The sequence below is a fragment of the Poecile atricapillus genome, chromosome 3, assembly GCF_030490865.1.
Source record: "Poecile atricapillus isolate bPoeAtr1 chromosome 3, bPoeAtr1.hap1, whole genome shotgun sequence".
Classification (NCBI taxonomy): Eukaryota; Metazoa; Chordata; class Aves; order Passeriformes; family Paridae; genus Poecile; species Poecile atricapillus.
This window is the reverse complement of record NC_081251.1, coordinates 116,738,487-116,807,038: the sequence shown is the minus strand read 5'-3', so window position 1 is coordinate 116,807,038 and position 68,552 is coordinate 116,738,487. Positions and strand designations below refer to the sequence as shown.

General features: G+C 54.0%; 4 protein-coding genes and 1 long non-coding RNA gene across 27 annotated transcripts in view; 3 read left to right on the top strand and 2 right to left on the bottom strand.

The window, feature by feature from the left end:
• Positions 1 to 2,188, top strand: part of LOC131577722 (valine--tRNA ligase, mitochondrial-like) — a 2,342-nt gene extending 154 nt beyond the window's left edge. Inside the window, exons 1-4 of the mRNA XM_058835766.1 lie at positions 1 to 68; positions 759 to 849; positions 1,215 to 1,343; positions 2,034 to 2,188. The exon at positions 1 to 68 is cut by the window's left edge and continues 154 nt beyond it. Of these exons, the coding sequence (XP_058691749.1) occupies positions 1 to 68; positions 759 to 849; positions 1,215 to 1,343; positions 2,034 to 2,188 (443 nt within the window). The remainder of the gene's footprint in view (positions 69 to 758; positions 850 to 1,214; positions 1,344 to 2,033) is intronic.
• Positions 2,189 to 29,273: 27,085 nt separating this feature from the next.
• On the top strand, positions 29,274 to 39,252 carry LOC131576874 (superkiller complex protein 2-like). The gene is made up of 11 exons (XM_058833923.1): positions 29,274 to 29,448; positions 30,412 to 30,511; positions 30,971 to 31,183; positions 32,138 to 32,248; positions 32,325 to 32,436; positions 35,836 to 35,954; positions 36,411 to 36,521; positions 37,377 to 37,485; positions 37,689 to 37,836; positions 38,125 to 38,235; positions 38,972 to 39,252. The coding sequence occupies exons 2-11, from the start codon at positions 30,488 to 30,490 to the stop codon at positions 39,033 to 39,035; spliced, it is 1,122 nt and encodes a 373-aa protein (XP_058689906.1). The 5' UTR covers positions 29,274 to 29,448; positions 30,412 to 30,487; the 3' UTR covers positions 39,036 to 39,252.
• Positions 39,253 to 39,418: 166 nt separating this feature from the next.
• Positions 39,419 to 44,463, top strand: LOC131576879 (extracellular matrix organizing protein FRAS1-like). 6 transcript variants are annotated; one of them, XM_058833956.1, is made up of 9 exons: positions 39,419 to 40,382; positions 41,386 to 41,536; positions 41,837 to 41,944; positions 42,111 to 42,270; positions 42,600 to 42,716; positions 42,810 to 42,936; positions 43,270 to 43,475; positions 43,789 to 43,935; positions 44,101 to 44,463. In XM_058833956.1, exons 1-6 carry the CDS (start codon positions 40,332 to 40,334, stop codon positions 42,892 to 42,894), a joined length of 672 nt encoding a protein of 223 aa, XP_058689939.1. In that variant the 5' UTR covers positions 39,419 to 40,331; the 3' UTR covers positions 42,895 to 42,936; positions 43,270 to 43,475; positions 43,789 to 43,935; positions 44,101 to 44,463. The 6 variants fall into 6 exon arrangements, with proteins under 6 accessions (XP_058689939.1, XP_058689938.1, XP_058689937.1 ...); XM_058833955.1 differs by having other exon boundaries at positions 42,810 to 43,475; XM_058833954.1 differs by having other exon boundaries at positions 42,580 to 42,978.
• LOC131576882 (uncharacterized) lies at positions 44,321 to 45,614 on the bottom strand. The gene is made up of 3 exons (XR_009277092.1): positions 45,471 to 45,614; positions 44,611 to 44,685; positions 44,321 to 44,432 (listed from the first exon to the last, which is right to left on the bottom strand). It is a non-coding gene; the product is annotated as an uncharacterized LOC131576882 (long non-coding RNA).
• A 4,081-nt stretch (positions 45,615 to 49,695) lies between these two features.
• Positions 49,696 to 58,064, bottom strand: LOC131576877 (extracellular matrix organizing protein FRAS1-like). 18 transcript variants are annotated; one of them, XM_058833939.1, is made up of 9 exons: positions 55,921 to 56,663; positions 53,774 to 53,988; positions 52,620 to 52,770; positions 52,212 to 52,319; positions 51,886 to 52,045; positions 51,440 to 51,556; positions 50,681 to 51,346; positions 50,224 to 50,370; positions 49,696 to 50,058 (listed from the first exon to the last, which is right to left on the bottom strand). In XM_058833939.1, the coding sequence occupies exons 2-7, from the start codon at positions 53,822 to 53,824 to the stop codon at positions 51,262 to 51,264; spliced, it is 672 nt and encodes a 223-aa protein (XP_058689922.1). In that variant the 5' UTR covers positions 53,825 to 53,988; positions 55,921 to 56,663; the 3' UTR covers positions 49,696 to 50,058; positions 50,224 to 50,370; positions 50,681 to 51,261. The 18 variants fall into 18 exon arrangements, with proteins under 18 accessions (XP_058689922.1, XP_058689924.1, XP_058689923.1 ...); XM_058833941.1 differs by having other exon boundaries at positions 50,224 to 50,886; positions 51,178 to 51,346; XM_058833940.1 differs by having other exon boundaries at positions 50,224 to 50,886; positions 51,220 to 51,346.
• Between the last annotated feature and the right edge of the window lie 10,488 nt (positions 58,065 to 68,552).

Below are 68,552 nucleotides of genomic sequence, written 5' to 3'. Positions count from 1 at the left end.
CCACTCGTCCCGAGACCATTTTTGGTGACGTGGCCGTGGCCGTGCACCCGCGGGACCCACGCTACCTGGTGAGGGGCGGGGCCTCGATGGGTGGGGCCTCGATGGGTGGGGCCTCGATGGGTGGGGCCTCAATGGGTGGGGCCTCAATGGGTGGGGCCTCAGGGGGCGGGGCCTCAAATGGATCAAGGCCTCAGTGGGTGGGGCCTCAGGGGCCAGGGCCTGAAGGGGTGGGGCCTCAAAGGGGGCAGGGCCTCAAAGGGGGCGGGGCCTCAAAGGGGGTGGGGCCTCAATGGGTGTGGCCTGAGTGGGTGGGCCCTCAAAGGGGTGGGGTCTCCCCTGGGGGCAGGGCTTGAATGGGTGGGGCCTCAAGGGGGGTGGGGCCTCACCTGGGGGTGAGGCTTGAATGGGGCAGGGCTTGAATGGGTGGGACCTCGCCTGGGGGTGGGGCCTCAAAGGGGGCAGGGCTTGAATTTGGGTGGGGCCTGAATGGGCGGGGCCTGACCTGGGGGCGGGGCTTTGGGACCCTTTAATTGGTGTGGGCGTGGCTTTCCCTGCAGGGCAGCCATTGGCTGTCCAGGTTTGGCCCCTCCCCTTTGACCATATAAGGGTAAAGGGGCGGGGCTTGTGTTAAAGGGGCGGCGCTTCGCTGCCTGAAATGGCTCTGGGGGTGTGGCCAAGGGCTGGGGGGGGCCTGGCCTGGCTGGGATTGGTCCAGAGCTGGAAAGGGGGCGGGGCCAGGGCTGACCACGCCCCCTCAGCACCTGCAGGGCCGGCAGGTGAGGCACCCGTTCAGCGGGGCCCTGCTGCCCGTGGTGAGCGACCCCAGCGTGGAGCCCCAGCGCGGAACCGGTACTGGGGAAACTGGGAGGGACTGGGAGGGACTAAACGGGGACTGGGATGGACTGGGATGGACTGGGATGAACTGGGAGGAACTGGGATGGACTGGGAGGGACTGGGAGGGGTTAAACAGGGACTGGGAGGGACTGGGATGGGCACTGGGACCAGTCTGGGACAGAAAAGGGAGCAAGGAGTGACAGCAGGTGACACAGGTGACACAGTCCAGGTGTCTCAGGTGTGTCTCAGGTGACACAGGTGACACAGTCTAGGTGTCTCAGGTGTGTCTCAGGTGTCTCAGGTGTCTCAGGTGACAGAGGTGACACAGTCCAGGTGACACAGGGATGTCTCAGGTGTCTCAGGTGTGTCCCTGTCCCCAGGTGCGGTGAAGGTGACCCCCGGGCACAGCCCCCAGGACCTGGCTCTGGCCCGGGCCCATTGGCTGCCCCTGCCCTGCGTCATCGGGGACGATGGCACCTTGTGTCCCCCGGGGGGGGGGCTGGCTGCAGGTGAGCTGGGGACACACCTGGGGACAGCGGGGGACACCTGGGGACAGCTGGGGACAGCTGGGGACAGCGGGGGACAGCTGGGGACACTGGGGACAGCTGGGGACACACCTGGGGACACTGGGGACAGCTGGGGACACCTGGGGACATGGGGACACACCTGGGGACACACCTGGGGACACCTGGGGACACACCTGGGGACACACCTGGGGACACCTGGGGGGACACCTGGGGACAGCTGGGGACATGGGGACACACCTGGGGACAGCTGGGGACACTGAGGGACACCTGGGGACACCTGGGGGGACACCTGGGGGGCAGCTGGGGACACCTGGGGACAGCTGGGGACATGGGGACACACCTGGGAGGCAGCTGGGGACACTGAGGGACACCTGGGGACACCTGGGGGATCCCTGGGGACACCTGGGGGGCAGCTGGGGGGAGCTGGGGACAGCTGGGAGGCATTTGGGGACATCTGGGGACAGCTGGGGACATTGAGGGACACTTGGGGAGCAGCTGGGGACACCTGGGGGACACCCGGGGGAGCACCCAGGGTCACCCCATCCCCAGTGTCACTCCCTGTCCCCAGTGTCACCCCCTGACCTCGGTGTCACCTCCCCTGACCTTGGTGTCACCTCCCCTGACCTTGGTGTCACCCCCTGTCCCCAGTGTCACCCCCTGTCCCCTCCCCAGGTCCCCGTGACCACCGGGGGGTCTCGGGGCTGTTCCTGCACCCCGAGTTCAGCCCCGGCTCTCGGCGTCACCGGGGGGTCCCCGAGTTCTACGACTTCGCCGTGGCCCTGCTGGAGCTGGAGCGCCCCGTGGGACCCTCCCCCGGCCACCGGTGACACCGGGGGGGGCTGGGGGCGTCTGGGGGGGTCTGGGGGTTTTGGGGGCGTCTGGAAGTCTCAGGGGGTTTTGGGGGGTCTCTGGGGGTCTCTGGGGGTTTTGGGGGGTCTCAGGGGGTCTCAGGGGGTTTTGGGGGGTCTCTGGGGGTCTCAGGGGGTCTCTGGGGGTCTCTGGGGGTCTCTGGGGGTCTCTGGGGGTTTTGGGGGGTCTCAGGGGGTCTCTGGGGGTCTCTGGGGGTCTCAGGGGGTCTCTGGGGGTCTCAGGGGGTCTCTGGGGGTTTTGGGGGGGTCTCAGCTCTCCCCTCCCCCCCAGGAGCTGCTCCCCTCCGTGGGGCTCTCGGCCTCCTCCTCCCCGTCCCTGCTGCGCCCCCCCGGCCCCCCCGGCGAGGGGCTGAGGGGAGGGGGCTGCAGTGTCCCCTTCTGGCCAGGTATGGGACCCCTGAGACCCCCCAAAACCTCCCCAGGACCCCCCAAAACCTCCCCAGGGCCCCCAAAACCCCCCAGGACCCCCAAAACCTCCTCTGGGACCTCCCAAAACCCCCCCAAATCCCCCTGAGACCCCCCAAACCCCCCCAGGGGGTGAGGACGAGCCCACCCTGGAGCAGCTCCGGACCCCCCAGCCCGGGGAGGGGGAGGAAGAGGAGGAGGACGTGGATTTTGAGACAGGTACAGACCCCTCCCCAAATTCCTGAGACCCCTCCCCAAATTCCACAGACCCCTCCCCAAATTCCAGAGACCCCTCCCCAAATTCCACAGACCCCTCCCCAAATTCCAGAGACGCCTCCCCAAATTCCACAGACCCCTCCCCGAATTCCTGAGACCCCTCCCCAAATTCCTGAGACCCTCCCCAAATTCCAGAGACCCCTCCCCAAATTCCACAGACCCCTCCCCAAAATCCAGAGACCCCTCCCCAAATTCCTGAGACCCTCCCCAAATTCCTGAGACCCCTCCCCAAATTCCTGAGACCCCTCCCCAAATTCCTGAGACCCCTCCCCGAATCCCTGAGACCCCTCCCCAAATTCCAGAGACCCCTCCCCAAATTCCTGAGACCCCCCCAAATTCCACAGACCCCTCCCCAAATTCCACAGACCCCCCCAAATTCCACAGACCCCTCCCCAAATTCCTGAGACCCTCCCCAAATTCCACAGACCCCTCCCCAAATTCCACAGACCCCTCCCCAAATTCCAGAGACCCCTCTCCAAATTCCTGGAGATCCCTCCCCAAATTCCTGGAGACCCTCCCCAAATTCCTGAGACCCCTCCCCAAATTCCTGAGACCCCTCCCCAAATTCCAGAGACCCCTCCCCAAATTCCAGAGACCCCTCCCCAAATTCTTGGAGACCCCTCCCCAAATTCCTGAGATCCCTCCCCAACTTCCACAGACCCCTCCCCAAATTCCAGAGACCCCTCCCCAAATTCCTGAGTCCCCTCCCCAAATTCCAGAGTCCCCTCCCCAAATTCCAGAGTCCCCTCCCCAAATTCCAGAGACCCCTCCCCAAATTCCAGAGACCCTTCCCCAAATTCCACAGACCCCTCCCCAGATTCCAGAGACCCCTCCCCAAATTCCTGAGACCCCTCCCCAAATTCCAGAGACCCCTCCCCAAATTCCAGAGACCCCTCCCCAAATTCCGGGGCCCCCCCCAAATTCCAGAGACCCCTCCCCAAATTCCTGAGACCCTCCCAAAATTCCAGAGACCCCTCCCCAAATTCCTGAGACCCCTCCCCAAATTCCAGAGACCCCTCCCCAAATTCCTGAGACCCCTCCCCAAATTCCTGAGACCCCTCTCCAAATTCCTGGAGACCCCTCCCCAAATTCCTGAGACCCTCCCCAAATTCCTGGCGACCCTCCCCAAATTCCTGGAGACCCCTCCCCAAATTCCAGAGACCCCTCCCCAAATTCCAGAGACCCCCCCAAATTCCAGAGACCCCTCCCCAAATTCCTGAGACCTCTCCCCAAATTCCTGAGACCCCTCCCCAAATTCCTGACACCCCCCCAAATTCCTGACCCCCCCCAAATTCCTGAGACCCCTCCCCAAATTCCAGAGACCCCTCCCTAAATTCCTGAGACCCTCCCCAAATTCCTGAGACCCTCCCCAAATTCCTGAGACCCTTCCCCAAATTCCTGAGACCCCTCCCCAAATTCTTGGAGACCCCTCCCCAAATTCCTGAGACCCCTCCCCAAATCCCTGAGACCCCTCCCCAAATCCCTAAGACCCCTCCCCAAATTCCAGAGACCCCTCCCCAAATTCCTGAGACCCCTCCCCAAATTCCTGACACCCCCCAAATTCCTGACACCCCCCCAAATTCCTGAGACCCCTCCCCAAATTCCAGAGACCCCTCCCTAAATTCCTGAGACCCTCCCCAAATTCCTGAGACCCCCCCAAATTCCTGGACCCCTCCCCAAATTCCACAGACCCCTCCCCAAATTCCAGAGACCCCTCCCCAAATTCCTGAGACCCCTCCCCAAATTCCACAGACCCCTCCCCAAATTCCAGAGATCCTCCCCAAATTCCACAGACCCCTCCCCAAATTCCAGAGACCCCTCCCCAAATTCCTGAGACCCCCCCCAAATTCCAGAGACCCCTCCCCATATTCCTGAGACCCCTCCCCAAATTCCACAGACCCCTCCCCAAATTCCAGAGACCCCTCCCCAAATTCTTGGAGACCCCTCCCCAAATTCCTGAGACCCCTCCCCAAATTCCTGAGACCCCACCCCAAATTCCACAGACCCCCAAATTCCAGACACCCTCCCCAAATTCCTGGGACCCCTCCCCAAATTCCTGAGACCCCCCCCAAATTCCAGAGACCCCTCCCCATATTCCTGAGACCCCTCCCCAAATTCCACAGACCCCTCCCCAAATTCCTGAGTCCCCTCCCCAAATTCCACAGACCCCTCCCCAAATTCCAGAGACCCCTCCCCAAATTCCTGAGACCCCTCCCCAAATTCCTGAGACCCCTCCCCAAATTCCACAGACCCCTCCCCAAATTCCTGAGACCCCTCCCCAAATTCCTGAGACCCCTCCCCAAATTCCAGAGACCCCTCCCCGAATTCTTGGAGACCCCTCCCCAAATTCCTGAGACCCCTCCCCAAGTCCCTGAGACCCCTCCCCAAATTACAGAGACCCCTCCCCAAATTCCTGAGACCCCTCCCCAAATTCCTGGTACCCCACCCCAAATTCCTGAGACCCCCCCAAATTCCAGAGACCCCTCCCCAAATTCCTGGGACCCCTCCCCAAATTCGTGAGACCCTCCCCAAATTCCAGAGACCCCTCCCCAAATTCCAGAGACCCTTCCCTAAATTCCACAGACCCCTCCCCAAATTCCTGAGACCCTCCCCAAATTCCTGAGACCCCTCCCCAAATTCTTGAGACCCTCCCCAAATTCCTGAGACCCCTCCCCAGATCCCTGAGACCCCTCCCCAAATTCCAGAGACCCCTCCCCAAATTCCTGAGACCCCTCCCCAAATTCCACAGACCCCTCCCCAAATTCCAGAGACCCCTCCCCAAATTCTTGGAGACCCCTCCCCAAATTCTTGAGACCCCTCCCCAAATTCCTGAGATCCCCCCAAATGCCAGTGACGCTCCCCAAATTCCAGAGACCCCTCCCCAAATTCCAGAGACCCCTCCCCAAATTCCTGAGACCCCTCCCCAGATCCCTGAGACCCCTCCCCAAATTCCAGAGACCTCTCCCCAAATTCCAGAGACCCTTCCCCAAATTCCACAGACCCCTCCCCAAATTTTTGGAGACCCCTCCCCAAATTCCTGAGACCCCTCCCCAAATTCCACAGACCCCTCCCCAAATTCCAGAGACCCCTCCCCAAATTCTTGGAGACCCCTCCCCAAATTCTTGAGACCCCTCCCCAAATTCCTGAGATCCCCCCAAATGCCAGTGACGCTCCCCAAATTCCAGAGACCCCTCCCCAAATTCCAGAGACCCCTCCCCAAATTCCTGAGACCCCTCCCCAGATCCCTGAGACCCCTCCCCAAATTCCAGAGACCTCTCCCCAAATTCCAGAGACCCTTCCCCAAATTCCACAGACCCCTCCCCAAATTCCAGAGACCCCTCCCCAAATTCCTGAGACCCCCCAAATTCCTGAGACCCCTCCCCAAATTCCTGAGACTCCCCCAAATTCCGGAGACCCCACCCCAAATTCCTGAGACCCCTCCCCAAATTCCAGAGATCCCCCCAAATTCCAGAGACCCTCCCCAAATTCCAGAGACCCCTCCCCAAATTCCTAAGATCCCCCCAATTTCCTGAGACCGCTCCCCAAAATCCTGGGACCCCTCCCCAAATTCCTGAGACCCCTCCCCAAATTCCAGAGACCCCCCCCCAAATTCCAGAGACCCCTCCCCAAATTCCACAGACCCCTCCCCAAATTCCTGAGACCCCCCCCAAATTCCAGAGACCCCCCCCCAAATTCCAGAGACCCCTCCCCAAATTCCACAGACCCCTCCCCAAATTCCACAGACCCCTCCCCAAATTCTTGGAGACCCCTCCCCAAATTCCTGAGACCCCTCCCCAAATTCCTGAGACCCCTCCCCAAATTCCACAGACCCCCCAAATTCCAGAGACCCCTCCCCAAATTCCTGAGACTTTCCCCCCCAATTTCCTGAGACCGCTCCCCAAATTCCACAGACCCCTCCCCGAATTCCTGAGACCCCTCCCCAAATTCCAGAGACCCCCCCAAATTCCAGAGACCCCTCCCCAAATTCCTGAGACCCCTCCCCAAATTCCTGAGACCCCTCCCCAAATTCCTGCGACCCTCCCCAAATTCTTGGAGACCCCTCCCCAAATTCCAGAGACCCCTCCCCAACTTCCACGGACCCCTCCCCAAATTCCTGAGACCCCTCCCCAAATTCCTGAGTCCCCTCTACAAATTCCTGAGACCCTCCCCAAATTCCACAGACCCCTCCCCAAATTCTTGAGACCCTCCCCAAATTCCTGAGACCCCTCCCCAAATTCCAGAGACCCTCCCCAAATTCCACAGACCCCTCCCCAAATTCCTGAGACCCCTCCCCAAATTCCACAGACCCCTCCCCAAATTCCACAGACCCCTCCCCAAATTCCTGAGACCCCTCCCCAAGTCCCTGAGACCCCTCCCCAAATTCCAGAGACCCCTCCCCAAATTCCAGAGTCCCCTCCCCAAATTCCAGAGACCCCTCCCCAAATTCCTGAGACCCCTCCCCAAGTCCCTGAGACCCCTCCCCAAATTCCAGAGACCTCTCCCCAAATTCCTGAGACCCTTCCCCAAATTCCACAGACCCCTCCCCAAATTCTTGGAGACCCCTCCCCAAATTTTTGGAGACCCCTCCCCAAATTCCTGAGATCCCCCGAAATGCCAGCGACGCTCCCCAAATTCCAGATACCCCTCCCCAAATTCCTGAGACCCCCCCAAATTCCTGAGACCCCTCCCCAAATTCCTGAGACTCCCCCAAATTCCGGAGACCCCACCCCAAATTCCTGAGACCCCTCCCCAAATTCCAGAGATCCCCCCAAATGCCAGTGACGCTCCCCAAATTCCTGAGACCCCTCCCCAAATTCCACTGACCCCCCCAAATTCCAGAGACCCTCCCCAAATTCCACAGACCCCTCCCCAAAATTCCAGAGACCCCTCCCCAAATTCCTAAGACCCCCCCAATTTCCTGAGACCGCTCCCCAAATTCCTGAGACCCCTCCCCAAATTCCTGAGACCCTCCCCAAATTCCACAGACCCCTCCCCAAATTCTTGGAGACCCCTCCCCAAATTCCTGAGACCCCTCCCCAAATTCCTGAGACCCCTCCCCAAATTCCACAGACCCCCCAAATTCCAGAGACCCTCCCCAAATTCCTGGGACCCCTCCCCAAATTCCAGAGACCCTCCCCAAATTCCAGAGACCCCTCCCCATATTCCTGAGACCCCTCCCCAAATTCCACAGACCCCTCCCCAAATTCCTGAGTCCCCTCCCTAAATTCCACAGACCCCTCCCCAAATTCCAGAGACCCCTCCCCAAATTCCTGAGACCCCTCCCCAAATTCCTGAGACCCCTCCCCAAATTCCACAGACCCCTCCCCAAATTCCTGAGACCCCTCCCCAAATTCCTGAGACCCCTCCCCAAATTCCAGAGACCCCTCCCCGAATTCTTGGAGACCCCTCCCCAAATTCCTGAGATCCCTCCCCAACTTCCACAGACCCCTCCCCAAATTCCAGAGACCCCTCCCCAAATTCCAGAGTCCCCTCCCCAAATTCCTGAGATCCCTCCCCAACTTCCACAGACCCCTCCCCAAATTCCTGAGACCCCTCCCCAAGTCCCTGAGACCCCTCCCCAAATTCCAGAGACCCCTCCCCAAATTCCAGAGTCCCCTCCCCAAATTCCAGAGACCCCTCCCCAAATTCCTGAGACCCCTCCCCAAATCCCTGAGACCCCTCCCCAAATTCCAGAGACCTCTCCCCAAATTCCAGAGACCCTTCCCCAAATTCCACAGACCCCTCCCCAAATTCTTGGAGACCCCTCCCCAAATTTTTGGAGACCCCTCCCCAAATTCCTGAGATCCCCCGAAATGCCAGCGACGCTCCCCAAATTCCAGAGACCCCTCCCCAAATTCCTGAGACCTTCCCAAATTCCTGAGACCCCTCCCCAAATTCCTGAGACTCCCCCAAATTCCGGAGACCCCACCCCAAATTCCTGAGACCCCTCCCCAAATTCCAGAGACCCCTCCCCAAATTCCTGAGACCCCTCCCCAAATTCCTGAGACCCCTCCCCAAATTCCTGGGACCCCACCCCAAATTCCTGAGACCCTCCCCAAATTCCACAGACCCCTCCCCAAATTCCTGAAACCCCTCCACAAATTCCTGAGACCCCCCCAAATTCCAGAGACCCCTCCCCAAATTCCTGGGACCCCTCCCCAAATTCCTGAGACCCTCCCCAAATTCCAGAGACCCCTCCCCAAATTCCAGAGACCCTTCCCTAAATTCCACAGACCCCTCCCCAAATTCCTGAGACCCTCCCCAAATTCCTGAGACCCCTCCCCAAATTCTTGAGACCCTCCCCAAATTCCACAGACCCCTCCCCAAATTCCAGAGACCCTCCCCAAATTCCACAGACCCCTCCCCAAATTCTTGGAGACCCCTCCCCAAATTCTGGGAGACCCCTCCCCAAATTCCAGAGACCCCTCCCCAAATTCCTGAGACCCCTCCCCAAATTCCTGAGACTCCCCCAAATTCCGGAGACCCCACCCCAAATTCCTGAGACCCCTCCCCAAATTCCAGAGATCCCCCCAAATTCCAGAGACCCCTCCCCAAATTCCAGAGATCCCCCCAAATTCCTGAGACCCCTCCCCAAATTCCAGATATCCCCCCAAATTCCACAGACCCCTCCCCAAAATTCCAGAGACCCCTCCCCAAATTCCTAAGACCCCCCCAATTTCCTGAGACCGCTCCCCAAAATCCTGGGACCCCTCCCCAAATTCCTGAGACCCCTCCCCAAATTCCAGAGACCCCCCCCAAATTCCTGAGACCCCTCCCCAAATTCCTGAGACCCTCCCCAAATTCCACAGACCCCTCCCCAAATTCCCTGAGACCCCTCCCCAAATTCCTGAGACCCCTCCCCAAATTCCACAGACCCCCCCAAATTCCAGAGACCCCTCCCCAAATTCCTGAGACTTTCCCCCCCAATTTCCTGAGACGGCTCCCCAAATTCCACAGACCCCTCCCCAAATTCCTGAGACCCTCCCCAAGTTCCACAGACCCCTCCCCAAATTCCAGAGACCCCCCCAAATTCCTGAGACCCCTCCCCAAATTCCTGAGACCCCTCCCCAAATTCCTGAGACCCTCCCCAAATTCCTGCGACCCTCCCCAAATTCCAGAGACCCCTCCCCAAATTCCTGAGACCCCTCCCCAAATTCCTGGGACCCCACCCCAAATTCCTGAGACCCCTCCCCAACTTCCACGGACCCCTCCCCAAATTCCTGGAGACCCTCCCCAAATTCTTGAGACCCCTCCCCAAATTCCAGAGACCCCTCCCCAAATTCCAGAGACCCCTCCCCAAATTCCTGAGACCCTCCCCAAATTCCACAGACCCCTCCCCAAATTCCTGAGACCCCTCCCCAAATTCCAGAGACTTCTCCCCAAGTTCCTGAGACCCCTCCCCAAATCCGAGACCCCTCCCCAAATTCCTGAGACCCCTCCCCAAATTCCAGAGACCCCTCCCCAAATTCCTGAGACCCCTCCCCAAATTCCTGAGACCCCTCCCCAAATTCCAGGGACCCCCCAAATTCCACAGACCCCTCCCCAAATTCCTGAGACCCCTCCCCAAATTCCAGAGAACCCTCCCCAAATTCCTGAGACCCCTCCCCAAATTCCAGAGACCCCTCCCCAAATTCCACAGACCCCTCCCCAAATTCCTGAGACCCTCTTCAAATTCCACAGACCCCTCCCCAAATTCTTGGAGACCCCTCCCCAAATTCCTGAGACCCCTCCCCAAATTGCAGAGACCCCTCCCCAAATTCCACAGACCCCTCCCCAAATTCTTGGAGACCCCTCCCCAAATTCCTGAGATCCCTCCCCAAATCCCTGAGACCCCTCCCCAAATTCCAGAGACCCCTCCCCAAATTCCTGAGACCCTCCCCAAATTCCTGAGACCCCCCCAAATTCCTGGGACCCCTCCCCAAATTCCACAGACCCCTCCCCAAATTCCATAGACCCCTCCCCAAATTCCTGAAACCCCTCCACAAATTCCTGAGACCCCCCCAAATTCCAGAGACCCCTCCCCAAATTCCTGGGACCCCTCCCCAAATTCCTGAGACCCTCCCCAAATTCCAGAGACCCCTCCCCAAATTCCAGAGACCCTTCCCTAAATTCCACAGACCCCTCCCCAAATTCCTGAGACCCTCCCCAAATTCCAGAGACCCCTCCCCAAATTCTTGAGACCCTCCCCAAATTCCTGAGACCCCGCCCCAAATTCCAGAGACCCTCCCCAAATTCCACAGACCCCTCCCCAAATTCCACAGACCCCTCCCCAAATTCCACAGACCCCTCCCCAAATTCTTGGAGACCCCTCCCCAAATTCTTGGAGACCCCTCCCCAAATTCTTGAGACCCCTCCCCAAATTCCTGAGTCCCCTCCCCAAATTCCAGAGACCCCTCCCCAAATTCCTGAGACCCCTCCCCAAATCCCTGAGACCCCTCCCCAAATTCCAGAGACCTCTCCCCAAATTCCAGAGACCCTTCCCCAAATTCCACAGACCCCTCCCCAAATTCTTGGAGACCCCTCCCCAAATTTTTGGAGACCCCTCCCCAAATTCCTGAGATCCCCCGAAATGCCAGCGACGCTCCCCAAATTCCTGAGACCCCTCCCCAAATTCCTGAGACCCCCCCAAATTCCTGAGACCCCTCCCCAAATTCCTGAGACTCCCCCAAATTCCGGAGACCCCACCCCAAATTCCTGAGACCCCTCCCCAAATTCCAGAGACCCCTCCCCAAATTCCAGAGACCCCTCCCCAAATTCCTGAGACCCCTCCCCAAATTCCTGGTACCCCACCCCAAATTCCTGAGACCCTCCCCAAATTCCACAGACCCCTCCCCAAATTCCTGAAACCCCTCCACAAATTCCTGAGACCCCCCCAAATTCCAGAGACCCCTCCCCAAATTCCTGGGACCCCTCCCCAAATTCCTGAGACCCCTCCCCAAATTCCAGAGACCCTTCCCTAAATTCCACAGACCCCTCCCCAAATTCCTGAGACCCTCCCCAAATTCCTGAGACCCTCCCCAAATTCCAGAGACCCCTCCCCAAATTCCAGAGACCCCTCCCCAAATTCCACAGACCCCTCCCCAAATTCCTGAGACCCCTCCCCAAATTCCACAGACCCCTCCCCAAATTCCAGAGACCCTCCCCAAATTCCACAGACCCCTCCCCAAATTCTTGGAGACCCCTCCCCAAATTCTTGGAGACCCCTCCCCAAATTCTTGAGACCCCTCCCCAAATTCCTGAAATCCCCCCAAATGCCAGTGACGCTCCCCAAATTCCAGAGACCCCTCCCCAAATTCCTGAGACCCCTCCCCAAATTCCACAGACCCCTCCCCAAATTCCTGAGACCCCTCCCCAAATTCCTGAGACCCCTCCCCAAATTCCAGAGACCCCCCCAAATTCCAGAGACCCCTCCCCAAATTCCACAGACCCCTCCCCGAATTCCTGAGACCACTCCCCAAATTCCAGAGACCCCTCCCCAAATTCCTGAGACCCCTCCCCAAATTCCTGAGACCCTCCCCAAATTCCACAGACCCCTCCCCAAATTCTTGGAGACCCCTCCCCAAATTCCACAGACCCCCCAAATTCCAGAGACCCTCCCCAAATTCCACAGACCCCTCCCCAAATTCCTGGGACCCCTCCCCAAATTCCTGAGACCCCCCCCAAATTCCAGAGACCCCTCCCCAAATTCCTGAGACCCTCCCCAAATTCCACAGACCCCTCCCCAAATTCCTGAGTCCCCTCCCCAAATTCTTGGAGACCCCTCCCCAAATTCCAGAGACCCCTCCCCAAATTCCTGAGACCCCTCCCCAAATTCCTGAGACCCCTCCCCAAATTCCAGAGACACCTCCCCAAATTCCAGAGACCCCTCCCCAAATTTCCTGAGACCGCTCCCCAAATTCCTGGGACCCCTCCCCAAATTCCTGAGACCCTCCCCAAATTCCACAGACTCCTCCCCAAATTCTTGGAGACCCCTCCCCAAATTCCTGAGACCCCTCCCCAAATTCCAGAGACCCCTCCCCAAATTCCAGAGACCCCTCCCCAAATTCCTGAGACCCCTCCCCAAATTCCTGAGACTTTCCCCCCCAATTTCCTGAGACCGCTCCCCAAATTCCACAGACCCCTCCCCAAATTCCTGAGACCCTCCCCAAGTTCCACAGACCCCTCCCCAAATTCCAGAGACCCCCCCAAATTCCTGAGACCCCTCCCCAAATTCCTGAGACCCTCCCCAAATTCCTGCGACCCTCCCCAAATTCCACAGACCCCTCCCCAAATTCCAGAGACCCCTCCCCAAATTCCTGGGACCCCACCCCAAATTCCTGAGACCCCTCCCCAACTTCCACGGACCCCTCCCCAAATTCCAGAGACCCCTCCCCAAATTTCTTGGGACCCCACCCCAAATTCCTGAGACCCCTCCCCAAATTCCTGAGACCCCTCTACAAATTCCTGAGACCCTCCCCAAATTCCTGGAGACCCTCCCCAAATTCTTGAGACCCCTCCCCAAATTCCAGAGACCCCTCCCCAAATTCCAGAGACCCCTCCCCAAATTCCTGAGACCCTCCCCAAATTCCACAGACCCCTCCCCAAATTCCAGAGACCCCTCCCCAAATTCCTGAGACCCCTCCCCAAATCCGAGACCCCTCCCCAAATTCCTGAGACCCCTCCCCAAATTGCAGAGACCCCTCCCCAAATTCCTAAGACCCCTCCCCAAATTCCTGAGACCCCTCCCCAAATTCCTGAGACCCCTCCCCAAATTCCAGAGACCCTCCAAATTCCACAGACCCCTCCCCAAATTCCTGAGACCCTCCCCAAATTCCAGAGACCCCTCCCCAAATTCCTGAGACCCTCCCCAAATTCCACAGACCCCTCCCCAAATTCCTGAGACCCCTCCCCAAATTCCAGAGACCCCTCCCCAAATTCCTGGGATCCCTCCCCAAATTCCTGAGACCCTCCCCAAATTCCACCGACCCCTCCCTAAATTCCTGAGACCCCTCCCCAAATTCCTGAGACCCCTCCCCAAATTGCAGAGAGCCCTCCCCAAATTCCACAGACCCCTCCCCAAATTCTTGGAGACCCCTCCCCAAATTCCTGAGATCCCTCCCCAAATTCCTGAGACCCCTCCCCAAATTCCTGAGACCCCTCCCCAAATTCCACAGACCCCTCCCCAAATTCCTGAGACCCTCCCCAAATTCCACAGACCCCTCCCCAAATTCTTGGAGACCCCTCCCCAAATTCTTGGAGACCCCTCCCCAAATTCCAGAGACCACTCCCCAAATTCCTGAGACCCCTCCCCAAATTCCTGAGACCCCCCCAAATTCCAGAGACCCCTCCCCAAATTCCTGAGACCCCTCCCTAAATTCCAGAGACCCCTCCCCAAATTCCTGAGACCCTTCCCCAAATTGCAAACACCCCTCCCCAAATTCCTGAGACCCCTCCCCAAGTTCCTGAGACCCCTCCCCAAATTCCAGAGACCCCCCCCAAAATTCCAGAGACCCCTCCCCAAATTCCAGAGACCCTTCCCCAAATTCCTGAGACCCCTCCCCAAATTCCACAGACCCCTCCCCAAATTCCTGAGACCCTCCCCAAATTCCAGAGACCCCTCCCCAAATTCCTGAGACCCCTCCCCAAATTCCTGAGACCCCCCCAAATTCCTGAGACCCCTCCCCAAATCCCTGAGATCTTCCCCAAATTCCAGAGTCCCCTCCCCAAATTCCTGAGACCCCTCCCAAAATTCCACAGACCCCTCCCCAAATTCCACAGACCCCTCCCCAAATTCCTGAGACCCCTCCTCAAATTCCAGAGACCCCTCCCCAAATTCCTGAGACCCCCCCATATTCCGGAGACCACTCCCCAAATTCCAGAGACCCCTCCCCAAATTCTTGAAACCCTCCCCAAATTCCTGGAGACCCCTCCCCAAAATTCCTGAGACCCCTCCCCAAATTCTTGAGACCCTCCCCAACTTCCACAGACCCCTCCCCAAATTCTTGGAGACCCCTCCCCAAATTCCTGAGACCCCCCCAAATTCCACAGACCCCTCCCCAAATTCCTGAGATCCCTCCCCAACTTCCACAGACCCCTCCCCAAATTCCTGAGACCCCTCCCCAAATTCCTGAGATCCCTCCCCAACTTCCACAGACCCCTCCCCAAATTCCTGAGACCCCTCCCCAAATTCCTGAAACCCCCCCAAATTCCAGAGACCCTCCCAAAATTCCAGAGACCCCTCCCCAAATTCCACAGACCCCTCCCCAAATTCCAGAGACCCCTCCCCAAATTCCTGAGACCCTTCCCCAAATTCCAGAGACCCCTCCCCAAATTCCTGAGACCCCTCCCCAAATTCCACAGACCCCTCCCCAAATTCCTGAGACCCCTCCCCAAATTCCAGAGACCCCTCCCCAAATTCCTGAGACCCCTCCCCAAATTCCACAGACCCCTCCCCAAATTCCTGAGACCCCTCCCCAAATTCCAGAGACCCCTCCCCAAATTCCTGAGACCCTTCCCCAAATTCCAGAGACCCCTCCCCAAATTCCTGAGACCCCTCCCCAAATTCCACAGACCCCTCCCCAAATTCCACAGACCCCTCCCCAAATTCCTGAGACCCCTCCCCAAATTCCTGAGACCCCTCCCCAAATTCCTGAGACTTTCCCCAAATTCCTGAGACCCCTCCCCAAATTCCACAGACCCCCCCAAATTCCAGAGACCCCTCCCCAAATTCCAGAGACCCCTCCCCAAATTCCAGAGACCCCTCCCCAAGTTCCTGAGACCCCTGCCCAAATCCCTGAGACCCCTCCCCAAATTCCAGAGACCCCTCCCCAAATTCCAGAGACCCTCCCCAAAATTCCAGAGACCCCTCCCCAAATTCCTGAGACCCCTCCCCAAATTCCAGAGACCCCTCCCCAAATTCCAGAGACCCCTCCCCAAATTCCTGAGACCCCTCCCCAAATTCCACAGACCCCTCCCCAAATTCCTGAGACCCCTCCCCAAGTCCCTGAGACCCCTCCCCAAATTCCAGAGACCCCTCCCCAAATTCCTGAGACCCCTCCCCAAATCCCTGAGACCCCTCCCCAAATTCCAGAGACCTCTCCCCAAATTCCAGAGACCCTTCCCCAAATTCCACAGACCCCTCCCCAAATTCTTGGAGACCCCTCCCCAAATTTTTGGAGACCCCTCCCCAAATTCCTGAGATCCCCCGAAATGCCAGCGACGCTCCCCAAATTCCAGAGACCCCTCCCCAAATTCCTGAGACTCCCCCAAATTCCGGAGACCCCACCCCAAATTCCTGAGACCCCTCCCCAAATTCCAGAGACCCCTCCCCAAATTCCTGAGACCCCTCCCCAAATTCCTGGGACCCCACCCCAAATTCCTGAGACCCCTCCCCAAATTCCTGGGACCCCACCCCAAATTCCTGAGACCCCTCCCCAAATTCCAGAGACCCCTCCCCAAATTCCAGAGACCCCTCCCCAAATTCCTGAGACCCTCCCCAAATTCCACAGACCCCTCCCCAAATTCCTGAGACCCCTCCCCAAATTCCAGAGACCCCTCCCCAAATTCCTGGGATCCCTCCCCAAATTCCTGAGACCCTCCCCAAATTCCACCGACCCCTCCCTAAATTCCTGAGACCCCTCCCCAAATTCTTGGAGACCCCTCCCCAAATTCCTGAGATCCCTCCCCAAATTCCTGAGACCCCTCCCCAAATTCCTGAGACCCCTCCCCAAATTCCACAGACCCCTCCCCAAATTCCTGAGACCCTCCCCAAATTCCACAGACCCCTCCCCAAATTCTTGGAGACCCCTCCCCAAATTCTTGGAGACCCCTCCCCAAATTCCAGAGACCACTCCCCAAATTCCTGAGACCCCTCCCCAAATTCCTGAGACCCCACCCCAAATTCCTGAGACCCCTCCCCAAATTCCTGAGACCCCTCCCCAAATTCCTGAGACCCCTCCCCAAATTCCACAGACCCCTCCCCAAATTCCTGAGACCCCTCCCCAAACTTTACAGACCCCTCCCCAAATTCCTGAGACCCCTCCCCAAATTCCTGAAACCCCCCCAAATTCCAGAGACCCCTCCCCAAATTCCTGAGACCCCTCCCTAAATTCCAGAGACCCCTCCCCAAATTCCTGAGACCCTTCCCCAAATTGCAAACACCCCTCCCCAAATTCCTGAGACCCCTCCCCAAGTTCCTGAGACCCCTCCCCAAATTCCAGAGACCCCCCCCAAAATTCCAGAGACCCCTCCCCAAATTCCTGAGACCCCTCCCCAAATTCCTGAGACCCCTCCCCAAATTCCACAGACCCCTCCCCAAATTCCTGAGACCCTCCCCAAATTCCAGAGACCCCTCCCCAAATTCCTGAGACCCCTCCCCAAATTCCTGAGACCCCCCCAAATTCCTGAGACCCCTCCCCAAATCCCTGAGACCCCTCCCAAAATTCCACAGACCCCTCCCCAAATTCCACAGACCCCTCCCCAAATTCCTGAGACCCCTCCTCAAATTCCAGAGACCCCTCCCCAAATTCCTGAGACCCCCCCATATTCCGGAGACCACTCCCCAAATTCCAGAGACCCCTCCCCAAATTCTTGAAACCCTCCCCAAATTCCTGGAGACCCCTCCCCAAATTCCTGAGACCCTCCCCAACTTCCACAGACCCCTCCCCAAATTCTTGGAGACCCCTCCCCAAATTCCACAGACCCCTCCCCAAATTCCTGAGACCCCCCCAAATTCCACAGACCCCTCCCCAAATTCCTGAGACCCCTCCCCAAATTCCTGAGATCCCTCCCCAACTTCCACAGACCCCTCCCCAAATTCCTGAGACCCCTCCCCAAATTCCTGAAACCCCCCCAAATTCCAGAGACCCTCCCAAAATTCCAGAGACCCCTCCCCAAATTCCACAGACCCCTCCCCAAATTCCAGAGACCCCTCCCAAAATTCCTGGAGACCCCTCCCCAAATTCCAGAGACCCCTCCCCAAATTCCTGAGACCCTTCCCCAAATTCCAGAGACCCCTCCCCAAATTCCTGAGACCCCTCCCCAAATTCCACAGACCCCTCCCCAAATTCCTGAGACCCCTCCCCAAATTCCAGAGACCCCTCCCCAAATTCCTGAGACCCCTCCCCAAATTCCACAGACCCCCCCAAATTCCAGAGACCCCTCCCCAAATTCCTGAGACCCCTCCCCAAATTCCTGAGACCCCTCCCCAAATTCCTGAGACTTTCCCCAAATTCCTGAGACCCCTCCCCAAATTCCACAGACCCCCCCAAATTCCAGAGACCCCTCCCCAAATTCCAGAGACCCCTCCCCAAATTCCAGAGACCCCTCCCCAAATTCCACAGACCCCTCCCCAAATTCCCCAGACCCCTCCCTAAATTCCACAGACCCCTCCCCAAATTCTTGGAGACCCCTCCCGAAATTCCTGAGACCCCTCCCCAAATTCCTGAGACCCTCCCCAAATTCCTGGAGACCCCTCCCTAAATTCCTGAGACCTTTCCCCAAATTCCAGAGACCCCTCCCCAAATTCCAGAGACCCCCCCAAATTCCAGAGACCCCTCCCCAAATTCCAGAGACCCCTCCCCAAATTCCTGAGACCCTTCCCCAAATTGCAAACACCCCTCCCCAAATTCCAGAGACCCCTCCCCAAATTCCTGAGACCCCTCCCCAAATTCCTGAGACCCCCCCAAATTCCAGAGACCCCTCCCCAAATTCCAGAGACCCCCCAAATTCCAGAGACCCCTCCCCAAATTCCACAGACCCCTCCCCAAATTCCTGAGACCCCTCCCCAAATTCCAGAGACCCCTCCCCAAATTCCTGAGACCCCTCCCCAAATTCCTGAGACCCCCCCAAATTCCTGAGACCCCTCCCCAAATTCCTGAGACCCCTCCCCAAATCCCTGAGATCTTCCCCAAATTCCTGAGTCCCCTCCCCAAATTCCAGAGTCCCCTCCCGAAATTCCTGAGACCTCTCCCCAAATTCCTGAGACCCACCCCAAATTCCTGAGACCCCTCCCCAAATTCCAGAGATCCCCCCAAATTCCAGAGACCCCTCCCCAAATTCCAGAGATCCCCCCAAATTCCTGAGACCCCTCCCCAAATTCCAGAGATCCCCCCAAATTCCACAGACCCCTCCCCAAAATTCCAGAGACCCCTCCCCAAATTCCTAAGACCCCCCCAATTTCCTGAGACCGCTCCCCAAATTCCTGAGACCCCTCCCCAAATTCCTGAGACCCTCCCCAAATTCCACAGACCCCTCCCCAAATTCCCTGAGACCCCTCCCCAAATTCCTGAGACCCCTCCCCAAATTCCACAGACCCCCCCAAATTCCAGAGACCCCTCCCCAAATTCCTGAGACTTTCCCCCCCAATTTCCTGAGACCGCTCCCCAAGTTCCACAGACCCCTCCCCAAATTCCAGAGACCCCCCCAAATTCCTGAGACCCCTCCCCAAATTCCTGAGACCCCTCCCCAAATTCCTGAGACCCTCCCCAAATTCCTGCGACCCTCCCCAAATTCCAGAGACCCCTCCCCAAATTCCAGAGACCCCTCCCCAAATTCCTGGGACCCCACCCCAAATTCCTGAGACCCCTCCCCAACTTCCACGGACCCCTCCCCAAATTCCTGGAGACCCTCCCCAAATTCTTGAGACCCCTCCCCAAATTCCAGAGACCCCTCCCCAAATTCCAGAGACCCCTCCCCAAATTCCTGAGACCCTCCCCAAATTCCACAGACCCCTCCCCAAATTCCTGAGACCCCTCCCCAAATTCCAGAGACTTCTCCCCAAGTTCCTGAGACCCCTCCCCAAATCCGAGACCCCTCCCCAAATTCCTGAGACCCCTCCCCAAATTCCAGAGACCCCTCCCCAAATTCCTGAGACCCCTCCCCAAATTCCTGAGACCCCTCCCCAAATTCCAGGGACCCCCCAAATTCCACAGACCCCTCCCCAAATTCCTGAGACCCCTCCCCAAATTCCAGAGAACCCTCCCCAAATTCCTGAGACCCCTCCCCAAATTCCAGAGACCCCTCCCCAAATTCCACAGACCCCTCCCCAAATTCCTGAGACCCTCTTCAAATTCCACAGACCCCTCCCCAAATTCTTGGAGACCCCTCCCCAAATTCCTGAGACCCCTCCCCAAATTGCAGAGACCCCTCCCCAAATTCCACAGACCCCTCCCCAAATTCTTGGAGACCCCTCCCCAAATTCCTGAGATCCCTCCCCAAATCCCTGAGACCCCTCCCCAAATTCCAGAGACCCCTCCCCAAATTCCAGAGACCCCTCTCCAAATTCCTGAGACCCTCCCCAAATTCCTGAGACCCCCCCAAATTCCTGGGACCCCTCCCCAAATTCCACAGACCCCTCCCCAAATTCCATAGACCCCTCCCCAAATTCCTGAAACCCCTCCACAAATTCCTGAGACCCCCCCAAATTCCAGAGACCCCTCCCCAAATTCCTGGGACCCCTCCCCAAATTCCTGAGACCCTCCCCAAATTCCAGAGACCCCTCCCCAAATTCCAGAGACCCTTCCCTAAATTCCACAGACCCCTCCCCAAATTCCTGAGACCCTCCCCAAATTCCAGAGACCCCTCCCCAAATTCTTGAGACCCTCCCCAAATTCCTGAGACCCCGCCCCAAATTCCAGAGACCCTCCCCAAATTCCACAGACCCCTCCCCAAATCCCTGAGACCCCTCCCCAAATTCCACAGACCCCTCCCCAAATTCCACAGACCCCTCCCCAAATTCTTGGAGACCCCTCCCCAAATTCTTGGAGACCCCTCCCCAAATTCTTGAGACCCCTCCCCAAATTCCTGAGATCCCCCCAAATGCCAGTGACGCTCCCCAAATTCCAGAGACCCCTCCCCAAATTCCTGAGACCCCTCCCCAAATTCCACAGACCCCTCCCCAAATTCCTGAGACCCCTCCCCAAGTCCCTGAGACCCCTCCCCAAATTCCAGAGACCCCTCCCCAAATTCCAGAGTCCCCTCCCCAAATTCCAGAGACCCCTCCCCAAATTCCTGAGACCCCTCCCCAAATCCCTGAGACCCCTCCCCAAATTCCAGAGACCTCTCCCCAAATTCCAGAGACCCTTCCCCAAATTCCACAGACCCCTCCCCAAATTCTTGGAGACCCCTCCCCAAATTTTTGGAGACCCCTCCCCAAATTCCTGAGATCCCCCGAAATGCCAGCGACGCTCCCCAAATTCCAGAGACCCCTCCCCAAATTCCTGAGACCCCTCCCCAAATTCCTGAGACTCCCCCAAATTCCGGAGACCCCACCCCAAATTCCTGAGACCCCTCCCCAAATTCCAGAGACCCCTCCCCAAATTCCAGAGACCCCTCCCCAAATTCCTGAGACCCCTCCCCAAATTCCTGGGACCCCTCCCCAAATTCCTGAGACCCCTCCCCAAATTCCTGGGACCCCACCCCAAATTCCTGAGACCCTCCCCAAATTCCACAGACCCCTCCCCAAATTCCTGAAACCCCTCCACAAATTCCTGAGACCCCCCCAAATTCCAGAGACCCCTCCCCAAATTCCTGGGACCCCTCCCCAAATTCCTGAGACCCCTCCCCAAATTCCAGAGACCCTTCCCTAAATTCCACAGACCCCTCCCCAAATTCCTGAGACCCTCCCCAAATTCCTGAGACCCTCCCCAAATTCCAGAGACCCCTCCCCAAATTCCAGAGACCCCTCCCCAAATTCCACAGACCCCTCCCCAAATTCCTGAGACCCCTCCCCAAATTCCACAGACCCCTCCCCAAATTCCAGAGACCCTCCCCAAATTCCACAGACCCCTCCCCAAATTCTTGGAGACCCCTCCCCAAATTCCACAGACCCCCCAAATTCCAGAGACCCCTCCCCAAATTCCTGGGACCCCTCCCCAAATTCCTGAGACCCCCCCCAAATTCCAGAGACCCCTCCCCAAATTCCTGAGACCCCTCCCCAAATTCCACAGACCCCTCCCCAAATTCCTGAGTCCCCTCCCCAAATTCTTGGAGACCCCTCCCCAAATTCCAGAGACCCCTCCCCAAATTCCTGAGACCCCTCCCCAAATTCCTGAGACCCCTCCCCAAATTCCAGAGACACCTCCCCAAATTCCAGAGACCCCTCCCCAAATTTCCTGAGACCGCTCCCCAAATTCCTGGGACCCCTCCCCAAATTCCTGAGACCCTCCCCAAATTCCACAGACTCCTCCCCAAATTCTTGGAGACCCCTCCCCAAATTCCTGAGACCCCTCCCCAAATTCCAGAGACCCCTCCCCAAATTCCAGAGACCCCTCCCCAAATTCCTGAGACCCCTCCCCAAATTCCTGAGACTTTCCCCCCCAATTTCCTGAGACCGCTCCCCAAATTCCACAGACCCCTCCCCAAATTCCTGAGACCCTCCCCAAGTTCCACAGACCCCTCCCCAAATTCCAGAGACCCCCCCAAATTCCTGAGACCCCTCCCCAAATTCCTGAGACCCTCCCCAAATTCCTGCGACCCTCCCCAAATTCCACAGACCCCTCCCCAAATTCCAGAGACCCCTCCCCAAATTCCTGGGACCCCACCCCAAATTCCTGAGACCCCTCCCCAACTTCCACGGACCCCTCCCCAAATTCCAGAGACCCCTCCCCAAATTTCTTGGGACCCCACCCCAAATTCCTGAGACCCCACCCCAAATTCCTGAGACCCCTCCCCAAATTCCTGGAGACCCTCCCCAAATTCTTGAGACCCCTCCCCAAATTCCAGAGACCCCTCCCCAAATTCCAGAGACCCCTCCCCAAATTCCTGAGACCCTCCCCAAATTCCACAGACCCCTCCCCAAATTCCAGAGACCCCTCCCCAAATTCCTGAGACCCCTCCCCAAATCCGAGACCCCTCCCCAAATTCCTGAGACCCCTCCCCAAATTGCAGAGACCCCTCCCCAAATTCCAGAGACCCCTCCCCAAATTCCTGAGACCCCTCCCCAAATTCCTGAGACCCCTCCCCAAATTCCAGAGACCCCCCAAATTCCACAGACCCCTCCCCAAATTCCTGAGACCCTCCCCAAATTCCAGAGACCCCTCCCCAAATTCCTGAGACCCCTCCCCAAATTCCAGAGACCCCTCCCCAAATTCCACAGACCCCTCCCCAAATTCCAGAGACCCCTCCCCAAGTTCCTGAGACCCCTCCCCAAATTCCTGGGTTCCCTCCCCAAATTCCTGAGACCCTCCCCAAATTCCACAGACCCCTCCCCAAATTCTTGGGGACCCCTCCCCAAATTCCTGAGACCCCTCCCCAAATTCCTGAGACCCCTCCCCAAATTCCACAGACCCCTCCCCAAATTCCAGAGACCCCTCCCCAAGTTCCTGAGACCCCTCCCCAAATTCCTGAGACCCCTCCCCAAATTCCACAGACCCCTCCCCAAATTCCTGAAACCCCTCCACAAATTCCTGAGTCCCCTCCCCAAATTCCACAGACCCTTCCCCAAATTCCACAGACCCCTCCCAAAATTCCAGAGACCCCTCCCCAAATTCCTGAGACCCCTCCCCAAATTCCTGAGACCCCCCCAATTTCCTGAGACCGCTCCCCAAATTCCTGGGACCCCTCCCCAAATTCCTGAGACCCCTCCCCAAATTCCAGAGACCCCTCCCCAAATTCCAGAGACCCCTCCCCAAGTTCCTGAGACCCCTGCCCAAATCCCTGAGACCCCTCCCCAAATTCCAGAGACCCCTCCCCAAATTCCTGAGACCCCTCCCCAAATTCCTGGGACCCCACCCCAAATTCCTGAGACCCCTCCCCAAATTCCTGGGACCCCACCCCAAATTCCTGAGACCCCTCCCCAAATTCCAGAGACCCCTCCCCAAATTCCAGAGACCCCTCCCCAAATTCCTGAGACCCTCCCCAAATTCCACAGACCCCTCCCCAAATTCCTGAGACCCCTCCCCAAATTCCAGAGACCCCTCCCCAAATTCCTGGGATCCCTCCCCAAATTCCTGAGACCCTCCCCAAATTCCACAGACCCCTCCCTAAATTCCTGAGACCCCTCCCCAAATTCCTGAGACCCCTCCCCAAATTGCAGAGAGCCCTCCCCAAATTCCACAGACCCCTCCCCAAATTCTTGGAGACCCCTCCCCAAATTCCTGAGACCCCTCCCCAAATTCCTGAGACCCCTCCCCAAATTCCACAGACCCCTCCCCAAATTCCTGAGACCCTCCCCAAATTCCACAGACCCCTCCCCAAATTCTTGGAGACCCCTCCCCAAATTCTTGGAGACCCCTCCCCAAATTCCAGAGACCACTCCCCAAATTCCTGAGACCCCTCCCCAAATTCCTGAGACCCCACCCCAAATTCCTGAGACCCCTCCCCAAATTCCTGAGACCCCTCCCCAAATTCCAAGAGACCCTCCCCAAATTCCTGAGACCCCTCCCCAAATTCCACAGACCCCTCCCCAAATTCCTGAGACCCCTCCCCAAACTTTACAGACCCCTCCCCAAATTCCTGAGACCCCTCCCCAAATTCCTGAGACCCCCCCAAATTCCAGAGACCCCTCCCCAAATTCCTGAGACCCCTCCCTAAATTCCAGAGACCCCTCCCCAAATTCCTGAGACCCTTCCCCAAATTGCAAACACCCCTCCCCAAATTCCTGAGACCCCTCCCCAAGTTCCTGAGACCCCTCCCCAAATTCCAGAGACCCCCCCCAAAATTCCAGAGACCCCTCCCCAAATTCCAGAGACCCTTCCCCAAATTCCTGAGACCCCTCCCCAAATTCCACAGACCCCTCCCCAAATTCCTGAGACCCTCCCCAAATTCCAGAGACCCCTCCCCAAATTCCTGAGACCCCTCCCCAAATTCCTGAGACCCCCCCAAATTCCTGAGACCCCTCCCCAAATCCCTGAGATCTTCCCCAAATTCCAGAGTCCCCTCCTGAAATTCCACAGACCCCTCCCCAAATTCCACAGACCCCTCCCCAAATTCCTGAGACCCCTCCTCAAATTCCAGAGACCCCTCCCCAAATTCCTGAGACCCCCCCATATTCCGGAGACCCCACCCCAAATTCCGGAGACCCCTCCCCAAATTCCAGAGACCCCTCCCCAAATTCTTGAAACCCTCCCCAAATTCCTGGAGACCCCTCCCCAAATTCCTGAGACCCCTCCCCAAATTCTTGAGACCCTCCCCAACTTCCACAGACCCCTCCCCAAATTCTTGGAGACCCCTCCCCAAATTCCACAGACCCCTCCCCAAATTCCTGAGACCCCCCCAAATTCCACAGACCCCTCCCCAAATTCCTGAGACCCCTCCCCAAATTCCTGAGATCCCTCCCCAACTTCCACAGACCCCTCCCCAAATTCCTGAGACCCCTCCCCAAATTCCTGAAACCCCCCCAAATTCCAGAGACCCTCCCAAAATTCCAGAGACCCCTCCCCAAATTCCACAGACCCCTCCCCAAATTCCAGAGACCCCTCCCAAAATTCCTGGAGACCCCTCCCCAAATTCCTGGAGACCCCTCCCCAAATTCCTGAGACCCTTCCCCAAATTCCAGAGACCCCTCCCCAAATTCCTGAGACCCCTCCCCAAATTCCACAGACCCCTCCCCAAATTCCTGAGACCCCTCCCCAAATTCCAGAGACCCCTCCCCAAATTCCTGAGACCCCTCCCCAAATTCCACAGACCCCCCCAAATTCCAGAGACCCCTCCCCAAATTCCTGAGACCCCTCCCCAAATTCCTGAGACCCCTCCCCAAATTCCTGAGACTTTCCCCAAATTCCTGAGACCCCTCCCCAAATTCCAGAGACCCCTCCCCAAATTCCAGAGACCCCTCCCCAAATTCCAGAGACCCCTCCCCAAATTCCACAGACCCCTCCCCAAATTCCCCAGACCCCTCCCTAAATTCCACAGACCCCTCCCCAAATTCTTGGAGACCCCTCCCGAAATTCCTGAGACCCCTCCCCAAATTCCTGAGACCCTCCCCAAATTCCTGGAGACCCCTCCCTAAATTCCTGAGACCTTTCCCCAAATTCCAGAGACCCCTCCCCAAATTCCAGAGACCCCCCCAAATTCCAGAGACCCCTCCCCAAATTCCAGAGACCCCTCCCCAAATTCCTGAGACCCTTCCCCAAATTGCAAACACCCCTCCCCAAATTCCAGAGACCCCTCCCCAAATTCCTGAGACCCCCCCAAATTCCAGAGACCCCTCCCCAAATTCCAGAGACCCCCCCAAATTCCAGAGACCCCTCCCCAAATTCCACAGACCCCTCCCCAAATTCCTGAGACCCCTCCCCAAATTCCACAGACCCCTCCCCAAATTCCTGAGACCCTCCCCAAATTCCACAGACCCCTCCCCAAATTCTTGGAGACCCCTCCCCAAATTCCAGAGACCCCTCCCCAAATTCCTGAGACCCCCCCAAATTCCTGAGACCCCTCCCCAAATTCCTGAGACCCCTCCCCAAATCCCTGAGATCTTCCCCAAATTCCTGAGTCCCCTCCCCAAATTCCTGAGACCCACCCCAAATTCCTGGGACCCCTCCCCAAATTCCTGAGACCCCTCCCCAAATTCCTGAGACTTTCCCCAAATTCCAGAGACCCCTCCCCAAATTCCACAGACCTCTCCCCAAATTCCACAGACCCCTCCCCAAATTCCTGAGACCCCCCAAATTCCTGAGACCCCTCCCCAAATTCCTGAGACCCCCCCAAATTCCTGAGACCCCTCCCCAAATTCTTGGAGACCCCTCCCCAAACTTTAGAGACCCCTCCCCAAATTTCAGAGACCCCTCCCCAAATTCCTGAGACCCCTCCCCAAATTCCGGGGAGCCCCTCCCCCACCCTGGGGAGCCCCTCCCCCTCATTTTTGGGGTTCTGGGGGGGGTCTCACCCGCTCCCCTCCCCCCCCAGAGCTGCTGACGACCCCCCACGGGATGAAACGGGGGGTGCAGTTCCAGTTCCGAGGTAGGGGAGGGGTCTGGGGGGGATTTGGAGAGGGAGCTTTGGGCTCTGGGGGGGCTTTGAGGGGTATTTGGGGTCTGGGGGAGTTTTGGGGGGTTTTGGGTTGGGGTTTGGGGGATTTTTGGGGGGTCTTTTTGAGGGGGCTTTGTGGTCTGGGGGTTTTTTTGGAGGGATTTTGGTGTCTGGGGGGACTTTGAGGGGGTCTGGGGGATTTTGGGGAGGGGTCTTGGGGGGCTTTGAGTGGGTGTTGGGGGGGTTTTGGGATCTGGGGGGTTTTGGGGAGGGGTCTTTGGGATCTGGGGGGTTTTGGGGAGGGGTCTTTGGGGTCTTGGGGGTCTTTGGGGGGAGTTTGGGGGGGATTTGGGGTCTGGGGGAGTTTTGGGGGGGGTTTGGGGGGGCTTTTAGGGGAGATTTGGGGTCTGGGGGTCTTTTGGGGGTGTCTTTTGGGTCTGGGGGGGTCCCTGGGGGTTTTTATCCTCTCTGGGGGGGTAGATTTGGGGGTCTCGGGGTCGTTTCACCCCCCCACACCCCCCCACAAACGCCCCCTCCCCATTTCCAGCCTCGGGGGGGTCTCTGTCCCTGTCGGGGCTCCTGGAGACCGTCGAGCCCCTGGAGCTGGGGGGGGGTCCCGGCCCAGCCCGGGGGTCTCCCCCACCCCCCCCGGGAGGAATTGGGGAGGGGTCTGCGCCCCCCCCGACCCCCCCGCGGCGCTCGGACAGCCTGGAGGAGCTGCTGGGGCAGGTGGGAAATGTGGGGAGGGGGCTTGGGGGGGGTTCAGAGACCCCTCCCCACATTCCCACCCCCCTCAGCAGCAGAATGGGGAGGGGTCTCCTCCCCCAGTGCCCCCCCCAGAGCCCCCCGAGGAGGTTTTGAGGTTTTTTCCTCCCCCGACGCCGCCACCCCCGTGGAGGGGTTTGAGGAGCTGCTGCCGGACCCCGCCCACAGGGTGGGATTTGGGGGGTCCTGGGGGGGATTTGGGGGGGATTTGGGGGGTCCTGGGGGGGATTTGGGGGGGATTTGGGGGGTCTTGGGGGGGATTTCGGGGGTCCTGGGGGGATTTGGGGGGTCCTGGGGGGGCCCTGGGGGGTCTTGAGGGGGCTTGGGGGAGATTTGGGGGGTCTTGGGGTGGTTTTGGGGGTTCTTGGGGTTGGTTTGGGGGTTTTTGGGGTGGTTTTTGGGGTTTTTGGGGTGCTCAGAGTGACCCCCAGACCCGTTTCCCCCTCCCCAGTGGCCGTTCAAGCCGGATCCGTTCCAGCAGCGCGCGGCTGTGCCTGGAGCGCCGTCACTGCTGCTGGTGGCCGCTCACACCTCGGCCGGCAAAACCGCGCTGGCCGAGTACGCCATGGGGCTGGCCCGGCGCCACATGACACGGTGAGACCCCAAAATGGGGCTGGGGGTCCCCAAAATGGGGCTGGGGGTCCCAAAATGGGGCTGGGGGACCCCAAAATGGGGCTGGGGGACCCCAAAATGGGGCTGGGGGTCCCAAAATTGGGCTGGGGGTCCCTATAATTGGGCTGGGGGTCCCTAAAACTGCCCCAGGGACCCCAAAACTGCCCCAGGGACCCCAAAACCGTTGAGGGGACCCCAAAGCCCCCCAGTTTTTTTGGGGTGACCCCCCCGTGTCCCCCCAGGTCCATCTACACCTCCCCCATCAAGGCTTTGTCCAAGCAGAAGTTTCAGGATTTCCGCGACACCTTCGGGGACGTGGGGCTGCTGACGGGGGACGTGCGGCTGCGCCCCGAGGCTGCGTGGCTGGTGATGAGCACCGAGATCCTCAGCTGGGGAGGGGTCCTGGGGGGTCCTGGGGGGGCTTTGGGGGGTCCTGAGGGGTCCTGGGGAGGGGTTCAGGACCCCCAGGACCCCCCCCAGCCCCATTTCCTCCCCCCCAGGTCGATGCTGTCCAACGGCTCCGACGCCATCCGGGACCTGGAGTGGGTGATCTTCGACGAGGTTCACTGCGTCAGTGACGATGAGGTGGGGCTGGGGGCTCTGGGGGGCTCTGGGGGGCTTTGGGGGGCTTTGGGGGGCTTTGGAGGGGTCCTGGGGGGGCTTTGGGGAGCCCTGGGGGGGCTTTGGGGGGTCCTGAGGGGTCCTGGGGGGGCTTTGGGGAATCCCCGGGGGGTTTGGGGGGTCCTCAGGGGGTTTGAGGGGGTCTTGGAGGAGTTTGGGGTGTCCTGAGAGGGCTTTGGGGGGTTCTCGGGGGATTTTGGGGGGTCCTCAGGGGGTTTGGGGGCTTCTCAGGGGGGTTTGGGGATCCTGGGGGGGTTTAGGGGAGGTCCTGAGGATCTTTGGGGGTCTCTGAGAGGGACATGGGGGGGATCTGGGGGCTTTGGGGGATCTTGGAGGGGCTTTAGTGATCTCTGAGGGGTTTATGGGGGTTCTCAGGGGGGTTTGGGGGGTCCTGGGGGGTTTTGGGGGTCCCTGGGGTCTCTGGGGGTCCCTGGGGAGGTTTTGGGGGGTCCCAGGGGTGGTTTGGGGGTCCCTGGGGGTCTCTCAGGGTGTCTCTCACCCCGTCAGTCGCACCAAGCGTCGCTGTGTCCGTGTTCTGAGCACCCCGCGCCGCCCGGTGCCGCTGGAGCATTTCCTGTTCACCGGGAACAGCGCCCGGAACCGGCACCAGCTGTTCCAGCTGCTGGGCCCGGGGGGGCCTTCAGCACCCAGGGGTGAGACCCCCAAAATCTGATACAGATCTGAGCTGAAACTGCCTGAATCTGACCCAAATCCTGCCTAAATGTGACCCAAAACCTGACACAAACCTGACCTGAAACTGACCCAAAATCTGACCCCAAAACCTGACCCAAATCTGAGCTGAAACTGCCTAAATCTGACCCAAAATCTGACCTGAAACCTGACACAAACCTGACCTGAAACTGCCTAAATCTGACCCAAAATCTGACCCAAATCCTGCCCAAAACCTGACACAAATCTGCCCCAAATCTGACCCAAAACCTGCCCAATTCTGACCCAAATCTGACCCAAACCTGACCCTAAACTGACCCCAAATCCTGCCCCAAAAACCTGACCCAAATCTGCCCCAAAATCTCTGCCTAAATCTGACCCAAACCTGACACAAACCTGACCCAAATCAGACCCAAAACCTGACCCAAAACCTGCCCAATTCTGACCCAAACCTGACCCAAACCTGACCCAAAACCTGCCCAATTCTGACCCAAATCTGATCCAAACCTGACCCAAAACCTGACCCAAATCTAACTCAAAATCTGACCCAAAACCTGCCCTGAACCTGCCCCAAAACCTGCCCCAAAAACCTGCCCCAAAACCTGCTCCAAACTCTGACCCAAACCTGACCCCAAACCTGACCCCAAACCTGACCCCAAACCTGACCCAAACCTGACCCAAACCTGACCCAAAACCTGACCCAAATCAGACCCAAACCTGACCCAAATCAGACCCAAAACCTGACCCAAAGCTGACCCAAAGCTGACCCAAAGCTGACCCAAATCTGACCCAAACCTGACCCAATTCTGCCCCAATTCTGCCCCAATTCTGCCCCAATTCTGACCTAATTCTGCCCCAATTCTGACCCAATTCTGACCCAATTCTGCCCCAATTCTGACCCAATTCTGCCCCAAACCTGTCCCAAACCTGCCCCTCCCCTGTCCCAGGTACTACGCGGCGGTGGAGGCCAAGAAGGAGCAGAGCAGCAAACACGCGCAGAGCTTCGGGGCACGGCAGCCCACCATGGGAGCCCCCAACCCTGGGCAGGTACTGGGGGTCCCAGGGGGTCCCAGTGACCCCAAACCCCCAACCCTGGGCAGGTACTGGGGGTCCCAGGGGGTCCCAGTGACCCCAAACCCCCAACCCTGGGCAGGTACTGGGGGTCCCAGGGGGTCCCAGGGGGTCCCAGTGACCCCAAACCCCCAACCCTGGGCAGGTACTGGGGGTCCCAGGGGGTCCCAGTGACCCCAAACCCCCAACCCTGGATGGGTACTGGGGGTCCCATGGGGCTGGGGGCAGTTTGGGGGTCCCAAGGGGCAGTTTGGGGGTCCCACTGACCCTGTTCTCTCCCCCCAGGAGTGTGGGGTGTGGCTGTCCCTCCTGCAGACCCTCCATGGGGCTGGGGGCTGTTTGTGGGTCCCAAGGGGCAGTTTGGGGGTCCCATGGGGCAGTTTGGGGGTCCCATGGGGCAGTTTGGGGGTCCCCCTGACCCTTCTCTCCCCCCAGGAGCGTGGTGTCTGGCTGTCCCTCCTGCAGACCCTCCGTGAGCGGGAGCTGCTCCCGGCCGTCACCTTCACCTTCTCCCGTGGCCGCTGCGAGGAGCAGGCGGCCGCCCTGGGCTCCCTGGAGCTGCTGAGCGGCGCCGAGCGCGCCCAGGTCCGGCACTTCCTGACGCGCTGCCTGGCCCGGCTGCGCGGCTCCGACCGGCGCCTGCCACAGGTGGGGTCCCCGAGAGGATGAGGAGGGAGATTCTGGGGTGTGGGAAGGTGATTTTGGGGTGTGGGAGGGCAATTTTGGGGTGTGAGGGGAACAAGGAGGGCGATTTTGGGGTGTGGGAGGGTGATTTTGGGGTGTGGGACAGCAATTTTGGGGTGTGGGGAGGGTGATTTTGGGGTGTGGGAACGGCGATTTTGGGGTGTGGGAACGGCGATTTTGGGGTGTGGGAGGGCGATTTTGGGGTGTGGGAACGGTGATTTTGGGGTGTGGGACAGTGATTTTGGGGTGTGAGGGGAACAAGGAGGGCGATTTTGAGGTGTGGGAAGGTGATTTTGGGGTGTGGCAGGGCGATTTTGGGGTGTGAGGGGATGGGGAGGGAGATTTTGGGGCATGGGAGGGCGATTTTGGGGTGTGGGAGGGCGATTTTGAGGTGTGAGAGGGCAATTTTGGGGTGTGAGGGGACGGGGAGGGTGATTTTGGGTTGTGAGGGACGGGGATTTTGGGGCGTGAGGGACGGGGATTTTGGGGTGTGAGGGGATGGGGAGGGTGATTTTGGGTGATTTTAGGGTCCCACGGGGACAGGGAGGGCGATTTTGGGGTCCCACAGGGACGGGGAGGGCAATTTTGGGGCGTGAGGGATGGGGATTTTGGGGTGTGAGGGGATGGGGAGGGCAATTTTGGGGTGTGAGGGACGGGGATTTTGGGGTGTGAGGGACGGGGATTTTGGGGTGTGAGGGACAGGGATTTTGGGGTGTGAGGGACGGGGATTTTGGGGTGTGAGGGACGGGGATTTTGGGGCGTGAGGGACGGGGATTTTGGGGTGTGAGGGGATGGGGAGGGCGATTTTGGGTGATTTTGGGGTCCCACAGGGACGGGGAGGGCGATTTTGGGGTGTGAGGTGTAAAGAGGGAAGGGTTTGTACCTGGAGGAGGGGATTCAGCGCGTTCCTCCCCGCAGGTGCTGCAGCTGTCGGAGCTGCTGCAGCGCGGCATCGGCGTCCACCACGGCGGGGTCCTGCCGCTGCTCAAGGAGGTGGTGGAGATGCTCTTCAGCCAGGGGCTGGTGAAGGTGAGCGGGGAAAAATGGCACAGCCGGCTGTGGGGCACGGGGATCCCACCCCATGGCTGCCCCACGCCTGTCCCAGGTGCTGTTTGCCACCGAGACCTTCGCCATGGGGGTGAACATGCCGGCGAGGACCGTCGTCTTCGACTCCATCCGCAAACACGACGGGAATGGCTTCTGGGATCTCCTGCCCGGTGAGGGGCTGGATGTGGGGCTGGGGGGAGAGCGGGTGGGAACGTGAGGGGGAAATGGGGGAAAGCGGAGAGGGAAAATGGGAGAAAGCTGAGGGGAAAATGGGAGAAAGCTGAGGGGAAATGTGAGGGGAAAATGGGAGAAAGCGGAGAGGGAAAATGGGAGAAAGCTGAGGGGAAAATGGGAGAAAGCTGAGGGGAAATGTGAGGGGAAAATGGGAGAAAGCGGAGAGGGAAAATGGGAGAAAGCGGGTTGAGAAAATGTAGAAATAGGGAAGGAAAGAGTGAGGAGAAATGGGAGAAAAGATGGGGAGAAATGGAGGGAGGAGAGGTGCAGTCGTGAGGGGAAACGTGAGGGGAGAAAATGGGCGGGAAAACGTGAGGGGAGAAAAGAGCGGGAAAACGTGAGGGGAGAAAAAGAGCGGGAAAATGTGAGGGGAAAATGGGGGAAAATGTGAGGGGAGAAAAGGGGGAAACGGGGAGAAAATGGGGGGAAAATGTGAGGGGAGAACAGAGCGGGAATCCTGAGGGGAGAAAAGAGCAGAAACGTGAGGGGAAACGGGCAGGAAGCGGAGAGGGAAAATGGGAGAAAGCTGAGGGGAAAATGGGAGAAAGCGGAGAGGGAAAATGGGGGAAAGCTGAGGGGAAAATGGGGGAAAGCTGAGGGGAAAATGGGGGAAAGCTGAGAGGGGAAATGGGGGAAAGCTGAGGGGAAAATGGGAGAAAGCTGAGGGGAAAATGGGAGAAAGCTGAGAGGGAAAATGGGAGAAAGCTGAGGGGAAATGGGGGAAAGCTGAGAGGGGAAATGGGAGAAAGCAGAGGGGAAAATGGGGGAAAGCTGAGGGGAAAATGGGAGAAAGCTGAGGGGAAAATGGGAGAAAGCCGAGAGGGAAATGGGGGAAAGCTGAGGGGGGAAATGGGGGAAAGCTGAGAGGGAAAATGGGAGAAAGCTGAGGGGAAAATGGGAGAAAGCGGAGAGGGAAAATGGGAGAAAGCTGAGGGGAAATGGGAGAAAGCTGAGGGGAAAATGGGAGAAAGCTGAGGGGAAAATGGAAGAAAGCGGAGAGGGAAAATGGGAGAAAGCTGAGAGGGAAAATGGGAGAAAGCTGAGGGGAAATGGGAGAAAGCTGAGGGGAAAATGGGAGAAAGCTGAGAGGGGAAATGGGAGAAAGCGGAGAGGGAAAATGGGAGAAAGCGGAGAGGGAAAATGGGAGAAAGCGGAGAGGGAAAATGGGAGAAAGCTGAGGGAAAATTGGAGAAAGCTGAGGGGAAAATGGGAGAAAGCGGAGGGAGAAAATGGGAGAAAGCTGAGGGGAAAATGGGAGAAAGCTGAGGGGAAATGTGAGGGGAAAATGGGAGAAAGCGGAGAGGGAAAATGGGAGAAAGCTGAGGGGAAAATGGGAGAAAGCTGAGGGGAAATGTGAGGGGAAAATGGGAGAAAGCGGAGAGGGAAAATGGGAGAAAGCGGGTTGAGAAAATGTAGAAATAGGGAAGGAAAGAGTGAGGAGAAATGGGAGAAAAGATGGGGAGAAATGGAGGGAGGAGAGGTGCAGTCGTGAGGGGAAACGTGAGGGGAGAAAATGGGCGGGAAAACGTGAGGGGAGAAAAGAGCGGGAAAACGTGAGGGGAGAAAAAGAGCGGGAAAATGTGAGGGGAAAATGGGGGAAAATGTGAGGGGAGAAAAGGGGGAAACGGGGAGAAAATGGGGGGAAAATGTGAGGGGAGAACAGAGCGGGAATCCTGAGGGGAGAAAAGAGCAGAAACGTGAGGGGAAACGGGCAGGAAGCGGAGAGGGAAAATGGGGGAAAGCTGAGGGGAAAATGGGGGAAAGCTGAGGGGAAAATGGGAGAAAGCTGAGGGGAAAATGGGAGAAAGCCGAGAGGGAAAATGGGAGAAAGCTGAGGGGAAATGGGAGAAAGCTGAGGGGAAAATGGGAGAAAGCTGAGGGGAAAATGGAAGAAAGCGGAGAGGGAAAATGGGAGAATGCTGAGAGGGGAAATGGGAGAAAGCTGAGGGGAAAATGGGAGAAAGCGGAGAGGGAAAATGGGAGAAAGCGGAGAGGGAAAATGGGAGAAAGCGGAGAGGGAAAATTGGAGAAAGCTGAGGGAAAATGGGAGAAAGCTGAGGGGAAAATGGGGGAAAGCTGAGGGAAAATGGGAGAAAGCTGAGGGGAAAGTGGGAGAAAGCTGAGGGGAAAATGGGAGAAAGCTGAGAGGGAAAATGGGAGAAAGTGGAGAGGGAAAATGGGAGAAAGCTGAGGGGAAAATGGGAGAAAGCTGAGGGGAAAATGGGGGAAAGCTGAGGGGAAAATGGGAGAAAGCTGAGGGGAAAATGGGAGAAAGCGGGGAGGGGAAATGGGAGAAAGCGGAGAGGGAAAATGGGAGAAAGTGGAGAGGGAAAATGGGAGAAAGCTGAGAGGGAAAATGCGGGAAAAGGCAATTGGGAAAATGTAGAAATAGGGGAGGAAAGAGTGAGGAGAAATGGGAGGAAAGAGGAGAAATGGAGGGAGGAGAGTTGCAATCGTGAGGGAAAACGTGAGGGGAGAAAAGAGCGGGAAAACGTGAGGGGAGAAAAGAGTGAGAAACGTGAGAGGAAAAGAGAGGGAAAACGAGAGGGTAAAAAGGCAGAAAATCTGAGGGAGAAAGAGCAGCAAACATGAGGGGAAAGCATCGGGAAAAGCGACGGGAAAGGTGTGGGGAAAAAAGAGCAGAAACATGAGGGAAAAAGAAACACGAGCAGGAGAGGGCAGGAAATGTGAGGGTGGAAAGAGTGGGAAACGTGAGGGGAAAATGGGGGAAAACGTGAGGGGAGAAAATGGGGAAACGGGGAGAAAATGGGGGAAAATGTGAGGGGAGAAAAGAGCGGGAAAACGTGAGGGGAAAAATGGTGGGAAATGAGAGAGCAAAAAGGCAGAAAATCTGAGGGAGAAAGAGCAGCAAACATGAGGGGAAAGCATCGGGAAAAGCGACGGGAATCGTGAGGGGAAAAAAGAGCGGAAACATGAGGGAAAAAGGGCAGAAACGTGAGAGGAAAAGGGCAGGAAATGTGAGGGTGGAAACAGTGGGAAACATGAGGGGAAAATGGGGGAAAATGTGAGGAGAGAAAATGGGGAAACGGGGAGAAAATGGGGGAAAACGTGAGGGGAGAAAAGAGCGGGAATCCTGAGGGGAGAAAAGAGCGGGAATCCTGAGGGGAGAAAAGAGCGGGAAAACGTGAGGGGAAAAATGGTGGGAAATGAGAGAGCAAAAAGGCGGAAAATCTGAGGGAGAAAGAGCAGCAAACACGAGGGGAAAGCAGGGGGAAAAGCGACGGGAAAGGTGAGGGGAGGAAGGGCAGGAGCCGTGAGGGGAAGAGCGGGAGGATCCGTGAGGAGAAGACGCCGGCGGCTCTGCGTCCCCACAGGCGAGTACACGCAGATGTCGGGGCGCGCCGGCCGCCGCGGGCTGGACACCACCGGCACCGTCATCATCCTCTGCAAGGGAGCCGTGCCCGAGCTGTCGGATCTGCACCGCATGATGCTGGTCAGTGCCTGACGTGTGTCCCCGCAGTGTCACTGCCATGTTCCCACCGTGTCACCGCCGTGTCACTGCCATGTTCTCACTGTGTTCCCCTCGTGTTCCCCCCGTGTCCCCACAGTGTCACCGCCATGTTCCCACCGTGTCACCGCCGTGTCACTGCCATGTTCTCACTGTGTTCCCCTCGTGTTCCCCCCGTGTCCCCACAGTGTCACCGCCATGTTCCCCCCGTGTCCCCACAGTGTCACTGCCATGTTCCCAGTGTGTCCCCACAGTGTCACCGCCATGTTCCCAGTGTGTCCCCACAGTGTCACCGCCATGTTCCCCCCGTGTCCCCACAGTGTCACTGCCATGTTCCCAGTGTGTCCCCACAGTGTCACCGCCATGTTCCCCCCGTGTTCCCGCCGTTTCACCGCTGTGTCCCCGCCGTGTCACCACTGTGTCACTGCTGTGTCCCCACAGTGTCACTGCCATGTTCCCACCGTGTCCCCCGATGGCTTCGGCTCCCAACGGTCGCTCCCCGGCGCTGGGTCCAGAGCGGCCCGAGGAGGGGATGCTCTGTGTGCCGGAACGGTGAGAGGTGCGGGCGGGTCGGGGGGACTTTATCCACCGAGTATATACCTGGAAGTATAATGATGATCAAAATAGATATTAAAAAATATTGAAGATAAACGGGCTGCTTGGTTTTTATTTAGTTAGAGGCAGGGTTTTTAAATAAATAAGAAAAAAATAAATAAAATATTTCAAGAATGAATATGTAAAGGTATAGAGAAATATATATATATATATATGTAGGCATAAAAATAAGTAAAAATAAGTAATAGAAATATATGCATATATATTGATTTATAATCTATAATATGATTTCTGTACGTATAGATGGTAATATGATATATTTTAGGATATGTTATGTGTTATGTATATCAACAAGGTATATAAATCTGATAAAAAATATATATTAAAAGATTTTTAAATACCGTTTAAGATAAAGGGACTGTTTGGTTTTTATTAGGTTTGCTTCGGGGCTTTTAAATAAATACTACAAAAATAAAAACATAGAAATGTATATTAAATATATCAAGATATAGAGATATGTGCAACCAGAAAAGTAAAGAAATAGAAGTAATGCAAATATATACAAACAGGTTTATGTTTAATCTATATATATACATTATATTTATTTAATAGATGTATTATACATATAATAAATATATATATAATTAAAATGTATATAATATATTTAATATATAATAATATATGTATACATGTTAAAATAATATATTTTGATACTTTATATATTGTGTGTTATATATAAATGAATATAGTATATAAATTTAAACACATGTTGTGGAAATAGATGTTAATTTTTTCTTTTTTATTATTTTCATTGTTTTGGTAAGTTTCTCAGAGGCAATCCTCCCGTTGCAGCTGCTGCCAGCACTGAAAACCTGTGTGCTTCGTGGTGTCCATCGCCCAGCTGGCAACGATTCCCTGGTGTTTGGTGCATTAAGTCACACCCAGCTGTGTGGGATGGCAGGTGAGCACATTGCCCGAGCCTTTTAGCTTTTCTGGCTCACACACAACTTCCTTTCCTTTTTTATATGGAAATCAGGGAAGAGGGTAGTGTATATTAGTATATTAGCATTTCTAGCAGATTTTTAACTGCCACTGATGATGCCCGTTCATCTTTGCAGTGTGGGTTTTCATGCTGACAAATCCTCTGCTTTGCCTTCTGCTCAGAGTCAGGTGGGCCCTTTATTGAACAGATTTATCTGCTACAAGGCTACGCAGAAGGATGGAAAGGAGGAACACAGGGGGAAAAAAAAATAGATGAAAGGCCATGCATTGATCACCTGATGTACTCCAGAGACAAACATGGCTATTACAGGTAACATGGAGCAGCCCTTCTGGCCTTTTCAGTTGTATTCAGAGAGACGTTTGCCTGCTGTGAATATCTGGGTGCTTGGAGTTCACTCTGATTTTAACAAGCCCATCAATAATAAAACATTGTATTGATAGAGCAAGATCTCGTTCTGTAAAGTTGTTGCTCCACAGAAAAGCAGCATAAAGAAGCTAGCTGGATTATTTGTATGATATGTAGCTTTTTTAGGATGTTTTGTTCTTTATATGGTGTTCATTTCAAATACAAGCGTGTGAACTTTGTGTTCCCTTTTAGGGGCTGGTTCTGGGGTAACAAGGAAACACAAGGCCTAAACACCTCTGGCTTGTCTGTCCAAGGATCTGCCTCAATTGTGGCTCCCATCCTTCTGAAGAACTCTTCAGCACAGTGAGTTACCTTCTATAACTATTTATTGTTGTATTGATGTTGTGAGACCTCATTGCTGGGTGAGAAGACCAGGGGAAATTAAAGGCTGTATGCCACTGTTACTTCCCTGAATTCTTGTACTCTGTTAAAATCAAAACAAAAGGGATTTACACTGTAAGAAACACTTAAATGTAAGTTAAGGTAAAGGTCACAGTGCTAAAACCTAAGAGCAGATAGCCTTGAGCTCCTTTATATTCCTACTCCTGCCTCCAGGGTATCATCAGCTATCCCCTAGATCTTGCAGTGGAAGAGATGCTGAACCATCAGCTGTTCCATATTCTACACCACGTGTCTTTTTACCATGCTCCTCTGAGAAGCATCTCTCCCTTCTCTGTTTCTTTGCAGACAAGAAGGGAGAAATTGGGATTGCCTTTGTTCTTTTGCCTGTTAATAAAAAGGCCGCTTGTGGCTGTGTGCAGTGGCAACTGCATCACAGAATCTTAGAGGTGATTATTCGCAGGTTAAGGAAATAATTCCCTTTTTTGTCACTGCTGCGCTGAATTTCATAGGCGTGTGTGTGGCTCGATGCCTAAGATATTTAAAGCAGGTTTTATTCTTACAGGGGTTTTGCACACTAAAGTGTGCGCCCAGGTTTTGTTTCCAGAAGTGAGGTGTAGCGCTGGGTGTTTCATTTGGTGTGTTACTTGTTCTGTTGTGTCAATAACTGCAGTGTCCTCCCTGTGCCTGTGTATTGCAGGGGCAGTCGAGTGCTGGTTATAAAGGTGGTGATAATTAGGAATAAGCTGTTCAAGCTTGGATAAATGTTTAGAAATCATTGCTTAGATATTGCTGTGTAAAACGCTCGCTCGCGGTGGGAGAATTCTCCAGGGTCAAGCTGTTCAGGTATGTGCAGTTTATTATATGGGTAAAGAGAGGGGAGAGCTGTGTCCGCCACCAGCCTCGGCGTCCACGTGGTCCGGGGGAGGAGGGAGAGAACGGGGAGAGCAGGAGAGGAGAGGATGGAAAAGGGGAAGGAGGGAGTAAGAGCAACAGAGGGAGAGCGGGGGAAACCAGGGAGGGATAAGAGGGGGGAGACAAGAGAGGGGTAAGAGGGGAAAACCCAAGAAGGTAAGAGTAAGAGAGGGAAAGAGTGGAAGAGGTAGGAGAGGGGGAGAGGGGAGCTGAGAGAGGAGTAAAGGGGTACGAGAGAAGAGCCGAGAGGTACGAGAGAGGTTAAGAGGTAAGAGAGAAAAGCTAAGAGAGAGGTTAAGAGAGGTTTAAGATAGAAAAGCTAAGAGAGCAAAGTTCTTGTTACAATCCAATCTATCTTTTTCTATAGTGAATATTCTAATTCCCAGTAACCAATCACTACGAGATACACCCACTAAAGATTTTACATACAGTGTTGCATTTGAGGTTCTACAAGCTTTACGAGTTCTTCCCTTGCTTCTTGACCTTTGGGCTTTCTGTCAGCAGAAGGACATTGTTTTATCAGCAGGATTCTCCTTTAGCTGGCTAGGCTATTGTTCTTTGGTCATACAGTAACCAGTACTCTGTATCTTATGACTCAAAGCAGGCTTTCGTTTCTACTTCGATTCTAGCCTTCTTTTTTCAGAATCTTCTGCCAAACCATCACATTCATAAGGTTTCCCTGTTTCACCCTCCCCAACAGGCAGCAAGTTGTGCTGCGCTCTGATAATTCCATACTCAACCTGTTCCTCATTTCTTAAAGGTTCACTTCAGCCTTGAATCAGCAGGTCCCTAGGTTTGGTTTTTTAGGATGCCATTCCTGTTAGATTTTCCCCTGTGAAGACCTGAGTATGTCCAGTTTGACCTCCAGGATAATGAAGGGAGAGGAGCTCCCGTTGATTCAAGAGTGAAGCAAGGCCCCCATTCTTGGCCTGGGGCTGTTTCAAATGGGGAGGGATCAGTGTCCTGACTTCTCTCTCTCAGAGGCAGGGTTCCTGGACGAGGTGACCCAGGACAGCTTCGTGCTGGGCCCGGGCTACGACCGCCCCTAGCAGCTGGAGCCCGCGGTGAGGGAGCCCAAGAGCATCCAGCTGTACCAGCACCTCAGCCTCAAGAGCTGCATCTGGACCTTCGACGCTTATTACGACATGACCGAGTTAATTGATGTCTGTGGGGGCTCTGTCACCGCTGACTTCCAGGTGAGAGGCCCATCCAGAGCTCTCCAGGTATCCCAGATCTCTCTCAGTTCTCAGGCACAGCTCTGCGTTGCGTGGAGCTGCTGCTCTGCCCTGCACAGGTGGAGCGTGGCTTTTCCCCCCCTCTAACCTGTAAGAAAACAGCGCTGTGTGCATTTCTTTCATTTATTTTCCATTTCATTCGTTTTCCATTTATTTTATTCTCTAAATCTTCAGAGTGCCAGGAAAATACCGTTTTTTTTTAATGTAGGGCCATACTGGAAATACAAAACGTTCTCAGCTGGGCTCTCTTTTATAATTTTGGCTGTGTTCTCGGCCAATAGAAATGAGCAGAGGACAGAGCAGAGGCAGCTCAGTCCATGCTCCACAACATGGGATATTTTAGCTCATTCCGTAATTAAGAGACCAAAAGCCAAAAATGTTCCTCTAGAAACGAATGGCTTTCCCTGTTTGGGGTATCTCACTGTCCTCTCCTGGCTGCATTATCCATCTGCAGACCACTCCGTCTCCCCCAAGCTCTTCCATTAAATTCCCAGCCCACATTGCTTGGACCAGCATCATCTCTCTTAATTCCTGCCAGCCTGGAACTTGTTCATGAAGTTTCCTTTTATAGCTCCAATTGTTTGCACAAACCCAGAGGAGCCGCTTGGCCGGAGAAACTGCCCAGTGGAGCATGTGGAGCCTGGCCCCAGCCAGGCTGGAACATCTCCCCGAATTCTCCAGGGCGTACAAAGTACAGCTGCACTCTGCAGATAATAAATGGAGAGCTCTGGGAGGCCTGAGCAAGCAGAATTGCTCATTTTTAATTCACAGCCTTGGAAATCAGGGGGGTTTTGAGGTGAAATTGTGCCCAGAGTTCCTTTGTCCGGTGGTCCCGGGGAGCCTTAGCGCTGCCCCTGGATTACAATGCAGGTTTGTCTGAGGTGCCTGCACGTAAAGAACGTCCAGAGTCACCTCTGACTTCACTGGAAGGTGCATAACCCCCTTTTTGGGGTTTTATTGCCAGGTAAGGGACTCTGCCCAGTCCTTCCTGACAGTCCACGTCCCTCTCTCCGTGTCCTACATCTGTGTGACGGCACCGAGGGGCTGGGCTTCCCTGGAGCACCGCACCGAGATGGAGTTCTCCTTCTTCTACGACACCGTTCTCTGGAGGACAGGTGAGCCTGAGGCACTCCAAGGGCTATGGAAGAAGTGCTTCCTTCATGTTTTCCCCTTAGTTCCTGCACTGCCCCCAGAGTCCTGAGGGAGCGGGGAACTCGGAATATTGCCTTCCTCTGTGCTTGCGGGGGGCTTAGGCAGCCGATGGCTGGCAGAGGGAGCGTGCAGCTGGCTCACTGGAGGGTGCTCTCAACTGAACCCTGCCTTGTGGAGGTGTCCCAAACGCTTCTGGGGCTGGCAGAGCCCAGCAGAGGAGAGCGAAGGTGCTGTGTGGGCTCCCAGTGGCGCTGTCCTTGCAGGGATCCAGACGGACAGCGTGCTCTCGGCCCGCCTGCAGATAATCCCCATCTACACCCGCGAGGACGGACGGCTGGTCAGCGAGTTCAGGACGCAGGCCAAGTTCAGAGGTGAGGGCAGTGATCCTGGCAGGGACACAGAGCAGGGTCACACAGAGCTCTGCTCTGACGGCACAGGCAGCGGAACGAGTCCCTGTCCCTGCCGGGAGCCCCTCTGCCCCTGCGAGGTGGGGCCTCTCCACGCTCTGCCTCCCGTCACCTCCTTGTCCTCCCCCAGCGCTGTTTGTCACGGAGCACCACAGCCTGCCAGATGTCAGGTCCTCTTTGAGAACTCCAGAGCACCTGGGAGGCATCGAATTTGACCTGCAGCTGCTGTGGAGTGCTCAGACTTTTGATTCTCCCTACCAGCTCTGGAGAGCAACCAGCTCCTACAACAGGTGAGGGCTGGGGGTGCAGTCCCCTCCAGCAGCTTCCCCCACAGCACCACGTTCTCCCTGGCACCCCTCCAGCAGCCACGCCAGCAATAGCACGGAATGCTCAGGAGCTTGGTTAGAGCTGGAGCACTGCTGTACTGAGAGAAAAATCAGCTCAGCCTCTTGGAAAGGAATTTTTCCAGCGGTGAAGCCTGTGGATAGACTGATCCCAGAGTCACACTTGGCCCTCGGGGACTGCCGGATGACATTGCTGGGGCAAGGGAGAGGTGCTGCCCTGGGTGAAGAGCTTTGAGCTCTGCTTGGTGGCTGCAGGGTCTCCTGTCTGTTCCCAGGAAGGATTACTCTGGAGAATACACCATGTTCCCGATCCCCTGCACGGTGCAGCCCACGCAGCCGTGGGCAGAGCCTGGAGCCAAGCCCCTGCCCTGCACGGCTCACGCTCCCGAGCGGTAAGAGGGCAGGAGGGCAGGCTCGGCCCCTTTGGGGTGCACACCTGTCCAGACCTCATCTCCCCTTTGTTTCCTTCCTTGTCCCAATTGCAGGTTTTTGATCCTGATCACCTTCCAGCAGACAAGCCGCCCAGTTCCAGTTGTTTACTCCCAGAACGCAAGAGTTTCAGATCTGTAACGACGAGAAGGTTTTTCTAATGGACCCCACCAAATCGGAAAGGTCTCTGGCAGAAATGGATTACAAGGGGGGCTTTTTCCAAGGGTAGGATTTACCTCTCCTCTTCTGCTTGTGCCCAGCGTTTCTGCTTTCACAGCTTCCATTCCCTGGAGAGGAAAGGGCAAAACCCACAGGTAGCTTTGCCTCTTCTACAGCAATCATTGACATCTTACAGCCCTGTGAAAGAACAGCGTGCTCTGGCACCGCGTTTTGTCACTCCCACCCACCGAGCCCTTCCCAAACAACCCAAACCCTTCTGAACACGGACACTTGGCTCTAGCAGCGTTTTCCTGCTTGGGAAATTTCACCTGCCCCTCTTTGTCCCGACCTCCCCAGGGCAGATCCTGTACGGGCACGTGCTCTGGCACCCGGAACAAAACCTCAACGCTGCTTACAAGCTGCAGCTGGAGAAGGTCAACCTGTGCACAGGCAGGGATGGCTACGTGCCCTTCCTCGACCCCACGGGTACCGTCTACAACGAGGGGCCCCGGTACGGCTGCATCCAGCCCAACAAGTACCTGAAACACCGATTCCTCCTCCTGGTGAGTGCTCTGCTCCTGCTTCTTCCCGTTTGGGATTTGCTCTGGCAACCCGCAGGTGGTGGCTGCAAAGGGATAAGGGAGCCCGTGGGGGATGTTTTGTGCTGCTGCTGCTGCTGCTGCTGCTGCAAGCTGTGAACACCAGATCAGTTTTTCCCCACCCTTGGAGTGTGTTCCTGAATCGGTGCCCACGTGTAGGTGTGGAGATGGGGCATTCGGACTAGATCCCTGACACAGGTGTTTGGTGGGGCTCTGGCTTCCAGCCTCCCTTGGGAAAGCAGACAGCATCCCTCACGCCACTTCTCTGACTTTCCAGGACCAAAACCAGCCAGAAGTGAGGGATAAGTATTTCCCTGATGTGCCTTTTGACGCCCACTTTGCTTCCCAGCTGTCCGAGTTCCACTCGGTGAGCAGCATGCCCGGAGTTGATGGATTTACTCTCAAGGTGGACGCTCTCTACAAGGTATGTAGTACCCAGTGCTTTTGGTAGCCCAAAATGGACTTCTCTGTCCAGGACCTCCCAAACACTTGGTGAATTGTAGACTCTGGGCCTTCAGAATTCACCTCTGATACAAGAAATGAAGATTAGGATGTTAGTCCCGTAATTTCATTTTTTTTTTTCCCTGAGGCACTCATGAGAAGGCTCTTTAAAAACACATTATTCGTGTTCCTGAAGGAATTAATGCCATCGCAAAGGCAGGACACCTCACGGGGTGGTCCGTGCTCCCGAGGAGCTCCCCTTGAACACCCGAGGTGGAGCTGCCCCGGGGCGCCCCGAAGGCGGCGGGCGGCCGCTGCTGCACCGTCAGGAACCTTCATCCACCGAGGGACGCGGCGGCCTCTGCCAGGGCCAGGGCAGGAAAGTGAAGCAGGTGCACATGGAAGTCAAAGTCCACGGCAATTTGCACGACGGCACGGAAGTTTCATGGAGCACACGCATTGGGAAAAGCTTTTTATAAACTGTAAAATAAAGATAATCCAAAACTGAAAAGCCACCTGGGTATTTTTTTAGTCTGGTGAGGAGGGGCAGCTGTCAATTGCCCCTGCTCCCGTCTTAGCAGCTGCACGGCTGCCCTCCCTCCGTGCTGCTCCAGCTCTCCCAGGCTTAAGTGGGCAGGGTGGGGAAGCCAGCTCCCACCGCTGGCATGTGGGAGCTCTGAGCCAGCCGAGGAGCAGCCGGGTTCCTCTTCCTGTCCTCCGGAAGAGAGTAAAGCTAAAATCACCCGCTGTGATCGGGGTGTCCCTTCTTGCGCCACCCCGCCGGTCCCCCTCATTCCCCTGGGGCGCGGCGGGCCGGAGCCCCACGGAGCTGCTGGGCCGGGGCAGGGAAGGACGGAGACGAGGGCGCCCAGCGCGGCTCGGGCCCCGCCGCGGCCTCGGGGCTGACGGAGCGGGGGGGGACGGGCCGGGAGCGCTCCGGGGCTGCGGGACCGGCCCTGCCCAGGCCGGGGCGCCGCGTCCGCACCGGGACCCGCAGCGCTCCCGCAGCCGGAACCGCCCTCCCGCGGCGATCCCGGTACCGATCCCGATCCACCCCACGGGGGAGAGGCGGCACCGCCCGGGACCCCAGGGCGGACACCGGCAGGACCCGAACCCCCCATCCCAGCTCCGGTTGCGGGCTCCGTCACCCGCTTTCGGTCAGCCCCGTCCCGGCATCGCGGCAGGAGGGGGAGTCGAGTCCCGGCGAGGGAGTGCCCCGTCCCCAGCCTTGTCTCAGCCCCAATCCGGCCATGCTCCGCCACCCCCGAGACCCGCCACCCGGGGCCGGCCGGGGGAGAGGCGGCACCGCTCCGCCGGCGGACACCGGCAGGACTCTGCCCCGCTGCAGACCCCGTCCCGAGCCGCGGCCCCGCCGCAGCGCGCAGGGCTCGGAGCGGAGCCCGCCGGGAGCAGCCCCCGGGCCGGGGCTCGACCAGCGCCGAGCGAGAGTCGCGGGCCAGCGGCACGGGGGGCGGGGCCGCATGAGGAGCGGGGCCACGGGGCACAGCCCGACCGCACCTGGGAACTGCCGGGGGTCCCGGGCGGCGCCGCCTCTCCCCCATCGGGCGGATCGAGGCGGCACCGGGCCCGGGATCGGGATCGGGTCCGGGATGGGTCTCGGGTCCGGGATGGGTCTCGGGTCCGGGATCGGTCTCGGGATCGGTTCCGGGCCCGGGATGGTGGCGGCGGTTCCCGTTGCGGACTCGGCCCCCCCCCGCCCGGCCCCGGGACCGCGGCACGAAGGGGGCGAGGCCAGGGAGAGGGGGGCCCGGCACAGGTGTGAGGGGCGGGGGCACGGAGCGCGTGCGCAGCTCGGGACAGCAGAGCGCGTGCGCGGCGCGGGGCCGCCTCAGGTGTGCGGGACGGGGCCGACACAGGTGTGAGGGGCTCCAGAGCGGCTGCGCGGGGCGGGACCGAGGGCATTTAAACCCCGGAAGGGCGGCGGCCGCCATTTGCTCCAGTACCGGGTGGAGGCGGCTGCGGCCGCTCCGGTGAGGCGCTTCTCTCTCTTCTCCGCTTTTATCTCTCTTTTCTGCTTTTATCTCTCCTTTCTCTGCTTTTCTCTCCAGTTTCTCTCTCCCGTCTCCTTCTCTCCCCTCTCTGCTCTTGTCCCCCGTCTCCCCCTCACACCGCCCGCTCCCTCTCTCCCCTCACCTCCCCGCCCGCCCCCTCCTCCCCAACCTGAGCCCCGCCTCTGTTCCTCCTCTGTCTCTTCCTCCCGCTCCCTCCTCACCCGGCCCAACCTGGCTCTGCCCTCCGTTCTCCTTCTGTCACCGCTCCCTTCCCCTGCTCCTTCTTTCTCCCCTCCGCCGTCCCTGCCCCGGCCGCCCCGGCTTCTCCCTGTGTGCCGTACGCCCCTGTTTGTCCGTGTCCCCCTTCTCCTCTCCTTGGCGGCGCTGTCGCCCCTCTGTCTCTGCCGCCCCTTCCTTCTCTGTCCCTTGTCCCTTTCTGTCTTCCCCCGCAGCCGCGGGGCTCGGGGCGCCGGATAATAAAGCCCAGAGGGCCGGAGCCGGCGCCCCCGGCGGGAATCCCCTCACGGGGCCGGAGCCCGCGGTGCGGGTCCCCCCACGCACAACACCGCCCCACACTGCCGGGTGTCCCCACATCACACTGGGGGCTGAGGGGGGCCGGGGCTGGGAGGGGGGCTTAGGGTGGGCCCCCTCCTCCGGAGGGGTCCTGGGGTGGGTTAGCGAGGGTTGGGGGGCCGGGGGGGGGGGATTTGGGATGGGGGGGTTTGGGAAGGGCCCCCTCGTTAGGAGGGGGTCCCGGGTGGGGGGGTGGGTTAGGGGGGGTTTAGGGTGGGCCCCCTCCTCTGGAGGGGGTCCTGGGGGGGAGGGTTTGGGAAGGGCCCCCTCGTTAGGAGGGGGTCCCGGGTGGGGGGTGGGTTAGGGAGGGCCCCCTCCGGAGGAGGGGGTCCCGGGGAGGGGCGGGGGGCGGGGCCCCCTCCGGAGGGGGGGGCCCGGGGTGGGAGGGGCTGGCGGGGTCTGCCCCCCCTAAACCCCTCCCACTCTGGGCCCTCCCCTCCGAGCGGGGCCCGGCCCGGCCCCTCCCCAGGACCCCTCCTCCGGACAGGGGCCCGCGGGGGGGGGGGGGCGGGGTGGGTGGGGGGGCAGCAGGTGGGGTCACGTCACTCTGCACCGTAATCACACTTTTGTGTCAAACGACAGCACTCCGCCTCCTATTCCCCCCCCCCCCCCCCCCCCCCCGCGGGCCCCTGTCCGGAGGAGGGGTCCTGGGGAGGGGCCGGGCCGGGCCCCGCCCGGAGGGGAGGGCCCAGAGTGGGAGGGGTTTGGGGGGGCAGACCCCGCCAGCCCCTCCCACCCCGGGCCCCCCCCTCCGGAGGGGGCCCCGCCCCCCGCCCCTCCCCGGGACCCCCTCCTCCGGAGGGGGCCCTCCCTAACCCACCCCCCACCCGGGACCCCCTCCTAACGAGGGGGCCCTTCCCAAACCCCCCCATCCCAAATCCCCCCCCCCCCCCCCCCGGCCCCCCAACCCTCGCTAACCCACCCCCCACCCGGGACCCCCTCCTAACGAGGGGGCCCTTCCCAAACCCCCCCATCCCAAATCCCCCCCCCCGCAGCCCCCCAACCCTCGCTAACCCAGCCCAGGACCCCTCCGGAGGAGGGGGCCCACCCTAAGCCCCCCTCCCAGCCCCGGCCCCCCTCAGCCCCCAGTGTGATGTGGGGACACCCGGCAGTGTGGGGCGGTGTTGTGCGTGGGGGGACCCGCACCGCGGGCTCCGGCCCCGTGAGGGGATTCCCGCCGGGGGCGCCGGCTCCGGCCCTCTGGGCTTTATTATCCGGCGCCCCGAGCCCCGCGGCTGCGGGGGAAGACAGAAAGGGACAAGGGACAGAGAAGGAAGGGGCGGCAGAGACAGAGGGGCGACAGCGCCGCCAAGGAGAGGAGAAGGGGGACACGGACAAACAGGGGCGTACGGCACACAGGGAGAGGCCGGGGCGGCCGGGGCAGGGACGGCGGAGGGGAGAAAGAAGGAGCAGGGGAAGGGAGCGGTGACAGAAGGAGAACGGAGGGCAGAGCCAGGTTGGGCCGGGTGAGGAGGGAGCGGGAGGAAGAGACAGAGGAGGAACAGAGGCGGGGCTCAGGTTGGGGAGGAGGGGGCGGGCGGGGAGGTGAGGGGAGAGAGGGAGCGGGCGGTGTGAGGGGGAGACGGGGGACAAGAGCAGAGAGGGGAGAGAAGGAGACGGGAGAGAGAAACAGGAGAGAAAAGCAGAGAAAGGAGAGATAAAAGCAGAAAAGAGAGATAAAAGCGGAGAAGAGAGAGAAGCGCCTCACCGGAGCGGCCGCAGCCGCCTCCACCCGGTACTGGAGCAAATGGCGGCCGCCGCCCTTCCGGGGTTTAAATGCCCTCGGTCCCGCCCCGCGCAGCCGCTCTGGAGCCCCTCACACCTGTGCCGGCCCCGTCCCGCACACCTGAGGCGGCCCCGCGCCGCGCACGCGCTCTGCTGTCCCGAGCTGCGCACGCGCTCCGTGCCCCCGCCCCTCACACCTGTGCCGGGCCCCCCTCTCCCTGGCCTCGCCCCCTTCGTGCCGCGGTCCCGGGGCCGGGCGGGGGGGGGCCGAGTCCGCAACGGGAATCGCCGCCGCCATCCCGGGCCCGGAACCGATCCCGAGACCGATCCCGGACCCGAGACCCATCCCGGGCCCGAGACCGATCCCGAGACCGATCCCGGGCCCGGTGCCGCCTCGATCCGCCCGATGGGGGACAGGCGGCGCCGCCCGGGACCCCCGGCAGTTCCCAGGTGCGGTCGGGCTGTGCCCCGTGGCCCCGCTCCTCATGCGGCCCCGCCCCCCGTGCCGCTGGCCCGCGACTCTCGCTCGGCGCTGGTCGAGCCCCGGCCCGACCAGCGGGCCCCGACCCCGGCGGGGCCGCGGCTCGGGACGGGGTCTGCAGCGGGGCAGAGTCCTGCCGGTGTCCGCCGGCGGAGCGGTGCCGCCTCTCCCCCGGCCGGCCCCGGGTGGCGGGTCTCGGGGGTGGCGGAGCATGGCCGGATTGGGGCTGAGACAAGGCTGGGGACGGGGCACTCCCTCGCCGGGACTCGACTCCCCCTCCTGCCGCGATGCCGGGACGGGGCTGACCGAAAGCGGGTGACGGAGCCCGCAACCGGAGCTGGGATGGGGGGTTCGGGTCCTGCCGGTGTCCGCCCTGGGGTCCCGGGCGGTGCCGCCTCTCCCCCGTGGGGTGGATCGGGATCGGTACCGGGATCGCCGCGGGAGGGCGGTGCCGGCTGCGGGAGCGCTGCGGGTCCCGGTGCGGACGCGGCGCCCCGGCCTGGGCAGGGCCGGTCCCGCAGCCCCGGAGCGCTCCCGGCCCGTCCCCCCCCGCTCCGCCAGCCCCGAGGCCGCGGCGGGGCCCGAGCCGCGCTGGGCGCCCTCGTCTCCGTCCTTCCCTGCCCCGGCCCAGCAGCTCCGTGGGGCTCCGGCCCGCCGCGCCCCAGGGGAATGAGGGGGACCGGCGGGGCGGCGCAAGAAGGGACACCCCGATCACAGCGGGTGATTTTAGCTTTACTCTCTTCCGGAGGACAGGAAGAGGAACCCGGCTGCTCCTCGGCTGGCTCAGAGCTCCCACATGCCAGCGGTGGGAGCTGGCTTCCCCACCCTGCCCACTTAAGCCTGGGAGAGCTGGAGCAGCACGGAGGGAGGGCAGCCGTGCAGCTGCTAAGACGGGAGCAGGGGCAATTGACAGCTGCCCCTCCTCACCAGACTAAAAAAATACCCAGGTGGCTTTTCAGTTTTGGATTATCTTTATTTTACAGTTTATAAAAAGCTTTTCCCAATGCGTGTGCTCCATGAAACTTCCGTGCCGTCGTGCAAATTGCCGTGGACTTTGACTTCCATGTGCACCTGCTTCACTTTCCTGCCCTGGCCCTGGCAGAGGCCGCCGCGTCCCTCGGTGGATGAAGGTTCCTGACGGTGCAGCAGCGGCCGCCCGCCGCCTTCGGGGCGCCCCGGGGCAGCTCCACCTCGGGTGTTCAAGGGGAGCTCCTCGGGAGCACGGACCACCCCGTGAGGTGTCCTGCCTTTGCGATGGCATTAATTCCTTCAGGAACACGAATAATGTGTTTTTAAAGAGCCTTCTCATGAGTGCCTCAGGGAAAAAAAAAAATGAAATTACGGGACTAACATCCTAATCTTCATTTCTTGTATCAGAGGTGAATTCTGAAGGCCCAGAGTCTACAATTCACCAAGTGTTTGGGAGGTCCTGGACAGAGAAGTCCATTTTGGGCTACCAAAAGCACTGGGTACTACATACCTTGTAGAGAGCGTCCACCTTGAGAGTAAATCCATCAACTCCGGGCATGCTGCTCACCGAGTGGAACTCGGACAGCTGGGAAGCAAAGTGGGCGTCAAAAGGCACATCGGGGAAATACTTATCCCTCACTTCTGGCTGGTTTTGGTCCTGGAAAGTCAGAGAAGTGGCGTGAGGGATGCTGTCTGCTTTCCCAAGGGAGGCTGGAAGCCAGAGCCCCACCAAACACCTGTGTCAGGGATCTAGTCCGAATGCCCCATCTCCACACCTACACGTGGGCACCGATTCAGGAACACACTCCAAGGGTGGGGAAAAACTGATCTGGTGTTCACAGCTTGCAGCAGCAGCAGCAGCAGCAGCACAAAACATCCCCCACGGGCTCCCTTATCCCTTTGCAGCCACCACCTGCGGGTTGCCAGAGCAAATCCCAAACGGGAAGAAGCAGGAGCAGAGCACTCACCAGGAGGAGGAATCGGTGTTTCAGGTACTTGTTGGGCTGGATGCAGCCGTACCGGGGCCCCTCGTTGTAGACGGTACCCGTGGGGTCGAGGAAGGGCACGTAGCCATCCCTGCCTGTGCACAGGTTGACCTTCTCCAGCTGCAGCTTGTAAGCAGCGTTGAGGTTTTGTTCCGGGTGCCAGAGCACGTGCCCGTACAGGATCTGCCCTGGGGAGGTCGGGACAAAGAGGGGCAGGTGAAATTTCCCAAGCAGGAAAACGCTGCTAGAGCCAAGTGTCCGTGTTCAGAAGGGTTTGGGTTGTTTGGGAAGGGCTCGGTGGGTGGGAGTGACAAAACGCGGTGCCAGAGCACGCTGCTCTTTCACAGGGCTGTAAGATGTCAATGATTGCTGTAGAAGAGGCAAAGCTACCTGTGGGTTTTGCCCTTTCCTCTCCAGGGAATGGAAGCTGTGAAAGCAGAAACGCTGGGCACAAGCAGAAGAGGAGAGGTAAATCCTACCCTTGGAAAAAGCCCCCCTTGTAATCCATTTCTGCCAGAGACCTTTCCGATTTGGTGGGGTCCATTAGAAAAACCTTCTCGTCGTTACAGATCTGAAACTCTTGCATTCTGGGAGTAAACAACTGGAACTGGGCGGCTTGTCTGCTGGAAGGTGATCAGGATCAAAAACCTGCAATTGGGACAAGGAAGGAAACAAAGGGGAGATGAGGTCTGGACAGGTGTGCACCCCAAAGGGGCCGAGCCTGCCCTCCTGCCCTCTTACCGCTCGGGAGCGTGAGCCGTGCAGGGCAGGGGCTTGGCTCCAGGCTCTGCCCACGGCTGCGTGGGCTGCACCGTGCAGGGGATCGGGAACATGGTGTATTCTCCAGAGTAATCCTTCCTGGGAACAGACAGGAGACCCTGCAGCCACCAAGCAGAGCTCAAAGCTCTTCACCCAGGGCAGCACCTCTCCCTTGCCCCAGCAATGTCATCCGGCAGTCCCCGAGGGCCAAGTGTGACTCTGGGATCAGTCTATCCACAGGCTTCACCGCTGGAAAAATTCCTTTCCAAGAGGCTGAGCTGATTTTTCTCTCAGTACAGCAGTGCTCCAGCTCTAACCAAGCTCCTGAGCATTCCGTGCTATTGCTGGCGTGGCTGCTGGAGGGGTGCCAGGGAGAACGTGGTGCTGTGGGGGAAGCTGCTGGAGGGGACTGCACCCCCAGCCCTCACCTGTTGTAGGAGCTGGTTGCTCTCCAGAGCTGGTAGGGAGAATCAAAAGTCTGAGCACTCCACAGCAGCTGCAGGTCAAATTCGATGCCTCCCAGGTGCTCTGGAGTTCTCAAAGAGGACCTGACATCTGGCAGGCTGTGGTGCTCCGTGACAAACAGCGCTGGGGGAGGACAAGGAGGTGACGGGAGGCAGAGTGCGGAGAGGCCCCACCTCGCAGGGCCAGAGGGGCTCCCGGCAGGGACAGGGACTCGTTCCGCTGCCTGTGCCGTCAGAGCAGAGCTCTGTGTGACCCTGCTCTGTGTCCCTGCCAGGATCACTGCCCTCACCTCTGAACTTGGCCTGCGTCCTGAACTCGCTGACCAGCCGTCCGTCCTCGCGGGTGTAGATGGGGATTATCTGCAGGCGGGCCGAGAGCACGCTGTCCGTCTGGATCCCTGCAAGGACAGCGCCACTGGGAGCCCACACAGCACCTTCGCTCTCCTCTGCTGGGCTCTGCCAGCCCCAGAAGCGTTTGGGACACCTCCACAAGGCAGGGTTCAGTTGGGATCACCCTCCAGTGAGCCAGCTGCACGCTCCCTCTGCCAGCCATCGGCTGCCTAAGCCCCCCGCAAGCACAGAGGAAGGCAATATTCCGAGTTCCCCGCTCCCTCAGGACTCTGGGGGCAGTGCAGGAACTAAGGGGAAAACATGAAGGAAGCACTTCTTCCATAGCCCTTGGAGTGCCTCAGGCTCACCTGTCCTCCAGAGAACGGTGTCGTAGAAGAAGGAGAACTCCATCTCGGTGCGGTGCTCCAGGGAAGCCCAGCCCCTCGGTGCCGTCACACAGATGTAGGACACGGAGAGAGGGACGTGGACTGTCAGGAAGGACTGGGCAGAGTCCCTTACCTGGCAATAAAACCCCAAAAAGGGGGTTATGCACCTTCCAGTGAAGTCAGAGGTGACTCTGGACGTTCTTTACGTGCAGGCACCTCAGACAAACCTGCATTGTAATCCAGGGGCAGCGCTAAGGCTCCCTGGGACCACCGGACAAAGGAACTCTGGGCACAATTTCACCTCAAAACCCCCCTGATTTCCAAGGCTGTGAATTAAAAATGAGCAATTCTGCTTGCTCAGGCCTCCCAGAGCTCTCCATTCATTATCTGCAGAGTGCAGCTGTACTTTGTACGCCCTGGAGAATTCGGGGAGATGTTCCAGCCTGGCTGGGGCCAGGCTCCACATGCTCCACTGGGCACTTTCTCCGGCCAAGCGGCTCCTCTGGGTTTGTGCAAACAATTGGAGCTATAAAAGGAAACTTCATGAACAAGTTCCAGGCTGGCAGGAATTAAGAGAGATGATGCTGGTCCAAGCAATGTGGGCTGGGAATTTAATGGAAGAGCCTGGGGGAGACGGAGTGGTCTGCAGATGGATAATGCAGCCAGGAGAGGACAGTGAGATACCCCAAACAGGGAAAGCCATTCGTTTCTAGAGGAACATTTTTGGCTTTTGGTCTCTTAATTACGGAATGAGCTAAAATATCCCATGTTGTGGAGCATGGACTGAGCTGCCTCTGCTCTGTCCTCTGCTCATTTCTATTGGCCGAGAACACAGCCAAAATTATAAAAGAGAGCCCAGCTGAGAACGTTTTGTATTTCCAGTATGGCCCTACATTAAAAAAACCCGGTATTTTCCTGGCACTCTGAAGATTTAGAGAATAAAATAAATGGAAAACGAATGAAATGGAAAATAAATGAAATAAATGCACACAGCGCTGTTTTCTTCCAGGTTAGAGGGGGGGAAAAGCCACGCTCCACCTGTGCAGGGCAGAGCAGCAGCTCCACGCAACGCAGAGCTGTGCCTGAGAACTGAGAGAGATCTGGGATACCTGGAGAGCTCTGGATGGGCCTCTCACCTGGAAGTCAGCGGTGACAGAGCCCCCACAGACATCAATTAACTCGGTCATGTCGTAATAAGCGTCGAAGGTCCAGATGCAGCTCTTGAGGCTGAGGTGCTGGTACAGCTGGATGCTCTTGGGCTCCCTCACCGCGGGCTCCAGCTGCTAGGGGCGGTCGTAGCCCGGGCCCAGCACGAAGCTGTCCTGGGTCACCTCGTCCAGGAACCCTGCCTCTGAGAGAGAGAAGTCAGGACACTGATCCCTCCCCATTTGAAACAGCCCCAGGCCAAGAATGGGGGCCTTGCTTCACTCTTGAATCAACGGGAGCTCCTCTCCCTTCATTATCCTGGAGGTCAAACTGGACATACTCAGGTCTTCACAGGGGAAAATCTAACAGGAATGGCATCCTAAAAAACCAAACCTAGGGACCTGCTGATTCAAGGCTGAAGTGAACCTTTAAGAAATGAGGAACAGGTTGAGTATGGAATTATCAGAGCGCAGCACAACTTGCTGCCTGTTGGGGAGGGTGAAACAGGGAAACCTTATGAATGTGATGGTTTGGCAGAAGATTCTGAAAAAAGAAGGCTAGAATCGAAGTAGAAACGAAAGCCTGCTTTGAGTCATAAGATACAGAGTACTGGTTACTATATGACCAAAGAACAATAGCCTAGCCAGCTAAAGGAGAATCCTGCTGATAAAACAATGTCCTTCTGCTGACAGAAAGCCCAAAGGTCAAGAAGCAAGGGAAGAACTTGTAAAGCTTGTAGAACCTCAAATGCAACACTGTATGTAAAATCTTTAGTGGGTGTATCTCGTGGTGATTGGTTACTGGGAATTAGAATATTCACTATAGAAAAAGATAGATTGGATTGTAACAAGAACTTCGCTCTCTTAGCTTTTCTATCTTAAACCTCTCTTAACCTCTCTCTTAGCTTTTCTCTCTTACCTCTTAACCTCTCTCGTACCTCTCGGCTCTTCTCTCGTACCCCTTTACTCCTCTCTCAGCTCCCCTCTCCCCCTCTCTTACCTCTTCCACTCTTTCCCTCTCTTACTCTTTCCTTCTTGGGTTTTCCCCTCTTACCCCTCTCTTGTCTCCCCCCTCTTATCCCTCCCTGGTTTCCCCCGCTCTCCCTCTGTTGCTCTTACTCCCTCCTTCCCCTTTTCCATCCTCTCCTCTCCTGCTCTCCCCGTTCTCTCCCTCCTCCCCCGGACCACGCGGACACCGAGGCTGGTGGCGGACACAGCTCTCCCCTCTCTTTACCCATATAATAAACTGCACATACCTGAACAGCTTGACCCTGGAGAATTCTCCCACCGTGAGCGAGCGTTTTACACAGCAATATCTAAGCAATGATTTCTAAACATTTATCCAAGCTTGAACAGCTTATTCCTAATTATCACCACCTTTATAACCAGCACTCGACTGCCCCTGCAATACACAGGCACAGGGAGGACACTGCAGTTATTTACACAACAGAACAAGTAACACACCAAATGAAACACCCAGCGCTACACCTCACTTCTGGAAACAAAACCTGGGCGCACACTTTAGTGTGCAAAACCCCTGTAAGAATAAAACCTGCTTTAAATATCTTAGGCATCGAGCCACACACATGCCTATGAAATTCAGCGCAGCAGTGACAAAAAAGGGAATTATTTCCTTAACCTGCGAATAATCACCTCTAAGATTCTGTGATGCAGTTGCCACTGCACACAGCCACAAGCGGCCTTTTTATTAACAGGCAAAAGAACAAAGGCAATCCCAATTTCTCCCTTCTTGTCTGCAAAGAAACAGAGAAGGGAGAGATGCTTCTCAGAGGAGCATGGTAAAAAGACACGTGGTGTAGAATATGGAACAGCTGATGGTTCAGCATCTCTTCCACTGCAAGATCTAGGGGATATCTGATGATACCCTGGAGGCAGGAGTAGGAATATAAAGGAGCTCAAGGCTATCTGCTCTTAGGTTTTAGCACTGTGACCTTTACCTTAACTTACATTTAAGTGTTTCTTACAGTGTAAATCCCTTGTGTTTTGATTTTAACAGAGTACAAGAATTCAGTGAAGTAACAGTGGCATACAGCCTTTAATTTCCCCTGGTCTTCTCACCCAGCAATGAGGTCTCACAACATCAATACAACAATAAATAGTTATAGAAGGTAACTCACTGTGCTGAAGAGTTCTTCAGAAGGATGGGAGCCACAATTGAGGCAGATCCTTGGACAGACAAGCCAGAGGTGTTTAGGCCTTGTGTTTCCTTGTTACCCCAGAACCAGCCCCTAAAAGGGAACACAAAGTTCACACGCTTGTATTTGAAATGAACACCATATAAAGAACAAAACATCCTAAAAAAGCTACATATCATACAAATAATCCAGCTAGCTTCTTTATGCTGCTTTTCTGTGGAGCAACAACTTTACAGAAGTAGATCTTGCTCTATCAATACAATGTTTTATTATTGATGGGCTTGTTAAAATCAGAGTGAACTCCAAGCACCCAGATATTCACAGCAGGCAAACATCTCTCTGAATACAACTGAAAAGGCCAGAAGGGCTGCTCCATGTTACCTGTAATAGCCATGTTTGTCTCTGGAGTACATCAGGTGATCAATGCATGGCCTTTCATCTATTTTTTTTTCCCCCCCTGTGTTCCTCCTTTCCATCCTTCTGCGTAGCCTTGTAGCAGATAAATCTGTTCAATAAAGGGCCCACCTGACTCTGAGCAGAAGGCAAAGCAGAGGATTTGTCAGCATGAAAACCCACACTGCAAAGATGAACGGGCATCAGTGGCAGTTAAAAATCTGCTAGAAATGCTAATATACTAATATACACTACCCTCTTCCCTGATTTCCATATAAAAAAGGAAAGGAAGTTGTGTGTGAGCCAGAAAAGCTAAAAGGCTCGGGCAATGTGCTCACCTGCCATCCCACACAGCTGGGTGTGACTTAATGCACCAAACACCAGGGAATCGTTGCCAGCTGGGCGATGGACACCACGAAGCACACAGGTTTTCAGTGCTGGCAGCAGCTGCAACGGGAGGATTGCCTCTGAGAAACTTACCAAAACAATGAAAATAATAAAAAAGAAAAAATTAACATCTATTTCCACAACATGTGTTTAAATTTATATACTATATTCATTTATATATAACACACAATATATAAAGTATCAAAATATATTATTTTAACATGTATACATATATTATTATATATTAAATATATTATATACATTTTAATTATATATATATTTATTATATATATAATACATCTATTAAATAAATATAATGTATATATATAGATTAAACATAAACCTGTTTGTATATATTTGCATTACTTCTATTTCTTTACTTTTCTGGTTGCACATATCTCTATATCTTGATATATTTAATATACATTTCTATGTTTTTATTTTTGTAGTATTTATTTAAAAGCCCCGAAGCAAACCTAATAAAAACCAAACAGTCCCTTTATCTTAAACGGTATTTAAAAATCTTTTAATATATATTTTTTATCAGATTTATATACCTTGTTGATATACATAACACATAACATATCCTAAAATATATCATATTACCATCTATACGTACAGAAATCATATTATAGATTATAAATCAATATATATGCATATATTTCTATTACTTATTTTTAGTTATTTTTATGCCTACATATATATATATATATTTCTCTATACCTTTACATATTCATTCTTGAAATATTTTATTTATTTTTTTCTTATTTATTTAAAAACCCTGCCTCTAACTAAATAAAAACCAAGCAGCCCGTTTATCTTCAATATTTTTTAATATCTATTTTGATCATCATTATACTTCCAGGTATATACTCGGTGGATAAAGTCCCCCCGACCCGCCCGCACCTCTCACCGTTCCGGCACACAGAGCATCCCCTCCTCGGGCCGCTCTGGACCCAGCGCCGGGGAGCGACCGTTGGGAGCCGAAGCCATCGGGGGGTTCCTCCATTTCCCCGGGCCGGGGGGAGAGCACGGAGCGAGAGGAGCGGCGGGAAGGTACGGGTCGCCGCGAGGGCCAAACCCAAAAACGCGGCCGCGGCAAGGACCCCGTCAGAGAGAGGCGTCCTCACCGCTGCCTGTCGGCGCCCGGCTGGCTCGCGTCCGGCCCCGGCGCCGCTGAGCGTACAGCCCGTGTCGGCACGGCCGGAAAAGCCGCGGAAAATTGCGCCGGAGCGGCGTCGGCGTCGGGGTGTTTGTCAGGCAGTCGAGTAGACACCCACCGCCCGGGGTCCTTGCATTTTCCCGCCTTTTCGGCCGCCATGCTTGGAAGGTCAAAGCCAGCCGCGACTCGGCAGCCATCTTGTGAGGGGCGTGACGTCACTTCCGCCCTTCCTCGCCGCCATCTTTGTTGTGGCTGAAGCCACTTCCGGCCGAGCGGCCATCTTTGTTGTGGCACGATCGAGGCCCCCGCTGCTCTCAGCGCGTCTGTCTAGCTTACTTGCCTGAACGAAAAACCGGACGAAGCCGGCCGACTCCGAGCACTCCGGCTGATTTTCCGCCGCCTTTCCCGGGGCGAGGACGGTGGCGGCGGGGCTCAGCGGCTCCGGAGCTGGGCGGCGGCTGCGCCTGCGGCGGCAGGCATTGGAGTCGACGCCTCTGCCGGGGTCCTACCGGCCGGCCGCAAACTTCAGTGTGGCAATCAGCCCGACCCGGCTCCTGCGGGGGGGGGTCCCGGCTCGGCTCGGCACGCCTCGGTTCGGTTCGGCTCGACTCGGCTCGGCTCGGCTCGGCTCGGCTCGGCTCGGCTCGGCTCGGCTCGGCTCGGTTCGGCTCCGCTCGGCTCGGCTCGGCTCGGCTCGGTTCGGCTCCGCTCGGCTCGGCCCCGCCCGCGCCGCGGCACAGCTGCAGTACCGCTCTGTGGCCACAAGGTGGCAGCACTGCCGCAGAGCTCAGCCCGGGGCTGGGCGGGGGTCGCCCCCGCACGTGCAAAGAAGCCCGGCAAGAAAGAACGTGTGCAACCCCCTTCCAAAAACCCTTCTCCAAGGAACGCCCCAAAAAACCCCCATCGGAACTTAGCAAGCCCTGCCTCTAACCAAATAAAAAGCAAAAAGGCCCTTCATTTAAATATTTTTAATATCTATTTCTGTCATATTGAACTTCTTTATTTATACAAATAGATATAATACATAACAGATATTAAAATATATTCTATTAGCATAATAGATAATAGATATTAAAATTTATTATATAAACATCTATCCATATAGTTTTCATACTGAATATTAATCTACTTGTCTAGATTAAATTACTTGTATTTATTTCTTTTTTATGGCTATATATATTAATATATATATATGTACCACCCTATATTCATTTTTGGAGTATAGATGTGTATACTTTCCTTTCTATATTATTTATTCAAAAGCCCTGCTTGTAACAAAATAAAAAAAAAAAGACCCTTGATTTAAATAGTTTTAATATCTATTTCTATCATATTGATCTTCTATATTTATACACATAGATATAATACATAACAGATATTAAAACATATTATATTAGCATCTATCCATATAGTTTGCATACTACATATTAATATACTTGTCTAGATTTGGATTACATGTATTTATTTCTTTTTTATGGCTATATTTATATATGTATATGTATATATATACATATATATATCTCCCTCTATTTATTTCTTTAGTATAGATGTGTATATTTCCATTTCTATATTATTCATTTAAATGCCATGCCTTTAACCAAACAAAAACAAAAAGTCCCTCATTTAAATATTTTTAATATCTATTACTATAATATTGATCTTTTATATTTCTACACACAGATGTAATGCATAACAGATATAAAATATATTACCATTTATCCATATAGTTTTCATACTGAATATTAATCTACTTGTCTAGATATTGATTACATGTATTTATTTCTTTTTTATGGCTATATATATTAATATATATACATATATATATATCTCCCTCTATTTATTTCTTTAGTATAGATGAGTATATTTTCATTTCTATATTATTCATTTAAATGCCATGCCTCTAGCCAAATAATAAACAAAAAGTCCCTTGATTTAAATATTTTTAAAATCCATTTCTATCATACTGATTTCTTTATTTATACATATAGATACAATGCATAACATGTATTAAATACATTACCATCTATCCGTATATTTTTCATATTGAATATTAACCTGCTTTTCTAGATTTAGATAACTTGTATTTATTTCTTTCTTATGGCTATGTATATATCTATATCTATCTATCTCTCTATCTATCTATCTATCTATCTATCTATCTATCTATCTATCTATCTATCTCCCTATATACATTTCTTTATTATAGATGTGTATATTTTCATTTCTATATTATTCATTTAAATGCCATGCCTTTAACGAAATAAAAACAAAAAGTCCCACATTTAAATATTTTTAATATCTATTACTGTAATATTGATCTTCTATATTTATACACACAGATGTAATGCATAACAGATATAAAATATATTACCATTTATCCATACAGTTTTCATACTGAATATTAATCTACTTGTCTAGATATGGATTTCTTGTATTTATTTCTATTTTATGGCTATCTATCTATCTATCTATCTATCTATCTATCTATCTATCTATCTATCTCCCTATATACATTTCTTTATTATAGATGTGTATATTTTCATTTCTATATTATTCATTTAAATGCCATGCCTCTAGCCAAATAATAAACAAAAAGTCCCTTGATTTAAATATTTTTAATATCTATTTCTATCATACTGATTTATTTATTTATACATATGGATACAATGCATAACATGTATTAAAATACATTACCATCTATCCGTATATTTTTCATATTGAATATTAACCTGCTTTTCTAGATTTAGATAACTTGTATTTATTTCTTTCTTATGGCTATGTATATATCTATATCTATCTATCTATCTATCTATCTATCTATCTATCTATCTATCTATCTATCTCCCTATATACATTTCTTTATTATAGATGTGTATATTTTCATTTCTATATTATTCATTTAAATGCCATGCCTTTAACCAAACAAAAACAAAAAGTCCCTCATTTAAATATTTTTAATATCTATTACTATAATATTGATCTTCTATATTTATACACACAGATGTAATGCATAACAGATATAAAATATATTACCATTTATCCATATAGTTTTCATACTGAATATTAATCTACTTGTCTAGATATGGATTACATGTATTTATTTCTTTTTTATGGCTATACATATATAAATATATATACATATATATATCTCCCTCTATTTATTTCTTTAGTATAGATGTGTATATTTTCATTTCTATATTATTCATTTAAATGCCATGCCTCTAGCCAAATAATAAACAAAAAGTCCCTTGATTGAAATATTTTTAATATCTATTTCTATCATACTGATTTCTTTATTTATACATATGGATACAATGCATAACATGTATTAAAATACATTACCATCTATCCGTATATTTTTCATATTGAATATTAATCTGCTTTTCTAGATTTAGATAACTTGTATTTATTTCTTTCTTATGGCTATGTATATATCTCTATCTATCTATCTATCTATCTATCTATCTATCTATCTATCTATCTATCTCCCTATATACATTTCTTTATTATAGATGTGTATATTTTCATTTCTATATTATTCATTTAAATGCCATGCCTCTAGCCAAATAAAAACAAAAAGTCCCTCATTTAAATATTTTTAATATCTATTACTGTAATATTGATCTTCTATATTTATACACACAGATGTAATGCATAACAGATATAAAATATATTACCATTTATCCATACAGTTTTCATACTGAATATTAATCTACTTGTCTAGATATGGATTTCTTGTATTTATTTCTATTTTATGGCTATCTATCTATCTATCTATCTATCTATCTATCTCCCTATATACATTTCTTTATTATAGATGTGTATATTTTCATTTCTATATTATTCATTTAAATGCCATGCCTCTAACCAAATAATAAACAAAATGTCCCTTCCTTAAAATATTTTTAATATTTATTTCTATCATACTGATCTTCTATATTTATAGACATAGATATGTTGCATAACAGATATTAAAATTTATTATATTAGCATCTATCCATATAGTTTTCATACTGAATATTAATCTACTTGTCTAGATATGGATTTCTTGTATTTATTTTTTTTTATCTCTCTCTCTCTCTCTCTGTATATATATCTACCTAGCTCCCCTATATTTATTTTTACAGGTATATATTTCTCTTTCTAATGTTCTGCTTTTTGAAATTTGCATTTCGTTCTCTTTGAAACTCTACCCATTCATTCAGCTGACAGGTCAGAATGACAAAAATATAAAGCCCTGGTGAACCCCGAGTGCAGAACGCGCTCGTCACTATGGAACTTAGGCACAGAAATTTGTCTCGGTGCATTTTAGTACCTCATGGATGCACAGATGTGTTTTATACACTCACTTTTTACAGGGAAGTAAGAGGTGGAAAAACAAAAGCCACTTTCTTAACCCTAAGCCGTTCCTGACATAACAAAACCCTAAAGACGGCGTGCACAGAGAGGGGGTTTCTTTCCAAGGGAATTTAGAGAGATCCATTCCTGTTCCTTGCCAATGCCTACCGTAAAAACCAGAACAGCTCCACAGGTTTTTGGATTCTGCATCCAGCCCTCCCAGGGAATTTCCTGGCAGCTCGGGGTCCCCTCTGGGCAAGGGTACCCGGCACGAGCCCTCCCCATTCCCCGCTCACCTTGCTCCTCCAGCGCAGCGCCTGCCTCCCTCTGCCGGGGACCTCGGCGTGCCCCAAGGGACAGGGGAGCCCCCCAGTGCCCACCCCGTCCCCCTCAGCCTTTGCTCCTCACCCCCAAAGAAGGCACAGAACAACTCCAACTGCCCTGGACAGCAGCACCCTGCTTTATTGGAAGCCCTTCTAGGACTAGACCCCCTCCCAAAAAGGAGCTCTGCTGCAACAAGAAAAGGGGGGCAGGTGCCAGAAATCCCTCCCCAAAAACCCCAGGCACAGGCCAGAGGCAGAAAGAGGGAGTGGTGGCAGAGAGGACACAGGAAGAAAAGAAAGAACAAAAGAATGGGCTGTAGGATGAAATAGAAAAACAAAACAAAACTGAAAAAAAACCAAACCAAACCAAATCACCAAAAAACCACCAAAAACAAAACCAAACCACCAAAAAACCAAAACTTCCACCCAAACCCAAAACCTGGCATGGGCAGCAAGACAGAGAGGGATTGAAAAAGAACAGAGCCAAGGAAGGGGACACAAGGAGCCACTGGGAAACAAGGGCACGGGGAAGAGCAGAGAGACAGACGGAATTAAAAAAGGCACGTGAGTGAGCCACGGAGAAGGACACAGAAAAAGGCCGAGCGCAGAACACACAGCAAGGACAGAGGGATTCTGTCCTTGATTGGACAAGAGGGAAACAAGGAGCCAGAGGGGAAAGGACCACGCCAGGGGCCGGCAAGATGGACGAGATGGACAAGGTGCTTCTCCCTCTGGCCACTACGGCGAGCGCAGCTTCCCCGCAGTTTCACGTCTCTTCCAAGCACAACAGGTGAACAAAGAGCAGCACAGAGCCGCCGGTCTCCAATGCTCCGCAATCTAGAAGGAAAAAGAAGGAAAAAGGAAAAAGACCGGTTCATTCTGCCACCAAAGAGAGTTGCTTATCCCAAGACACCTTATTCCAGGCACAGAAATCATTTCTGCCACTCGAACAAACCCACTCGATGCTGTCTCAAGTCGATGGCAGCTACTTAAACCCTGTCTCAAGAATCACAGGGACACGAGCCTTGCAATTCTCAGGAAGGACTCGGCTGAGTCTTCAAGATTTCCCCACCCACAGAAGCCAGTGATCCCAGCTTGAAACAGCACATTTCCTCCCAACCCCATAGAAATTGCCCTGTGCTGCCAGCACTGAGGCTGCCAGCAGGAGCAGCAGGAGCAGGAGCAGGAGCAGCAGGAGCAGGAGCAGCAGATCCGTCCGCTCCGGGCGCGGGTCTCGGGCACGGCCGGGGTCCCTTTGGGCCGGTCCCAGTGCCCCTGGGCTAGTTCAAAATAGTATATAAATTTGATAAAAATAAGCATTAGAAATATTTAAATAATCCTTTAAGGTGAAGGGGATGTTTTTTTAAATTCGGTTACAGGCAGGGCTTTTAAATAAATAATATAGAAATGAAAATATAGAAATCTATAACAAAGGTATAAATATAGGGAGATAGAGAGAGAGAGAGAGAGAGAGAGAGAGAGAGAGATGAAAAAGAAATAAATACTAGTAACAAATATATACTAGTAGATTAATAATAAATATGAAAAATATATGGATGGACGTTAATATATTTTAATATCTATTATGCATTATATCTATGTGTATAAATATAAAAAATCAATATGATAGATATAGATATTAAAAATATTTAAATGAAGGGCCTTTTTGCTTTTTATTTGGTTAGAGGCAGGGCTTGCTAAGTTCCGATGGGGGTTTTTTTGGGGCGTTCCTTGGAGAAGGGTTTTTGGAAGGGGGTTGCACACCTTGTTTCTTGCCGGGCTTCTTTGCACGTGGGGGGGCGATCCCCGCCCAGCCCCGGGCTGAGCTCTGCGGCAGTGCTGCCACCTTGTGGCCACAGAGCGGTACTGCAGCTGTGCCCCGGCGCGGGCGGGGCCGAGCCGAGCGGAACCGAGCCGAGCCGAGCGGAACCGAGCCGAGCCGAGCGGAGCCGAACCGAAGCGTGCCGAGCGGAGCCGAGCGGAGCCGAGCGGAGCCGAACCGAGGCGCGCCGAGCCGAGCCGAGCCGTGTCGAGCCGAGCCGAACCGTGCCGAGCGGAGCCGTGCCGAGCGGAGCCGAGCGGCGCCGAGCGGAGCCGAGCGGCGCCGAGCGGAGCCGAGCCGAGCGGAGCCGAGCGGAGACGAGCCGAGCCGAGCGGAGCCGAGCCGAAGCGGGCCGCGGCAAGGACCCCGTCAGAGAGAGGCGTCCTCACCGCTGCCTGTCGGCGCCCGGCTGGCTCGCGTCCGGCCCCGGCGCCGCTGAGCGTACAGCCCGTGTCGGCACGGCCGGAAAAGCCGCGGAAAATTGCGCCGGAGCGGCGTCGGCGTCGGGGTGTTTGTCAGGCAGTCGAGTAGACACCCACCGCCCGGGGTCCTTGCATTTTCCCGCCTTTTCGGCCGCCATGCTTGGAAGGTCAAAGCCAGCCGCGACTCGGCAGCCATCTTGTGAGGGGCGTGACGTCACTTCCGCCCTTCCTCGCCGCCATCTTTGTTGTGGCTGAAGCCACTTCCGGCCGAGCGGCCATCTTTGTTGTGGCACGATCGAGGCCCCCGCTGCTCTCAGCGCGTCTGTCTACCTTACTTGCCTGAACGAAAAACCGGACGAAGCCGGCCGACTCCGAGCACTCCGGCTGATTTTCCGCCGCCTTTCCCGGGGCGAGGACGGTGGCGGCGGGGCTCAGCGGCTCCGGAGCTGGGCGGCGGCTGCGCCTGCGGCGGCAGGCATTGGAGTCGACGCCTCTGCCGGGGTCCTACCGGCCGGCCGCAAACTTCAGTGTGGCAATCAGCCCGACCCGGCTCCTGCGGGGGGGGGTCCCGGCTCGGCTCGGCACGCCTCGGTTCGGTTCGGCTCGACTCGGCTCGGCTCGGCTCGGCTCGGTTCGGCTCCGCTCGGCTCGGCCCCGCCCGCGCCGCGGCACAGCTGCAGTACCACTCTGTGGCCACAAGGTGGCAGCACTGCCGCAGAGCTCAGCCCGGGGCTGGGCGGGGGTCGCCCCCCCACGTGCAAAGAAGCCCGGCAAGAAAGAACGTGTGCAACCCCCTTCCAAAAACCCTTCTCCAAGGAACGCCCCAAAAAACCCCCCATCGGAACTTAGCAAGCCCTGCCTCTAACCAAATAAAAAGCAAAAAGGCCCTTCATTTAAATATTTTTAATATCTATTTCTGTCATATTGAACTTCTTTATTTATACAAATAGATATAATACATAACAGATATTAAAATATATTCTATTAGCATAATAGATAATAGATATTAAAATTTATTATATAAACATCTATCCATATATTTTTCATACTGAATATTAATCTACTTGTCTAGATTAAATTACTTGTATTTATTTCTTTTTTATGGCTATATATATTAATATATATATATGTACCACCCTATATTCATTTTTGGAGGATAGATGTGTATACTTTCCTTTCTATATTATTTATTCAAAAGCCCTGCTTGTAACAAAATAAAAAAAAAAAGACCCTTGATTTAAATAGTTTTAATATCTATTTCTATCATATTGATCTTCTATATTTATACACATAGATATAATACATAACAGATATTAAAACATATTATATTAGCATCTATCCATATAGTTTGCATACTAAATATTAATATACTTGTCTAGATTTGGATTACATGTATTTATTTCTTTTTTATGGCTATATTTATATATGTATATGTATATATATACATATATATATCTCCCTCTATTTATTTCTTTAGTATAGATGTGTATATTTCCATTTCTATATTATTCATTTAAATGCCATGCCTTTAACCAAACAAAAACAAAAAGTCCCTCATTTAAATATTTTTAATATCTATTACTATAATATTGATCTTTTATATTTCTACACACAGATGTAATGCATAACAGATATAAAATATATTACCATTTATCCATATAGTTTTCATACTGAATATTAATCTACTTGTCTAGATATTGATTACATGTATTTATTTCTTTTTTATGGCTATATATATTAATATATATACATATATATATATCTCCCTCTATTTATTTCTTTAGTATAGATGAGTATATTTTCATTTCTATATTATTCATTTAAATGCCATGCCTCTAGCCAAATAATAAACAAAAAGTCCCTTGATTTAAATATTTTTAAAATCCATTTCTATCATACTGATTTCTTTATTTATACATATGGATACAATGCATAACATGTATTAAATACATTACCATCTATCCGTATATTTTTCATATTGAATATTAACCTGCTTTTCTAGATTTAGATAACTTGTATTTATTTCTTTCTTATGGCTATGTATATATCTATCTATCTATCTCTCTATCTATCTATCTATCTATCTATCTATCTATCTATCTATCTATCTATCTCCCTATATACATTTCTTTATTATAGATGTGTATATTTTCATTTCTATATTATTCATTTAAATGCCATGCCTTTAACGAAATAAAAACAAAAAGTCCCACATTTAAATATTTCTAATATCTATTACTGTAATATTGATCTTCTATATTTATACACACAGATGTAATGCATAACAGATATGAAATATATTACCATTTATCCATACAGTTTTCATACTGAATATTAATCTACTTGTCTAGATATGGATTTCTTGTATTAATTTCTATTTTATGGCTATCTATCTATCTATCTATCTATCTATCTATCTATCTATCTCCCTATATACATTTCTTTATTATAGATGTGTATATTTTCATTTCTATATTATTCATTTAAATGCCATGCCTTTAACGAAATAAAAACAAAAAGTACCACATTTAAATATTTTTAATATCTATTACTGTAATATTGATCTTCTATATTTATACACACAGATGTAATGCATAACAGATATAAAATATATTACCATTTATCCATATAGTTTTCATACTGAATATTAATCTACTTGTCTAGATATGGATTACATGTATTTATTTCTTTTTTATGGCTATACATATATAAATATATATACATATATATATCTCCCTCTATTTATTTCTTTAGTATAGATGGGTATATTTTCATTTCTATATTATTCATTTAAATGCCATGCCTCTAGCCAAATAATAAACAAAAAGTCCCTTGATTTAAATATTTTTAATATCTATTTCTATCATACTGATTTCTTTATTTATACATATGGATACAATGCATAACATGTATTAAAATACATTACCATCTATCCGTATATTTTTCATATTGAATATTAACCTGCTTTTCTAGATTTAGATAACTTGTATTTATTTCTTTCTTATGGCTATGTATATATCTATATCTATCTATCTATCTATCTATCTATCTATCTATCTATCTATCTATCTATCTATCTATCTATCTCCCTATATACATTTCTTTATTATAGATGTGTATATTTTCATTTCTATATTATTCATTTAAATGCCATGCCTTTAACCAAATAAAAACAAAAAGTCCCTCATTTAAATATTTTTAATATCTATTACTGTAATATTGATCTTCTATATTTATACACACAGATGTAATGCATAACAGATATAAAATATATTACCATTTATCCATACAGTTTTCATACTGAATATTAATCTACTTGTCTAGATATGGATTTCTTGTATTAATTTCTATTTTATGGCTATCTATCTATCTATCTATCTATCTATCTATCTATCTATCTATCTCCCTATATACATTTCTTTATTATAGATGTGTATATTTTCATTTCTATATTATTCATTTAAATGCCATGCCTTTAACGAAATAAAAACAAAAAGTCCCTCATTTAAATATTTTTAATATCTATTACTGTAATATTGATCTTCTATATTTATACACACAGATGTAATGCATAACAGATATAAAATATATTACCATTTATCCATATAGTTTTCATACTGAATATTAATCTACTTGTCTAGATATGGATTTCTTGTATTAATTTCTATTTTATGGCTATCTATCTATCTATCTATCTATCTATCTATCTATCTATCTATCTCCCTATATACATTTCTTTATTATAGATGTGTATATTTTCATTTCTA

What these genes read in the sequence shown, in the direction of transcription:
- LOC131576879 (XM_058833954.1), top strand. Translation starts at nt 40,332, where the DNA reads ATGACCGAGTTAATTGATGTCTGTGGGGGCTCTGTCACCGCTGACTTC. An exon ending in CACCGTTCTCTGGAGGACAG is followed by an intron (nt 41,537 to 41,836) that starts GTGAGCCTGAGG and finishes CTGTCCTTGCAG; the next exon opens with GGATCCAGACGGACAGCGTG. An exon ending in GCAACCAGCTCCTACAACAG is followed by an intron (nt 42,271 to 42,579) that starts GTGAGGGCTGGG and finishes TGGTGGCTGCAG; the next exon opens with GGTCTCCTGTCTGTTCCCAG.
- LOC131576877 (XM_058833926.1), bottom strand. Translation starts at nt 53,824, where the DNA reads ATGACCGAGTTAATTGATGTCTGTGGGGGCTCTGTCACCGCTGACTTC. An exon ending in CACCGTTCTCTGGAGGACAG is followed by an intron (nt 52,320 to 52,619) that starts GTGAGCCTGAGG and finishes CTGTCCTTGCAG; the next exon opens with GGATCCAGACGGACAGCGTG. An exon ending in GCAACCAGCTCCTACAACAG is followed by an intron (nt 51,577 to 51,885) that starts GTGAGGGCTGGG and finishes TGGTGGCTGCAG; the next exon opens with GGTCTCCTGTCTGTTCCCAG.
- LOC131576874 (XM_058833923.1), top strand. Translation starts at nt 30,488, where the DNA reads ATGGGAGCCCCCAACCCTGGGCAG. An exon ending in TCAGCCAGGGGCTGGTGAAG is followed by an intron (nt 32,249 to 32,324) that starts GTGAGCGGGGAA and finishes CGCCTGTCCCAG; the next exon opens with GTGCTGTTTGCCACCGAGAC. An exon ending in CTGAAGAACTCTTCAGCACA is followed by an intron (nt 38,236 to 38,971) that starts GTGAGTTACCTT and finishes TGTGTATTGCAG; the next exon opens with GGGCAGTCGAGTGCTGGTTA.